Source organism: Helianthus annuus, chromosome 2 (genome assembly GCF_002127325.2).
Source record: "Helianthus annuus cultivar XRQ/B chromosome 2, HanXRQr2.0-SUNRISE, whole genome shotgun sequence".
NCBI classification, from domain to species: Eukaryota; Viridiplantae; Streptophyta; class Magnoliopsida; order Asterales; family Asteraceae; genus Helianthus; species Helianthus annuus.
In genome coordinates this window covers 59,428,117-59,500,205 of record NC_035434.2, presented here as the reverse complement: position 1 = coordinate 59,500,205, position 72,089 = coordinate 59,428,117, and the positions used below count along the sequence as shown (strand labels likewise).

The 72,089-nt window shown below is 39.6% G+C and overlaps 1 protein-coding gene across 1 annotated transcript; it reads right to left on the bottom strand.

The window, feature by feature from the left end:
* Positions 1-30,365: 30,365 nt before the first annotated feature.
* LOC110904763 (ethylene-responsive transcription factor ERF071) lies at positions 30,366-31,683 on the bottom strand. Its single transcript, XM_022150619.2, has one exon. It carries the CDS (start codon positions 31,336-31,338, stop codon positions 30,592-30,594), a length of 747 nt encoding a protein of 248 aa, XP_022006311.1. The 5' UTR covers positions 31,339-31,683; the 3' UTR covers positions 30,366-30,591.
* Between the last annotated feature and the right edge of the window lie 40,406 nt (positions 31,684-72,089).

Below are 72,089 nucleotides of genomic sequence, written 5' to 3'. Positions count from 1 at the left end.
CTCATGAATCGGATATATGTGTTTGTATGATTGTAATCGGCTCACATGTGCACCTTATATTAAATCGGATGTTACAAATAAGAACAACCGAATATATGCTAAATCTGTTATTATGATATGTAATTCGGATGGTGTGATGCTAATCGGCTGCCATGTATGGGTTCGGGTTGTTAGATTGAGTATGAATGTTAATGATGTTCTTGTTGATTTCTTTTAGAATTAGGGTTCATAAGAGTTCTTGCTGTTATTGCCCTGTTTGATCCATAATTGGTTAACCGAATTGTAGGGAGTATGTTAATTGATTGGTGTATGTTTGGAAACTGGTAAACAAATTGTAACCGAATTACTTGATTAATGGGATGATTGAACTGATCGCACAAATGGACCACACGCACAAGTTGGTCCAATCGCACAACTAGACTGATCACACAAGCCACTCGCACAAACTGGTCCAATCACACAAGTGCAGCCCAGTCGCACAAGGGCAGCCTGGTCGCACAAGGCTGTATGTTGGGCCGGACAACCCAAGACCTATCGCACAAGCAGTATGGGCCGGATGATGTGCGGGCTGGACCACCTTAAATCGCACAACCCAGCTGGATCGTACAAGACCAGCTGGATCGCACAACATCATCGTGTGTTAGTTTGGGCCGTAGGTTATTGGGCTGGGTATTATTATGGGACTAATTTTATCAGGTCGTACAACATGAACAGGATCGCACAAGATGTTTGTTAATTGTTCTTTTTGGGCCGATTGTTATTGGATCACTTACGAATATTAATTGGGCCGGGATTGTGTTATTAGTTTGTTTTAATATTTGGGCCGTGAATGTTAAACCATCCGAATCCCACAAGCGATGAATATTATACTTTGACTGTTTACGTGCACACGTGTTTGCCATGATGTATACGTGCACTGTTTGAACCGAACCTGACTTGTGTGGTAACCCTGTTAGGACGTGGTTGACCACCCTTAGTTCAAGAGTCTTTTATTTGTGTATCTGCCGAGCAAACCAAGGTGAGTTCACACAGCCAAGGCATGGGATTCCCGGGTTGGGAATTGGGTTGGATATGGAATGATTACTCGTACTTACGCATTCTCTAGACTATAGACCATCGTCCTCAGGATAGTCAGGACACGTTACGTAAAGCCTACGTAACCTAGTATTTGCCATTTGTCTCCCGGGTCGGGAGGACACGTTACGTAAAGCCTACGTAACCCAATACCTTCTACTGTCTTCCGGGTCGGAAGGACACGCTGCGTAAAGCCTACGTAGCCCCCACGCGTACCACTGTCCTCGGGGAAGGGCACGTCACGTAAAGCCTACGTGACCCAGTACGTATTCCTGTTCTCGGTAAAGAAGAACACATGGTCGGGAGTTAGTCTAGTAAGTACCACTGATGAGAAGCCCTCATCAGTAAGGATAAATCGTGGGAAGCCCCCACCAGTAATATGAGCACAAGGTTTGGGAAGCCCCCACCTTTAGTATACACTAGTATGGGAAGCCCCCACTAGCTAAACTTATGCACTATGTTATGAACTTACTTTCTGTGAACTCGCTCAACTAGTTTGTTGATTATTTGCTGCATGCCTTGCAGGACCTTAGGTATACTTGGAGCTTGCACCAGCGGAGAAGCGGGTCGTTGTGGACAAGAACACGGGAATGCTTATTAAACACTTTTACATTCACACATTGATACTTATGTTTTGGGTTTTACATTTAATGCTTCCGCTACATATACAACGTTGGGTTTTGAACATCAGTCGTATCTATTATTATTATTAAATGCTATGTTTGATATGATTGATGGCTTGATCCTGGTCATGTCACGCTCCCAAGCGGTGGTACTCCGCGTGTGGAATTTTGGGGGTGTGACAGATTGGTATCAGAGCCATTGGTTATAGAGAACTTGGTTTTAATATGGGAAAACGTTTTTATTAAAACCAGACTATAACCAGAACAGTGCTCTCAACGATCCACAACGACGCTTCGCTCCACGTGCAAGACTCGACATCCTAGGTAATAAGGTTTATGTTTATTGCCTGTATGCTAGAACTGTTTAGAACTTTGCTCGCATTACGCTTAGATACACATGATACTATAGCATGAGAATCCCTACGTGCTTACTCTTTTCTGTCATCGCCCTATTCGCGAACCATTCTTACCTATGCTACTTGTTACAATGAAGATCATGTCTGGACGAATCAACATGACACAAGCCCAGCTAGAGGCTCTCGTTCAAGCTCAAGTTGCTGCGGCAGTTGCAGCAGCTCAAGCAGGTAGTATATCCTGCAGTATAGGCACACACTAGGATCTTTAGATCCTACATTAACTCTCGTATTTAACTTCGTCCTATTCGTACACAATAGGTCAACACGCGCAGCAGCCTGTCTGCACATTCAAGAACTTCATGGACTGTCGTCCAAATTCTTTCAGCGGCACCGAGGGGGCAGTGGGACTCCTCCATTGGTTTGAAAAGCTAGAATCAGTATTCGAAATGTGTGAGTGCCCTGAGGCTCGCAAGGTCAAGTTTGCTACTGGCACCTTGGAAGGAATCGCGCTAACCTGGTGGAACGCGCAGGTGCAAATTCTGGGGTTGGCAGCTGCTAACGCCACCCCATGGAACGATTTCAAGGAACTCATCAAGCGTGAGTATTGTACACGTGAAGATATTCACAAGCTGGAAGACGAGCTGTATAGTCTGAAAATGGTTGGATCAGAGATTGAAGCGTATACTAAACGGTCGAATGAGCTGGCCGTATTGTGCCCAACTATGGTGGACCCTCCGTACAAGCGCATCGAGATGTATCTCAAGGGGTTGGCACCAGAAATCCAGAGCCATGTTACCTCGGCTAATCTCGATAACATCCAGGAAATCCAACGCCTCGCTCATCGTATCACCGACCAGGCAGTGGATCAGAATAAACTGCCTAAGCGTGTCAACGCTACTGCTACAGTCACTCCTTCAGCTACTCCTGCTACTACTAGCGAAAGCAAAAGAAAATGGGATGGAGATTCCAGCAGGGGTTCAGCGACTGTTCAGCCACAAGCTCAGCAGCAGAAGATCGACCACTATCAGAGCCCCAGTCAGCAATCCTCTGGTGGTCACAGACAGAGGAGATATCAGGGAAGTCAACCTAAGTGCCACAATTGCCACAGACATCACAATGGCCCGTGTAACAAGGGTCGTTGTCAAAGGTGTCTTAAAATGGGTCACGAGGCCAAAGACTGTAGGAGTCCACGGCCTGCGAATCAGAATCAGCAGGCTCAGCAACCAGCTCCACAGAACCAGCAGCAACAGCAGCCACAGCGTAGAAACCGGGGATGTTTCCAGTGTGGGGCTGAAGGTCATTTCAAACGCGATTGCCCAGTTGAACCAGAACCAGAACCACAAAAACAATAACCAGGGCAACGGGAATAACAACAACGGCGGGAACAACAACAATAACGGCAACAAGGCAAGAGGACGAGCTTTCGTTTTGGGAAGAGGAGACGCAGTGAACGATCCCAATGTGGTTATGGGTAAGTTTCTCCTCGACAATATTTACGTTACTGTTTTATTTGATTCGGGTGCGGATACAAGCTATATGTCTGTGAAAATGTGTCAACTGCTAAAACGTGCACCAACACTTTTACCCACCAAACATGTAGTAGAGTTAGCTAACGGTAAAAGTCTAGAAGCCACGCACGTAGTTCAGGGTTGTAATCTTATCCTAGCTGGTCAAGCTTTCTCTATCGACCTCATTCCCATAGTTTTGGGTAGCTTCGACGTCGTGATTGGGATGGATTGGTTATCCCAACACCAGGCAGAAATTCTATGCAGTGAGAAGATTATTCGCATTCCACGTTTTGGTCAGGAACCTCTAGTAGTTCAAGGCGACAAGAGTGGTGCTGTGGTTGGCATCATCTCTTTCTTGAAGGCTCAGAAATGCTTACGTAAGGGTCACACAGCCATTTTGGCTCTTGTTTCAGACGCATCAGTAAAGGAAAAGAAATTGGAGGATATTCCAATTGTACGTGACTACCCTCAGGTGTTTCCTGAAGACTTACCTGGCTTACCGCCTCATCGTCAGGTCGAATTTCAGATCGAGCTCGCTCCAGGAGCAGCACCCATAGCTCGCGCACCATACCGTCTAGCTCCATCAGAATTGGAAGAATTGTCAAAGCAACTGCAAGAGCTCTTGGAAAAGGGTTTCATTCGTCCAAGCTCTTCGCCTTGGGGAGCTCCAGTATTTTTCGTGAAAAAGAAAGACGGTACGTTCAGGATGTGTATCGACTACCGTGAACTCAACAAGGTGACGGTGAAGAACCGTTATCCTCTTCCACGCATAGACGACTTATTCGACCAGTTGCAAGGGTCGTGTTACTATTCGAAGATAGATTTGAGGTCGGGGTACCATCAGCTGAGAGTCCGGGATGAGGACGTCTCCAAGACAGCCTTCAGAACTCGTTACGGTCACTACGAGTTTCTCGTCATGCCATTCGGGTTAACGAACGCGCCTGCTGTATTTATGGATCTTATGAACAGGGTGTGCAAACCCTATCTCGACAAGTTCGTCATTGTTTTCATCGACGACATTCTAATCTACTCCAAGAGTCAGGAGGAACACGAGCAGCATCTACGTCTTATTTTGGAACTCCTTCGAAAGGAACAGTTGTACGCCAAGCTTTCTAAATGCGACTTCTGGCTTCGTGAAGTCCACTTCTTAGGCCATGTGGTGAACAGGGATGGGATCCATGTCGATCCATCCAAGGTAGATTCGATCAGGAACTGGCCTGCACCACGAACGCCAACGGAAATACGCCAATTCTTGGGTTTGGCAGGCTACTACAGACGGTTTATCAAGGATTTCTCGAAGATTGCTCAGCCGCTTACGCTACTGACCCAGAAGGGTGTCACCTATCGCTGGGGAGAACCCCAGGAGACTGCTTTTCAGCACTTAAAGGATAGACTTTGCAGCGCACCTATCCTCTCTCTGCCAGAGGGCACAGATGACTTCGTAGTATATTGTGATGCATCCATTCGGGGACTTGGATGTGTGTTGATGCAGCGGGATAAAGTTATTGCCTACGCCTCTCGCCAACTTAAGGTTCATGAACGTAGCTACACGACGCACGATTTAGAGCTGGGAGCTGTTGTTTTCGCGCTTAAGATATGGCGACACTATCTGTACGGTACCAGGTGCACGATTTACACCGATCACAGGAGTCTCGAGCATATCCTTAAGCAGAAGGACTTGAACATGCGTCAACGACGATGGGTTGAATTACTTAATGATTACGAATGCGCTATCAAGTACCATCCAGGCAAAGCCAATGTTGTGGCTGATGCCCTTAGTCGAAAGGACACCTTACCGAAGCGCGTGCGAGCGCTACAGCTTACGATTCAGTCTAGCCTTCCTGCACAGATATGAGATGCTCAAACAGAAGCACTGAAGCCCGAAAACGTCAAGGCTGAAGCCTTACGCGGCTCACGACAACAGATGGAACAGAAGGCAGATGGCGCCTACTATGTAACGGGGCGTATTTGGGTCCCACTTTATGGCGGTCTACGCGAACTTGTAATGGATGAAGCTCACAAGTCTCGCTATTCGGTACATCCAGGGTCGGACAAAATGTACCACGACATCAGCACTACTTATTGGTGGCCTAGTATGAAGGCCCACATTGCTACGTACGTTGGAAAATGCTTGACCTGTGCGAGAGTCAAGGTTGAATATCAGAAACCGGCTGGCCTACTTCAGCAGCCTAAGATACCTCAATGGAAATGGGAAGAAATTTCCATGGATTTCGTTACAGGCTTACCTAGATCCCAGCGGGGGAATGATACCATATGGGTGATCGTGGATCGACTCACCAAGTCTGCACACTTCCTACCTATAAAGGAAACGGATAAGTTCTCCACTCTCGCAGACGTCTATCTTAAAGAAGTTGTCTCGAGGCACGGGGTGCCCACCTCCATCATTTCGGATCGCGATGCACGATTCACGTCAGAGCTATGGCAAGCGATGCACAAATCTTTCGGCTCACGATTAGACATGAGCACAGCATATCACCCTCAGACGGATGGGCAGTCTGAGCGAACGATCCAAACGCTTGAAGACATGCTTCGGGCATGCGTTATTGATTTCGGCAACGGCTGGGAAAAGCACCTCCCTTTGGTGGAGTTCTCGTATAATAATAGTTATCACACCAGCATTCAAGCCGCTCCATTCGAGGCATTGTACGGGCGTAAATGCCGGTCACCCCTCTGCTGGGCAGAGGTGGGGGATAGTCAGATCACGGGTCCAGAGATTGTAGTGGACGCCACAGAAAAGATAGCACAGATACGACAACGCATGGCGGCAGCACGCGACCGTCAGAAAGCCTACGCGGACAAGCGTAGAAAGCCTTTGGAATTTCAGGTCGGGGACCGGGTATTATTGAAAGTTTCACCCTGGAAGGGTGTAGTACGTTTTGGCAAACGGGGCAAACTGAATCCGCGGTACGTCGGACCATTCGAAATCATAGAAAAGATCGGCAAGGTAGCCTACAAGCTAAAACTACCAGCTGAACTCGGGGCAGTTCACAATGTTTTTCATGTATCGAACTTAAAGAAGTGCCTATCAGATGAAAACCTCATCATTCCTTTCAAAGAACTCACTATCGACGAGCGGTTGCAGTTCGTCGAGGAGCCAGTTGAAATCACGGACCGGGATGTGAAGGTCCTCAAACACAAGAGAATCCCTCTTGTTCGAGTTCGTTGGAACTCCAAACGTGGCCCAGAGTACACCTGGGAACGCGAAGACAGGATGACAGAAAAGTACCCCCAGTTATTCGAAACCAATGCAACCACTACTGAGGCTGAAGCTACTACTTCGGAATTTCGGGACGAAATTCCAGATCAACGGGGGGAGGATGTGACACCCCAGGAAAATCAGTGAACAATACAGTTTACCTAGCTTCCTCAGTGAGTGCATACCAATTTTCGGGACGAAATTTCCAATTAGTTGGGGATAATGTGACAACTCGAACTTTAGGCTTACTTTAATGTAACGTTACGTGTCTACGTGATACCTGACTAATGAATGTTATGTGAATCTTGTGATTATGTTATTACGAGTGTTGTGTTTACTATATGTGTTTGTATGTTAAATGAGCCAAACCGCACAAGATGTTCTAAACGCATAACACTACACCCGACCGCACAAGCCGTTTGGGCTACACCTCTTGTACACTTGATATTGGACTTAAAGGCGGCCCAAGGTAGAATCGGCCCACTCCCTTCAAACGTGTAAACACCCCTATGGGGTTTACGATTTCATTTGTTACAAACACATAACTCACACAAGAACCCTAGTTGCCACTTCTCTCTCTCGTTTGCTTGGAACCCGACGGCACAAGATTTCTATTCGGATCACTCTTGTTTCTTCTCCAATCCGGTTAGTGATTATGTATTGATTGATTGTGTGTTATGGTTTGTATGTTGATGATTGCTTGATACCGAAGAAGTCTTGTTAACATGTTGTGTATGATATTGTTAGATTGGATCGATGATAGATAATGTTCATGTAATTGGCTTGCTCATGAATCGGATATCTGTGTTTGTATGATTGTAACCGGCTCACATGTGCACCTTATATTAAATCAGATGTTACAAATAAGAACAACCGAATATATGCTAAATCTGTTATTATGATATGTAATTCGGATGGTGTGATGCTAATCGGCTGCCATGTATGGGTTCGGGTTGTTAGATTGAGTATGAATGTTAATGATGTTCTTGTTGATTTCTTTTAGAATTAGGGTTCATAAGAGTTCTTGATGTTATTGCCCTGTTTGATCCATAATTGGTTAACCGAATTGTAGGGAGTATGTTAATTGATTGGTGTATGTTTGGAAACTGGTAAACAAATTGTAACCGAATTACTTGATTAATGGGATGATTGAACTGATCGCACAAATGGACCACACGCACAAGTTGGTCCAATCGCACAACTAGACTGATCACACAAGCCACTCGCACAAACTGGTCTAATCACACAAGTGCAGCCCAGTCGCACAAGGGCAGCCTGGTCGCACAAGGCTGTATGTTGGGCCGGACAGCCCAAGACCTATCGCACAAGCAGTATGGGCCGGATGATGTGCGGGCTGGACCACCTTAAATCGCACAACCCAGCTGGATCGTACAAGACCAGCTGGATCGCACAACATCATCGTGTGTTAGTTTGGGCCGTAGGTTATTGGGCTGGGTATTATTATGGGACTAATTTTATCAGGTCGTACAACATGAACAGGATCACACAAGATGTTTGTTAATTGTTCTTTTTGGGCCGATTGTTATTGGATCACTTACGAATATTAATTGGGCCGGGATTGTGTTATTAGTTTGTTTTAATATTTGGGCCGTGAATGTTAAACCATCCGAATCCCACAAGCGATGAATATTATACTTTGACTGTTTACGTGCACACGTGTTTGCCATGATGTATACGTGCACTGTTTGAACCGAACCTGACTTGTGTGGTAACCCTGTTAGGACGTGGTTGACCACCCTTAGTTCAAGAGTCTTTTATTTGTGTATCTGCCGAGCAAACCAAGGTGAGTTCACACAGCCAAGGCATGGGATTCCCGGGTTGGGAATTGGGTTGGATATGGAATGATTACTCGTACTTACGCATTCTCTAGACTATAGACCATCGTCCTCAGGATAGTCAGGACACGTTACGTAAAGCCTACGTAACCTAGTATTTGCCATTTGTCTCCCGGGTCGGGAGGACACGTTACGTAAAGCCTACGTAACCCAATACCTTCTACTGTCTTCCGGGTCGGAAGGACACGCTGCGTAAAGCCTACGTAGCCCCCACGCGTACCACTGTCCTCGGGGAAGGGCACGTCACGTAAAGCCTACGTGACCCAGTACGTATTCCTGTTCTCGGTAAAGAAGAACACATGGTCGGGAGTTAGTCTAGTAAGTACCACTGATGAGAAGCCCTCATCAGTAAGGATAAATCGTGGGAAGCCCCCACCAGTAATATGAGCACAAGGTTTGGGAAGCCCCCACCTTTAGTATACACTAGTATGGGAAGCCCCCACTAGCTAAACTTATGCACTATGTTATGAACTTACTTTCTGTGAACTCGCTCAACTAGTTTGTTGATTATTTGCTGCATGCCTTGCAGGACCTTAGGTATACTTGGAGCTTGCACCAGCGGAGAAGCGGGTCGTTGTGGACAAGAACACGGGAATGCTTATTAAACACTTTTACATTCACACATTGATACTTATGTTTTGGGTTTTACATTTAATGCTTCCGCTACATATACAACGTTGGGTTTTGAACATCAGTCGTATCTATTATTATTATTAAATGCTATGTTTGATATGATTGATGGCTTGATCCTGGTCATGTCACGCTCCCAAGCGGTGGTACTCCGCGTGTGGAATTTTGGGGGTGTGACACTGCCATTGGTGGAATTCTCGTACAATAATAGCTATCATGCCAGCATTCAAATGGCACCTTTCGAGGCTTTGTATGGTAGAAGATGTCGATCGCCTATTGTGTGGCACGAGATCGGTCACTCGCAACTAACCGGTCCCAAGATTCTACAAGAAACGACTGACAAAATCCACCAGATTCGAGACAACTTGGTGAAAGCTCGGAATAGACAGAAAAGTTACGCCGATAAAAGATGCAAGCCCCTTGAATTTGAAGTTGGTGACTACGTACTCCTAAAGGTATCACCTTGGAAAGGTGTAGTCCGATTCGGCAAGAAAGGGAAACTAGCGCCTCGATATGTTGGACCTTTTAGGATTCTGTAAAGAATCGGAAAAGTCGCCTACAGACTCGAACTACCGGAGGAACTCAGTAACGTCCACCCGACTTTCCACGTCTCTAACCTCCGAAAATGCCTTGCTGATCACGATCTAATCGTACCGCTCGACGATCTTCAGGTCAACGAAACGTTACACTTCGTGGAAAAGCCTGTCGAAATCATAGATCGCCAAAGCAAGCAGCTCAGGCGCTCTCGCATCCCAATCGTGAAGGTCCGATGGGAAGGCAAACGAGGCGCGGATTTCACTTGGGAACTCGAAAGCGACATGAAGGCCAAGTACCCGCAGTTGTTTAAATAAATAGATCTGAAGCATCAAATTGGTAAATCACGGCGTCGTGTAGCCTTCGACCTAATTTCGGGACGAAATTCCCTAAACAAGGGGAGGCTGTAACACCCCATGTTTTCGAATGTCAAAGTCCAAGTCAACTTTGGCTTTCCTTGACTGTAGATAGTCTATTTTATGTTTTAGTTGTATTATGTGGAGTAAGTGTTGTAATCAGCAAGAATCGAAGTAATCGAATGTTTTAACGAGAACCGATCTACGACTGTGAATGATAGGAAGTAACAATGCGATAAAGTTAACTAATCAGTAATCAAACCGATCTAACAATCATCGAACTCGAGACTCGAATTATGCGAACTCTGGTATTGCTATACATGTGTGTGTGCCTTATGTGTTACTTGTACGTGTTTACTTTATGTTTGATGTGGTATTCAAGCAAATCAATCGAAAATCGAATCGGAACTCGAAAGGCAATCGAACTCAATCGAAACCGAAATCGAAACGTGACTTGTAGAAGATTGTATGTTAGATATAGTGATTGGGACTGAAAGTAATTTGACTAGGAACCCTATCATATTCGTACCATCGTCCATCGAAATCGAAACGTCGAAAATCGTCGCAAAATACTCAAAGTGGGTCGCGGATCGAACAGGAGACATCCTGATCGAACAGGCCAGCCGATCGGCTAGCATCTTGCCAGCCGATCGAGCAGCCCATTCGATCGGAGCTCCTGGCCGATCGGCTGCCACTTTCCCCTTTTGGAAGCCTATAAATAGGGCTGTCCTTGTCTTCATTTCCACTTTTGGAAAGTTCTGACCGGCCAGCTCCTATTCTTCACCTTTTCTCAGATTTCTCTCAATCCCGGTAAATTTTCACTCTAATTCTTGTACGTTTATGATCATTGCATGATTCTACACCTTTCTATCTTTCAAAACTTGGATTCTAACCGTGAAATCACCAAGATCTAAGTGTTCTTGGGTGATGTCATCATGGTGTTCTTGAAGAACACCAAACTTTGGCCTCATTCAAACATGAATAGCTTAGATCTGACTGATTTCCACATAAACAAACTAAGATTCTTACGAATCTTAACAATTTTATGAATGATTTCCAACTTTCTTCAAACATTTTTACACTCGAAGCCGTAAAATTGGTAGAAACGGAGCTTGAACCGGCTAACTAATCATTCTAACAGTTAAGAGGTTCGAGATTCGGATTCTATATACAAGGTTCACCGATTTTGGGTTAAACTCTAAACCAACGTCCCGAACCGTTCACCGGCCGGACTTGGGTGATTCCTGTCCAAGCCAAAGAAGCGAGTAGGAACGGAGGGCATCATAGTTCAACTCATTGTCAAGTTACCTTAAAAGAATGACAAACAATTAAACAGGCAAGTGTTAGACGAAAGGCCGACCAGGTCAGAGATGCTGGCCGACCGGCTAGGCTGTTCGAACAGCCCAGCCGATCGGACATACCAGCCGATCGACTGGGCCAGCCGGTCGGCTAGCACATGGTCCCACACTTTAAAATTTCACGAAGCATAGTATCGAGGAAGGGATGTTCGATAGAACTGCGTTTGGTGAACATTACTCTTCGGATCATGAGATACTACTCTTCAACACTTAATCGTTTTCACAACTTGTTCGTAGTAGGGAATGCCAGCCGATCGAACAGACTGTTCGATCGAGCGACATTCAGTTGAGTACAAATTCTGAAGTTTCTAGCCGATCGAGTGAGCTAGCCGATCGAACGAACCGTTCGATCGATCGACTTGAAAGGTAAGAACACTCCAGTGTTCTCATATGCTACAACGAAAACTTCAAAAGTTCAAATCCTCAAACACAAACCCACTAGAGGAAGAAACAATCCACTCGAATGGCCCAGCCGATCGAGCCAACCGGCCGATCGAACAGGACTGTTCACGGACCTACCAGCCGATCGAACAGCCCGTTCGATCGAACTTGCCGTTCGATCGACCAATCCATTCGATTCACCCACACTTGTTTACATTTCCATGTTACTCATTGTTGCACTATCGAACTATTCAGGCTAACCCTACTCTCAGCGCTCCCTTCAATCCATAATCAATCACTGTGAGTATACTCGACCCCTTTTTGCTGTTAGCACTTTTGGGTGTTACATACGTTGCTTATATCAAAACACAAACGATCACACTACTCAAATTATTTGAACGCTGACCAATATGCATGTATTACGTGACTTAATGAATGCTTGTTGATTGTGTTTACACGTGGAATGCTGTCTACCTGCCTTAACGACGTAGTACTATAGTTTGGACTCAGCACCCGTTCACATGGGGGTTGTTAAGGATAATTACTTGCATGGATTACGGTGGAAATCATGTATTGCGAACCGTCTCGGACGGTCAACCCGCAGTCATTGGTATCGATAGGTCCATGTCGATAATTAACATGCTTCGTTTTCCTCTGTGTACGTGCTGGTTATGCGTAACTATTCGAACTCTATATGCTATTATCAAACTTGTATGCTCACCTTTACATTTTATGTATTGACTTTATTTTAACGTATGTGACAGGTGCTTAAGTTGCAAGGATGCTTAGGTGCGTGGTGATGAAATCGAGGCTAGGGAGTCTAGAAATAATAAACCACTGTCTGTAATAATAATTGAATCTGAGTTGTCGGAACAGTATTTCTTGTTTGGATGATTATCTATAATGACATGTTTATTTATTCGGGATACGGTATGGGACGTATCTTTAACTGGATTATATAAATAGTTGTTATGGAAACTTCTGAACAATCTGTTTCGCTCAGTGCCGCGCCCCGATGATTCCGCCATCGGTTGGGGTGTGACAGTATCCGCATGGACAAATGACAAATGATATAGGGTAAAATACACATATTTGTCCCATGTAAATTGTGTAATTATTGTATAGTTTTTATTTAGTTTTTAGTGTATATTATATTATTTTGTGTTTTGTCAGGTCTTTGTGCAAATGGAGCAAAAACGAGTTATATGGAAATGACCAGCCAGTTGAGTAGAGTAGGGCGCCAGTGACAGAAGTAAAAATTCCTACTATTTTTCCTCGAGTGAGCTGAGCCCACTATCTCTACATACATGATTAAAGAAAGGTGGGCCATATCAGTAGTGTTGGATTTCTTTTGGGCTGCCATATTTTTGAGGGATAACATTCGGCTGAACGGGGACTACAAAAAAAAAAGGATGCACATTATTAGTGAAATTTTATGGGCCACCAAACTGTTCTAGCCCAATCGAATTGCATGGAAGACGTTGACATTGATCAGACGAAAAGAAAATATATATTAAAAAGGTTGCCATTTATTTATTGTGAGGATACTTGGATGTGAATTCCATGATTGGGCCGTGAAAGGATTTTGTTCATGGAATTATTGAAGTCAAATGGTGGGCTTTAATTAATTGTTTAGGCATTATCTTGATATATGTGTGGAACCCTAATTGATCAAAAGTGAGGAACATGAGACATATATAAGAAGACATCAGAGGAGCCGCAGAGGGGTACACATCATCTTGGGAGGCACGAAGTCAGAGGCACGAACAGGAACATCGGAGACGCACGAAGGGACATCAGAGACGAATTGTTAAGCTCCTTTTACAAGAAATCAAGGCTACGGAATCTACGGGACCGAGCGGGAAGCTTAGAGAGCAAGGAATAAACGGGTTTTTCTACTCAATTTCTTTAGTTTTCTATTTTTTTTCTTTGTTCGTTGTCGTCGATGAATTCTTGTTCTAAACCTTGTTTGATTGTTTTTAAAACAATGATTATTGGCTAGACTTCTTGTTACTACCTAGACATGGTTGATTGATTGCTAGATGTTTTGATTATATTTTGGATTTATGAAAGCTATGGATCGTTTATAAATTGTAAACGGCTTGTTCTATCAGTTAGATGTGTTTGCGTGCTTGATAGTATTTGAATATTGATTATTGCTTCGCATGAATCTTGGTGACGGTCTTTATCACATAATAGAGTCATGCTAGGATTTTAGGTTTTGGTGAGTGTCTATATCACATAATAAATCTTTAATCCTTTAGGGTGAAAATCTAGTAAGTAACCTTAGAAGTAATATTCAGTAATCTTATAAAATCAAGTGCTCTACTAATCGTCAATAGCTGTAAGGTGCGAGATTATTGCTAGGTCTAAGCGATTAAACCGTAAGGTGGGTCCTTCTTAGGAAGTTAACCTTTTGGCTGCTGTCTAGCAAGTCTAGCTGAGAAAACAAGTCTATCCTAGGTTTAGGTCTCGTAAGGGAGTGAGCCTTGTAGGATACTTTTATAAACCCATTAGATGTCTTGTAAAGGAGTCTAATAACCGGTAGTTTAACAACCTTTAGGGGATCTTAGCGTGCTCTTGAGAAGGGTTAGGGGTCCTTAGATTTCCCGAGAGGTGAGAATTTTAAGATCCCGGTTCCATAGCAGACAACTTCCAAATATAATCATAACTAAAAGCAATCAGGATTCCTGTCTAGGTAGTTCCTTCATCATCCTTGAGTTCAACCTTCGTGCGAGTTCGTGTCTAGTTCGTTTAGTTAATTTAGTTTAATATTTTATTATATTTTTAGGATATTTAGAAAACCCCCCATCAAATAAACAATTAGTTAAAGTCCGTGTCAGTCTAAGTCTAGATAGAGTCATTAGCGTAATCAGTAGAGTCTCTTGGGTTCGATACTCGGACTTCCTTAGGCTATACTACACCGATCGGTACACTTGCCGGTTGTGTGGTTTAGGGTTTAGAGAGTCTTAGTTTTATAAATTTAAAACTTAGAGAGTCTAGAATTAGGGTAATTTCAGTTGTTTTAATTAACCCACTTTCAGCACATCAAGTTTTTGGCGCCGTTGCCGGGGACTCTTGGCGATTGCGTTTATTAGCTTTGATTAGACCTAACTGACAAATCTGTGCTACTTGTATAGTTGTGTAATTTTTTTAGTTAGTTTTCTTTTTTCTCTACTTTTTTCTGCTTTTTCTACTCTTTTAATGGCAGGTAATCCTATTGACCTGGATGTCTCTGATGATGAGTCTTATCCCACCGAACCAATATGGGATTTGTCAGATGAAGAGGATGAGGAAAGTGAGGATGAGCTGTTTTGGGAGAGAGAATTTGCGGATGAATTAGAGGGTTTGCCTGTAGATAAAGAAGTAGCTACGTTTGATCCGGAGGGTGACCTTGCATACTTAGAAGCCTTACTTGCAGGAAACCCAATGACGGACATCAAAGAAGAAGAAGTGGTGGTGGAAGAGGAAGAACACCACAGCTGGCCCGTGGTACTGATAGCGAATGCAAGTAAAAGTTCAAAAACACGGGAGAAGGCTATGAGAAGAACACCTGGGATCGTGATTCAGCGGCTCCTGCCAGGTAAGTTCAAATTTTTGTGTTCTAACCCGATTAAATATTTAAAAATCTTTTATAATTCCACTACAAAAATTTTAAATGTTTATGAGGAACGGGTGGAATTAAATGGGTTAGACCGGGTTCAAGTCAAGGAAAAGCCCCCTGATTAAGTTCAAGTGTGGGGAGGTTTTTGTAGAGTTTGTATAGAGTCGTACTTTTTGTATATTGAGTCTTAGTTAGTGTTTTTGAGTCGTTTTTTTAGAGTCGGTACTGCTTTGGTTTTTGCTTGTTTTTGTTTATGCAGGTTTGAATATGTACCACCCGTACTCAATCTCCATTCGGGTGATTTTGGAGCTGCTTATCAGATATCAGGCATTTTCCGAGTGTACTAGTTAGTGTCAAAGCCGATCGCGAATGAAATGCTATACGATCGAGCTGGATTGGACGAAAGATGTGAAGCATACACGATGTTATTAACCAGCTAAGTCCTTTCCAATTTTGCCCTAGTCTTTTTATTTCTTATTTATTTTTAGTTTTTTGAGTCGGTTTCCATCTTACATTGAGGGCAATGTAAAGTTTAAGTGTGGGCATGGGAACTATCGTTTAGTGTCTAGTTAGTAGTGTCTTGAGTCTTAAAAAATTGAAAAATACAAAAAAATCAAAAAAATTGAAAAATCCAAAAAAAATTGAAAAATCTGAAAATGTCTTTTGAAATAAGAAGTTTGCAAAATAAAAACGGAAAATGATAGAAAAGTTGGGTTTTTGTTCGGGTGCAAATAATAATAATATGAGATAATCTAATTGTGCTTGTGTCTAGTTTGGGATGTGCGGGTAGGCTCGGTTCGGTTTTGAGTTCCTTTGATCTTAATATACCTAATGTCAGTCTACTAGTGGGTTCTCATCTAGGAAAAGTGGGGAAATTGAAACCGCCAATAATAACATAAGGGACACCGTTATAAGTTAAAACCGTTAGAGTTTGTGGTCACAAAAAAAAAGAATAAAAAGTGAGCTAGAAACTAAATGAAAGTAGCCATTCCTATGTAGTCTGGGTTGGGGATAACGACTCTACAGCCGGATTACCGCTAGGGTGTGTGAAATCGACTGTGCAAAGCAAAGAAAAGAAAAAAATAATAAAAAGTACCGAAACTAAGTAGTCTGTGGTTGGGGATAACGACTTTACAGCTGGATTGCCTTTTGTTTTGGGAAAGCACCGTCTAGACTCACGAAAGAAAAAAAAATGAAAAAAAAAGAAAAAAAAATATGATTGTAAACTCTCCTGGTTTTGATATAAGACGGTTAGGAAATAACCCAATGGTGGTTCCTTTTGTCCTATAAGCTTGAGGGGAGATTAGGTGGACTTGCGATTCTTAGCGTGAGACCCTAGGTAGATTGACCGCACTTGAACTAAAATTGCATGATAAGGGTTTTGAACCGGGTTGGGTTTAAAAGGATCAAAATACTTGCAATCGCGGCTAACACAAGTTTCGGTTTTAATAAGTAATTTAAGCTTTTGTCCCGAATGATGATTCCGTCTATGATTCCGTTTGCATAATTCTTTTTCGAGGACGAAAAAAGGTTAAGTGTGGGGATATTTGATATAGGGTAAAATACACATATTTGTCCCATGTAAATTGTGTAATTATTGTATAGTTTTTATTTAGTTTTTAGTGTATATTATATTATTTTGTGTTTTGTCAGGTCTTTGTGCAAATGGAGCAAAAACGAGTTATATGGAAATGACCAGCCAGTTGAGTAGAGTAGGGCGCCAGTGACAGAAGTAAAAATTCCTACTATTTTTCCTCGAGTGAACTGAGCCCACTATCTCTACATACATGATTAAAGAAAGGTGGGCCATATCAGTAGTGTTGGATTTCTTTTGGGCTGCCATATTTTTGAGGGATAACATTCGGCTGAACGGGGACTACAAAAAAAAAAGGATGCACATTATTAGTGAAATTTTATGGGCCACCAAACTGTTCTAGCCCAATCGAATTGCATGGAAGACGTTGACATTGATCAGACGAAAAGAAAATATATATTAAAAAGGTTGCCATTTATTTATTGTAAGGATACTTGGATGTGAATTCCATGATTGGGCCGTGAAAGGATTTTGTTCAGGGAATTATTGAAGTCAAATGGTGGGCTTTAATTAATTGTTTAGGCATTCTTCTATATATTAAAAATCTAATGGATTGAACAGTAAACTTTACTTTAGTATTTCAGCGTTTTTATTTACCACATAAATTAAAACCACGTGAGGGATAATAGAAAGAGAGGGGGAGGGAGACTGGATAAACTGTGTGACATAAATTAAAACCACGTGAGGGATAATAGAAAGAGAGGGGGAGGGAGACTGGATAAACTGTGTGACAGAGGAGAGAGCCGCTCGTCGGCGGCGAAGAGGGAGAGAGCGATCGGACAGAAAAAGAGAGAGATGCTCGCCGGCGGAGAGAAGAGAGAGATCAGATGCGGAGACTGGTCGACGGCTTCCCCGCCGGCGACGATTGTATTGTATCTCGATCTATGGTATCTTCTTCGTTTTGCTTCGCTGTGTGCGCCTCGGTCAACGCGCACGATGGCTATGCTCTGTCGTCTAGATCCGTTGCCGCCTCCGTTTGGTGCCATCCTGTTTGCTGTACCGTTTTGCTCATCGAACCCTTTAGGGTTCTGATACGACGGTTCTCGGTGGCGATGGTGACGGTTCTCATTTGGTCTCTGTTATTTGTTTGCTGGTTTAATCAGTATCTGGTTTGGTCGATGACGATGAGCCAATGCTTCATATCTTTGTGGCTCATCGGAGACGTTTTTGAATTTATTTTCTGCCTCAATTCGTTTGTGATGTTTAATGTTTTGAGGCTGTGATGCTGGGCGTTGACTCATCTGAGCCGTTATCACAATTGGAAGCTCATGTTGTTCAGTCAACAACAATGTCATAACACCTGTGATGATGTATCTGTGTAGTCTGAGCATCAAATGTTAAACTTATGGGACCATTGGCTTAAATAATTGGTAAACTCATTGTTTTGGTCTGGCAATCATGTTCACTGCAGCCACAATGAGTTAACATTTTTGAGCTTATACCTTGAAAACCGAAGTCCATGGGTTATGTCATTACCCCATGGTTGGCTAGGCGATGATGATACCCAAAAAATTGGCCAGATCATTGTTTGGCATGGCAATTACCCTATCTATTAATATGAGAAGGATTTGAACGTTTTTTTTTTTTCCCGTTTGTTGCTTGATCTATGGTGCATGTTGCGTGTTTGCAAAGCCTTTGTTGGCTTCCTTTCAAATGATGGGTTTATTTGCAGCCACAACGAGATGTAGTTTCTGAGCATTTGGATTTGAGCCTTTGAATATCACAAAACAATGCTTCACATGCACTTTAATAGCCGATAACCAAACGACATTTTGCACATCTTGGATTATGATCATGTAGCTGCAGGTAAGCTATTTTCGTTTGGACCGACGGCTTAATGCATGGGCAGGGTGGGTCTAGACCTGGAAAACGGGTCGGGTCATGGGTCAAAACGGGTTCAGGTCGAAACGGGTCAATTAAAAAAACGGGTTGTTTTGGTTCGGGCTGAAACGGGTTCGGGTCAATTAAAAAAAGAGTAGGTATTCAAGTTTTGGCTCAAAGAAGAGATCATCCTTCTGATGTCGATCATAAACAGTATTATGTTGGATGCCTCATCTTTTAATATGTTGGTTTATGTGTTTACAAGCAATGTCATGAGTAAATGTGGTGCGTTTCGGGGCAGCCTTCTATCATCTATGTTAGTGCCATTGGTGAACAAGGGCGTAGGATAGTGGGGGCGGGAGGGGGCGGCCGACCCTCCGAACTTTTCGCTCAATATTGGAGAGTACGTAGTTTTCGTATAGAAATTTTTGGGTATATACGTTTTCGACCCCCCCGTTTTATAGAAATTTTTGGGTGTATACGTTTTCGCCCCCCCCCCCCCCCCCGGTCGGAAAAATCTCAAGATTCGCCACTGTTGGTGAAGGAACAAGTGATGTAGAAAGTTACTTTTTGTAAACCTTTCAGCAACTTGGTTTGAGATAACACTAAGGCTGCCATAATGCATAACCTTAACGCACTAAATCGTCTAAACCCATGTCCGTCGCGCAGCGCGCGATAAGGAATACACCTAGTTATCTTGATATATGTGTGGAACCCTAATTGATCAAAAGGGAGGAACATGAGACATATATAAAAAGACATCAGAGGAGCCGCAGAGGGGTACACATCATCTTGGGAGGCACGAAGTCAGAGGCACGAACAGGAACATCGGAGACGCACGAAGGGACATCAGAGACGAATTGTTAAGCTCCTTTTGCAAGAAATCAAGGCTACGGAATCTACGGGACCGAGCGGGAAGCTTAGAGAGCAAGGAATAAACGGGTTTTTCTACTCAATTTCTTTAGTTTTCTATTTTTTTTCTTTGTTCGTTGTCGTCGATGAATTCTTGTTCTAAACCTTGTTTGATTGTTTTTAAAACAATGATTATTGGCTAGACTTCTTGTTACTACCTAGACATGGTTGATTGATTGCTAGATGTTTTGATTATATTTTGGATTTATGAAAGCTATGGATTGTTTATAAATTGTAAACGGCTTGTTCTATCAGTTAGATGTGTTTGCGTGCTTGATAGTATTTGAATATTGATTATTGCTTCGCATGAATCTTGGTGACGGTCTTTATCACATAATAGAGTCATGCTAGGATTTTAGGTTTTGGTGAGTGTCTATATCACATAATAAATCTTTAATCCTTTAGGGTGAAAATCTAGTAAGTAACCTTAGAAGTAATATTCAGTAATCTTATAAAATCAAGTGCTCTACTAATCGTCAATAGCTGTAAGGTGCGAGATTATTGCTAGGTCTAAGTGATTAAATCGTAAGGTGGGTCCTTCTTAGGAAGTTAACCTTTTGGCTGCTGTCTAGCAAGTCTAGCTGAGAAAACAAGCCTATCCTAGGTTTAGGTCTCGTAAGGGAGTGAGCCTTGTAGGATACTTTTATAAACCCATTAGATGTCTTGTAAAGGAGTCTAATAACCGGTAGTTTAACAACCTTTAGGGGATCTTAGCGTGCTCTTGAGAAGGGTTAGGGGTCCTTAGATTTCCCGAGAGGTGAGAATTTTAAGATCCCGGTTCCATAGCAGACAACTTCCAAATATAATCATAACTAAAAGCAATCAGGATTCCTGTCTAGGTAGTTCCTTCATCATCCTTGAGTTCAACCTTCGTGCGAGTTCGTGTCTAGTTCGTTTAGTTAATTTAGTTTAATATTTTATTATATTTTTAGGATATTTAGAAAACCCCCCATCAAATAAACAATTAGTTAAAGTCCGTGTCAGTCTAAGTCTAGATAGAGTCATTAGCGTAATCAGTAGAGTCTCTTGGGTTCGATACTCGGACTTCCTTAGGCTATACTACACCGATCGGTACACTTGCCGGTTGTGTGGTTTAGGGTTTAAATAGTCTTAGTTTTATAAATTTAAAAGTTAGAGAGTCTAGAATTAGGGTAATTTCAGTTGTTTTAATTAACCCACTTTCAGCACATCACAAAGTGCTCGAAGCAGCTTACGGTAGATCTCGAGAAAGTTTAACCTCGGTCAAGTGAGCGGCCAAATTCTCCAACAGGCCTCAAGAGGCTGAAAAGGCAGGGCCACGATCCGGCTCATCTTCCACAATGACTTCCTATCAAGACACTGACAAAGACTTAGGCCTCTTAAGCTGCTGTGGGTTCGAATCGGCTTTCGATGTTTGTTTGTGAAGACGCTTAAGTGATTCCTTCAGTTGGAATGTCGCTTCAAATCCTTCGTCCAACGGACCCTCATCTTCGACAGATAGATGCTCGCTCCCATACAAGACAACTTTCCCAGCTGAACCACCCTCTTGAGACACTTGGGCACCACCGGTTCCTACAGTTTCCCCTTGTCGCTAACCACCACCGAAGCACTCCTGATCGGAGATACATTAACTACCCTCTCTGGGGAATTTGAACTAGAACCTACTTGACCATCAGCAGGGGTAGGGTCTCAAATCTGATACAAACCTTCATTCACAAGCTCCAGGTATAGTTTTCTTTCCTTCTTCTTAGACACCCGAATCTCAAATTCAGGCACTTCGAAGGACTTCAACCTTAGAGCATCTTTCAAACCTATAACTGCACGAACAAAATCAGTAAGCCATAGTTAGGTTCTTTCTTTCAAAAAAAACGAGAAAGAGAAGAGCATGCACAATGAATTTCTGAACAATGAAAACAAACACCCTAATTCAAACTATACTAACCCGCTCCATTCCAACGAATTATTGGGAAGTAGTCAGGCTCGGGCCAGATGGTACTTATCTTTCCCATAACTAGGATGTGTTCCAGAAGCTTTTGAATCTGACCTGCCTCTCTAATTAGTGAAGTGTAAAAAATTTGCTTGTACATGAAGCCCTCTGGAAGGGCTCCGGGGAGGGTCGACCTTCTCGAACTCCATGCCATCTCCGCAGGAACACTGTGGTCGTCAAGTAAGAAAAAGTGATCCTTCCAATCTTTCATACTTGTTGTAATCCAAGAAAAGCACGTAGCTCTTTTATCTCTAACCTACCAATCACTAGTTCGCAGTTCCAAACACATCCAAATCTAGGTCTGAGCCAAAGCCACGACAATTCAAAATGACTCACTTTGGCTAAACCAAAAGGGTTCATTTGAGACAAGTGTACTTGATGGAATATAAGGACATCTATCAAGAACCTGGTAAAAGGAAGCCTATAGTTACAGTAATCAAACACCCTAATGTATAAAGGAATCTTCCCAGGAATAAAAGGATAAACAGGGGTATCCTTCTCCGAAAGAACAAGGTTGAGCACCGAGGGAATATGATACTTTTCAACAATCCAGTTCAGCCCATATTAGATCAAAACATTAAAGCTCGAACACAAATTACTCTTATTCGCCATTATAATTACAAGGAAGAAAAGCTACGAACCTGATTAACGAGAGGAGCTCGAAGATAAAAATCGGAGAAAGATTGGTCGGAAATCAGAAGAAGAAGAAGTAAAAAGTAAAAGACAAAACTTTTCACTTCCCCCTCTTTATATAGGCAATAAAAAAGTGACACGCCTCTAGGGTGACGTACTCGAAGCGTCACAGCAAGGAAAAAGATAAAATAACTAAGCAGTCATTTAAGTTAAATGACCAGAAAAAAGCAAATTCGAAATTCAAAAAACATACAAGTCCCGCTGATGTGTGTAAAATGCAACATATAAATTACATCAAATAAGGCATAAAACTAACCCTTTTTAAGTACTAATGTTGGAAAAAGTATGCTTTTGTCTTCCTTTTGTATTTTCAGGGTTAAAAGAGCTTAAATGAACAAAAGAAGCAAAAATGCAGCCAAATCCAACATAAATACAAAGAAAAGGAAGAAACGTGGCATGCCCGTCTCATCGACAGCATCTCCCAAAGCAAAAACAAGAAAAAAAGCTAAGCATGGGGCTGTGCCCAGCTGAACACGAGGCGTGTCTAGCTCAACACGGGGCGTGTCCAGCTCAACATGGGGCCGTGTCCACGATGGTCAGCCCTGGCACAAAAGACAAAGTGGTAGAAGCTTCTATTGCCCACCACGGGGCCGTGCCCAGCGGACACGGGGCCGTGGTCAGCTTCCTGCATGCGCATTTATTGTAATTGCGAATTACAATTAATGAAGAGAGAGAGTGTCAGACGGACACGGGGCCGTGCCCAGGCTTCTGTTCAGCCTATAAATAGGAGTGCTTGGAGCCATTTCAACTCATCACTTGGCACACCACCTCTCTCACATTTCATCCACCACCCACCACCATCACAACACCATCATCCACCACCATCATCCATTGTCCATCATAGAGTGTGTGAGTCATCTCGGGATCCAAGATTGATCGTAAGAGTTCTTGACAATCAAGGCCATGTTTGCCTAAGTCTCTTACATCACTTGGTGAAGACAAGTGTTTAGTATAATACTTTTTATTTTTAATCTTTTGCACTTCTTAATTGGTTTTGTATTAATGACTTTAATAACTAGTTTCTTATGTTGAAGGTGATTCTTCCTTATCGTTTGTCCGTGGTGTCTTGGCATTATTTTACTGTCTATATAAAATAAAATATTTTCACCATTCATATCTCCACGGTCTATATGGAGGTATGTTGGCTACCTGGTCGGGGGTTAAGGGAACGGTTTGGTAAGGGTCTTGCCCTTGTTCAGCGTTTAGAGGTCCTGCAAGGGACCTGGGTCAAATTTAGTAGGACCTCCTTCAATACCCAAAGGTATTGGATGGCAGGGGTCCAAACTCTTTGATCCCCTCATAAGTTAACTACTATTAATACTATAACCCGGCTATTTAGGACTGTATCCCTGCTGACTCAGACTACTTAGTCGAGGGTAACGTCACCTCCAAAAGAGGGGCCTACCATAATTTGCATTAATAACTTAATTAATTATATTTCAATAATCCGACCCTTTAGGATTGTATCCTTGCTGACTCAAACTACTGGGTTGAGGGTAACGTCGCCTTCAAAAGAGGGGCCTACTACAATAACTAAGATAATCTCTTAAACAATTGCAAAAGTGCGAAAATAATTAAAGATTATACTAACACACGAGTCAGATCCAAGTGATTCATCTTGTCTATCTGTTTTTATTTTATTTTTCAGCATTTAGCTAGTTTTATTTTCTTAGTTTAAAAATCTTTTTCTAACATTTTGATTTGATTAGACGTTGAGGATAAACCGGTATTAAAAGCTCTTGTGTCCTTGGACGACCTCGGTATCTTACCAACACTATACTACGTCCACGATGGGTGCACTTGCCCATATGTGTGTTTAGTGTTAGTAAATATCGTGTTTTATAAATTTAAAACTTTGCTAAAGTGTAAAAAGGGCTTAAAATATATACCTAAAACATATATACACTAACACGCATCAAATTTTTGGCGCCATTGCCGGGGACACAAGGATTTTAAGAAAGCTTAAAATCAACGGCCTAATCAGTTTTTTAAAAACCTTTTTAAACCGCGCGCACATTTTTCTGCATTTTAGTTTAGTTGCATTTACAGTAGCCTGAACACGGGGCCGTGCTCACTGAACACGCCCCCGTGCTGCATATTTTTAGTTAGATACCCAGATACAGAGTCCGAACACGGGGCCGTGCTCACTGAACACGCCCCCGTGTTCAACGAGACCAGTAACTTTAATTAAAACGCCCAGATACAGACCCTGAACACGGGGCCGTGTCCACTGAACACGGGGCCGTGTCCAGCTTCTGTTTCCGTCTTTGTTTTTTTTTTTTTTCTGGTCCCGAGACTCAGTTGTGGTCTGTTGAGTGATTCTTATGGATCAATACTCAGGAGGCTACAACAACACCTATGAGGAGGATGATTACATGAGAGACTATTACACTAATTGTGCTAACCCGCACTCGGTACAATATTGTAACTTATTTCAACCGTCCACTTCATACAACTATTATGAGGAGCCCAGGTACGAGCCATCGACTTCATACACATCCTATGAAGAACAAAGGTATGAACCTACTCCCTCATACTCATACTTTGATGAACCAAGGTATGAGCCTTCATACTCATACTTTGAGGAGTCAAGATATCAACCACCTTCATACACTTATTATGAGGAAAAATGGCGTGAACAACCCACCTCATATGAGTACTATGAAGAACAAAATTTCGACCCTTATCCATCATATACTTACAATGAAGAACAACGGTATGAACCATCTACTTCATATGGGTACTATGAGGAACCAAGGATCGAACAACCGGATTCAAGCTTTGAGGATCCCGATCCTTACTCTATCAGCGACATAGCCGATAGGATAATAGAAAAACTTAAAACTATCGAACGTTGCATAAAAGAATCTCGCGCAAGGGAAGAGGAGTCCCGCGCAAGAGAAGAATTAAATAAAGAAACGATAGTTGAAGAGTTAAAAATGGAAGAATAAATAAGTGAAAAATCGACACATGAGCCAAACAACAAAAAAGGTGAGGACAATAGCGTTAAAATTCAAGAAGAGTCTAATTTTGAAGAAATTGATCTCTTGTCACCTTCTTTTGAAAATCATTGTTTAGTACCCACTCATGCTAAGTTTTTAAAAGAGTTAAACACTAACACTAAAATTGAAGAAATGGTAAGTGTTAAGTTAACTAATGATCAAACTTCGCTAATAAAAGAATACCCTTTTGAAATTAACATTACACCTGTTCCATGTTTCTTTCAAAATTCCTTTATTAGTAATATCACCATTGATAAAGATCTTTGTGTTAACATAATGCCTAACTACATTTTCAAAAAATTAAGTATTAGTGAATTTTCTCCACTTCAAATACCCATTTTTCTATCCGATCGGAAAGTAATAAAATCAATCAGTGTAGTGGAGGATGTCTTGGTTCAAACAAATCAAATGGTAATCCCAACCGACTTTGACATCCTCGATGACGCTCCTCTAGTGTTGGGACGACCTTTTGTAAAAACTAATGAAGCTTTGAAAAACCGGAAGATTAATAATTTACCTCTTCAATTAGGGGCATTCAAAAGGAGCATAGATCTTGAGCGTTCAATGAAATATCCTTTTGGCAATAATGACCCCCTAATTGAAGATGAGCCAGAACCACCCGATAAGGAGGGTCTTGCCAAGGACCCTTATAAACGTGGCGCACCACGGAGACATTCCGCGGAACTATCCTTAGTTTTAGATTAGTTTAACTTTTATGCTTTCTAGTTTAGTTTTAATTTGCAGGAATAAAACACAATGGGGATGGTGAAGGATACTAAGGGAAGCTTGAACCAACACCCCATGCACAAAAACAGAGCCTCTCGACAATTTTTCTTCATTACAGCAAGTTCAGCACGGGGTCGTGCTCAACCCAACACGCCCCCGTGCCCAAAAATCTGCAGAAATGCCCAGTTCAGGTACCTGGACACGGGGCCGTGCTCATTGAACACGCCCCCGTGCCCAGCCTTCTGTTTACTTTTGGTACTGGCAGTCTGGACACAGGGCCGTGCTCAGCCAACACCACCTCGTGTTCAGCTACCTAGTAACATAAAATCTTGTTTTTAACCCACTTTTACACATTTTAATCAAGCGAAAAACTTATTTTTGGAACACATTGAGGACAATGTGTAATTTAAGTGTGGGGGGGGGGGATGCTAAAACCTTGAATTTTGCAAGTCCTAATAACAAGCCTTACACAAAACTCTATTGGAACCGCTAATCACCCCAAATTTTTTCAAAAACTTTTCATTTTTTTTGCTTGTCTTGGTTTAATTTGCGAATAAGAAGTTCTAAAAAGGTTATATTTTTATAAATTTACAACCGATAGCGTCGTGATAAAAAGAACCAAATAAGAAGATTATGAAAAGGCATGACAAGTCTAATTAAAATTTGATTATATATACCTGATCACATAAAAACCCATTCCCACAAAAAGTGAGTTTTTGAGCCTTTATTGAGCATACAAATACATATCTTTAAACTAAATGCTCATTTTTTTCGTTTCTTGTGTGAATAGCCGCTTGGTTCTTACGACTCCAGAACTTGCCACGACGATACATTCCCGGTCCTTACCAACTTAAACCCGAGTAAGTAAATGAAGGAGGCATTAGGACTAACCCCTTTTATTTCTACACCATTATTTTTCTTTTTTTACCACCTACCCAAAAATCCCCCTAGTTAACCCCTTTGAGCCTAAACCTTTTCATTTCTAAACCCAAACCAAACACCCTTTTTCCCACCAAAACCTTTTTTTCATTTTAAACCCTTTATTTTAGTAACAAATCGCGGTTTTTCTTATGACTTCTTTATCAAAAAAAAAAAAGAGAAAAATGATGATAATAATGAAGCCAAAAGAAATAAACAAACAAGGTTATCAAAAAGAACTTTGTTTGAAAAATTGCTTCATTAAAATAAAAAGTCAAAAAAAAGTCTTACGAAAACCGACGCTTTTTACGCTTTTCGCCCTTTTACTAACCACTAACCCAACCACCCACCTTTAGCCTAAGCCTAACCCTTCACCCAAAAAGTCCTCTTGATATTTACAAAGGTATAAAGTTAAAAAGGAGGAGGATTGATTGCTTGGCAAGCTTATGGTAGGAATAAGTTCCATGCCGCTCTCGAGTGATTCACTAAAAATACACCTTCGGCCGAGTGTTGAGTGATCCCCCGTGAGGTATGTGAACTTGTATATAAATGAAATTTTAAAAAGGCATGCTATGCCCTAATAAGTAATTTATCCTATGAAACCTTCTAAATAAATCATAACGAATAGGATTGTAAATAGTATAAAAATAAAACCCAATAAAGATCTTGGATTCCCGACACTCAAGACAAGCCCAAAACCTTCTCTTCTACCCTTTCCATTTGGGAGTGTAAGCCACATATTAAAGAGTTTTGCTTGAGGACAAGCAAAGATTCAAGTGTGGGGGTATTTGATGTGTGTAAAATGCAACATATAAATTACATCAAATAAGGCATAAAACTAACCCTTTTTAAGTACTAATGTTGGAAAAAGTATGCTTTTGTCTTCCTTTTGTATTTTCAGGGTTAAAAGAGCTTAAATGAACAAAAGAAGCAAAAATGCAGCCAAATCCAACATAAATACAAAGAAAAGGAAGAAACGTGGCATGCCCGTCTCATCGACAGCATCTCCCAAAGCAAAAACAAGAAAAAAGCTGAGCATGGGGCTGTGCCCAGCTGAACACGGGGCGTGTCTAGCTCAACACGGGGCGTGTCCAGCTCAACACGGGGCCGTGTCCAGGATGGTCAGCCCTGGCACAAAAGACAAAGTGGTAGAAGCTTCTATTGCCCACCACGGGGCCGTGCCCAGCGGACACGGGGCCGTGGTCAGCTTCCTGCAGGCGCATTTATTGTAATTGCGAATTACAATTAATGAAGATAGAGAGTGTCAGACGGACACGGGGCCGTGCCCAGGCTTCTGTTCAGCCTATAAATAGGAGTGCTTGGAGCCATTTCAACTCATCCCTTGGCACACCACCTCTCTCACAATCCACCACCCACCACCATCACAACACCATCATCCACCACCATCATCCATTGTCCATCATAGAGTGTGTGAGTAGTCTCGAGATCCAAGATTGATCATAAGAGTTCTTGACAATCAAGGCCATGTTTGCCTAAGTCTCTTACATCACTTGGTGAAGACAAGTGTTTAGTATAATACTTTTTATTTTTAATCTTTTACACTTCTTAATTGGTTTTGTATTAATGACTTTAATAACTAGTTTCTTATGTTGAAGGTGATTCTTCCTTATCGTTTGTCCGTGGTGTCTTGGCATTATGTTACTGTCTATATAAAATAAAATATTTTCACCATTCATATCTCCACGGTCTATATAGAGGTATGTTGGCTACCTGGTCGGGGGTTAAGGGAACGGTTTGGTAAGGGTCTTGCCCTTGTTCAGCGTTTAGAGGTCCTGCAAGGGACCTGGGTCAAATTTAGTAGGACCTCCTTCAATACCCAAAGGTATTGGATGACTGGGGTCCAAACTCTTTGATCCACTCATAAGTTAACTACTATTAATACTATAACCCGGCTATTTAGGACTGTATCCCTGCTGACTCAGACTACTTAGTCGAGGGTAACGTCACCTCCAAAAGAGGGGCCTACCATAATTTGCATTAATAACTTAATTAATTATCTTTCAATAATCCGACCCTTTAGGATTGTATCCTTGCTGACTCAAACTACTGGGTTGAGGGTAACCTCGCCTTCAAAAGAGGGGCCTACTACAATAACTAAGATAATCTCTTAAACAAGTGCAAAAGTGCAAAAATAATCAAATGTTATACTAACACACGAGTCGGATCCAAGTGATTCATCTTGTCTATCTGTTTTTATTTTATTTTTCAGCATTTAGTTAGTTTTATTTTCTTAGTTTAAAAATCTTTTTCTAACATTTTGATTTAATTAGACGTTGAGGATAAACCGGTATTAAAAGCTCTTGTGTCCTTGGACGAACTCGGTATCTTACCAACACTATACTACGTCCACGATGGGTGCACTTGCCCATATGTGTGTTTAGTGTTAGTAAATATCGTGTTTTATAAATTTAAAACTTGGCTAAAGTGTAAAAAGGGCTTAAAATATATACCAAAAATATATATACACTAACACGCATCACCCGCCTAAATAAAGGTTCGAACAGGCTTCATAACTAGCCCATAATGTTGCAAACAATGCCACAGACTAGGGGGACTTGATGAGGTAACGTACAACTCACTGAACCAAACACCACATGACAAAGACCAAACGAAGATGTTTCGGCTCGTAAAAGGCATTCGGCATAGAGGATCTTCACTAACTAAGGGCCCACAATCCTAACCGTCTGACAGTGACTAGTCCGCCCGTAACTCCTCACACCATGTCAGCCTATCCATAAGTATAAATACCCCACTTACACCTCCAGAAACAGGTAATCTGTACTTTCTCCCTCTTTTAACTAACTCTCTTACTGACCTTTATCTGTATCTCCCATATTTATTCTTACGCATGAGCTTGGTCACAGAGAGGCCCCTTCTTGTGACGAGGCTAAGGATGTTTCTTTGTGTTGTGATCTTCACATGTTGCGACATCAGGTTTTGAGACTCTGTTTCCATTTAGCTCGAAGCTGCTAATTTCTGAGTCTTCAACCATCGTTTTTTTTTTTCGTTTTTTTTTTCTAGCAAAACTTTTTGCTATGGTAGTGTTCTTTTAATTGGTTCAGAAATATTTGGCTTATCGCGCCGCATAAGCATCAACTAGTAACATACAATCAACTTTTGACAGTTAGGCCATATATCGAATAGCGAGACTACCAACTGTACAATAAGTGTAAGAAATTGACGATTTTATTACACACATGTAAATATATTCGTCGTATCATATATCTCGAAATAAACACTTACCATTTTATGATTCCCATATCACGTGACACTGTTGCATCATATCTATATTTGTATCTTCCTTTATCTCATATAAATATAAATATTATATACTACATACTATTATTATTTCAAGTATTCACACTATATTGTGTCACGTGACACGACTAACTTGCCACCAAATCTTTTCCGACGAGTTAAATAAGCACCGGATAAAGATAATCACACCATTAATGGATGGTTCAATTCAATGCCAATTGTATCATTGAATGTCGATGCACCGATTCCAGGATCGATCACTTGCGATTGGTAGTCCATCGTCGAAGCCGCTTCCGTCCACAAACCCGAGTCGTCAAACTCGGGCAAGTTGGTGGTCAGGTTTCCGTTCGATGGTTTCGGATCCATCGAACTATCCGCCGTTGATCTATAATGGTTTCCGACCGTGTGTGCATTAAGATCCGGGATATCCGGCATAGTTACGCTTTCGACTTTAATCTTTTGCTGTTGTTGTTGCTGTTGCATGTAAATTTGTATCTGCCGTTCAAACTCCTGTTGTTTCTTCATTTGTTGCATCGCGCGGTGGTACCGCGCCTCATTCGCCGCCTCGGTAACTGCAGGCGGCGGAGGAGGCGCGTTCGCGGTCTCTTCGGGAAGGTTGACATGGGCATTGGGTCCATACAACCTCCGGGCAGCCGCGTCGTACGCGATCGCGGCTTCCCGAGCAGAGTTGAAAGTCCCGAGCCAAACACGGCTCCCGCGGTTTGGCTCACGGATCTCCGACACCCATTTTCCCCACGTCCGTTGGCGGACGCCTTTGTACGTACACGAAGCGTTCTCCGGTCCGCCTTTCCCTCTCATGCACCCTTTTCTCGAACTCGCCTGCGCCGTCGTCTTCCGGTCCTGTCTCCTCCCTCCGCCACCACCGCCGGAGCCGCCATTGTTTCCGGCATTGGTCATAGAAGTTAACATTGTTGGTTTGAGGGTTATCTTTTAGGTTTGTGTGTAGAGGAAAATATCAGAAGGAAAGCAGGTGACTTTATAGGGCAGAAATGGTGAAGTGGATAAGTGTTTGTGTGTACGTGTCTTTGTGGAAGGAGAGTGAAATGGCAAGAGTTGGCATTGCACACGTGTGTTGAGAGAGTGAAGATGTTTTTGATGATCACCACATTGTAAGTTCACTATGTATCTATCTATTCTGCATGAGTGTTTGTTTCCCACTCATGATTTCAGGCAGTTGTGTCATATATATATTGTTAGTCTTTATACAAAGAACTGACATCATTCTAGGTTTTAAAAATAAAATGGTTTCTACCATTTTTTTAAGAGCAAATTTGGATCACTGACGGATAATTGTATTATCATCGTGTCATCAACGAAATCACCCAATCATATAGGAAAAACTCTTCATTTTGGGAATCAAACTCAGGACCTATTGGTCTAAAAACCTTATCCCACCTCTCAAGATGCCGCTAGGCTATAAAGACATGGGCCAAATATAAGTTATAACGATTAGTTATGTGTTAAACATCTTTATAAAGACGCATTATGTCACGACCCCCGAACACACCCTGGACGGCAGCCATGAACAGTCAAGTGGTACCGCTGGTTATTTTGAAAATTTTTGCAGCGGAAAATTTAATCAGTAACGTGAGTTAGGAAAAATATCAGAGTTTAGAAACACCGTATTTATTTTATTAAACAGATGAGAATAAAACTCATGTTTTACAAAGGTGGCTTTAATATGGAATAAACTCGAACACATAAAACAACTTTTTTAATTTAATTGATAAAATAAGCCACTTCTTTAAGCCTTTTGGTGTCGTATCACAACTCTTATTCTGATCTACTGTTATTACCTGAAACGTGTTTTAAAAACATTTGGTCAGCAGGAAATACTGTTGAGTTCATTCAGTTTGTTCAAAAAACACATTTGTTACAATCACAATATTAAGAGTTTTTACATTTGCTTATATCTTACAATTACTTAACCAAGTTGTCACTCAGCAAGACCTTTGACTGTGGTCATATCACTATTGGATCCTGTCATCCAATAGTAACGCTTGACAAGTAACGTATACAAAATCCCACTTACTGGCAGTAATTTAAGAATACAAAGACTTAATCACTGTAAGTATAACTGGAAAACATTTAGGGTCTTGCAAAGTAATATGATAAAAAGAGAATGACTCACCTTGTAGGTCTATAGTTCTTGATTTAACAAACCTCTTGATTCTAAGCCTTCTGATAACTAAGCATCTACTTTATAGTTCTGAATCTTCTGATGATTAAACATCTTTTTTGATAGTAAGTTTATGGATCGGAGTTTTCTAGTAGTTAAACATTTCGTTTAACAGAGTGGGATACGTATTAGTGTAAAACCATATCAAACCTAACGATGGCCACGACGTAAGTCAACAAAGTATAGTCTCATTAAGACAGCACTTTGGCATTCGTTAGTTGGTTCCCGGATCGACCAAATAGAATATCGTATCGATGATTATTGGTTAAAACACCAACATATAGAGAGAAGAAGAGAAGGAATGAGCAAGGAAGAATGAATCCTAAGCTTCCTATTTATAGGTAAGGGATATGCATTTCTTTTCTAGGAAGTTTCATATATACTTTCACTAGATAAAACCTTCCTCTGATAAAACCTTCCTTAGATATTATCTTCCCTAGATATTATCTTCCCTAAATATATCTTCCTCATATATATCTTCTTTCATATATACCTATTTAGATGTTATCTACCCCATGCATATCTTGTTGTAAAATTTAGCTATTTAACTAATTAATTTACTTTAACTGGTTAATTAAGTAACTTACTTAGTTGATTAATAAAATAACATACTTAACTGTTTAATTGATTAACTTACTTAGCTGTTAAGTTTCCTTTCCTGTTGTTTTCTTAGCTATTAAGTTTTCTTAATCGCTAAGTTTTCTTAACTTCTAAGTTTTCTTAACAGCTAAGTTTACTTAATCATTAAGTTTAGTTATCTACCAAGTTTACTTAACCATTAAGTTTTCTTAGTCACTAAGTTTTCTTAACTGTTAAGTTATCTTAACCACTAAGTTTACTTAATCGCTAAGTATTCTGGTTTAGCAGCCCCCTTGTTATGAATTCTAATTTCTAGATACAATGGAACTCGCATTAGCGTATTAACCCAATTCAACTTTAAGGATAGTCACGAGATCAAAATCCACAACGAATGACAAAGTATAGCCTTATTCAGGCAGCACTTAAACATCCATTGGCTTGGTTTCAATCGATCAGATAGGGTATCGTTTCAGTGATTAGGGTTTCGTACACTTTCTACGGAGCAGAGTTTCGAGGTTTAGGAGTTCTGACATTAGAATGACAGAGAGAGCGAGATAAAGAAATTGAAATTGAGAAATTTGAAATGCCATGTTCTGCTCATTATATAGGCGAAATTTGAGGGCGTCGCGTCGCACAACCATCTTCTCAATTCACCATCGCGTAGCGCGACGGGGTAGATTTGGATATAGGTGTGCTAAGTCACCACGTAGGCTTGCCACGTGGTGGCACGTGTTCGCTGTCGAAAATAGGGGCGTCGTGTCACGCGACCCCACTTCCTTATCACCGTCGCGTAGCGTGGCGTCAATTAAAACTAGATTTTGTCGTTTTTCGTGCTGGTTCTTGTGGGGCCTTTTTTAGGGTTGTTACATCCTCCCCACCTTGTTTTAAATTACGTCCTCGAGATTGAAATAAGTAAGGATACCTTCACTTCATTTCTGATTCTAGTTCCCAAGTATATTCTGGTCATCTTTTCGAATCTTATTTCACTTTGATCAGAACTAACATCTTATGCTTTGGAATTCTTATATTCGACCTGTAAAGGTCTTTCCATGGACTTAAATTTTCATTTACCTCTATATCTTGAATATGTACAACGAAAGATTCATCAGCAAAACATTTCCTTAAGTTGCGTACATGAAATACATCATGAAATACTGGTCCAATTCTTTTAATAACTTCAAATGGTCCAACAAATCTCGGGCTTAGGTTTCTTCTCTTACCAAATCTGACTATTCCTTTCCACGGAGAGACTTTTAGTAGTATTCTTTCTCCAATTTGAATTTCTAATGGTTTGCCGATCTCATGGCCTGATAGTTGCTTTTCTCATATTTCCGCCCAACATACTGGATGATACCTTCATCCATAAAGTGCTTCAAATGGGGCAACATTAATACTAGTATGATAACTATTTGTTTATTGGAGAATTCTTATGAGTTGCAAATGATCGTCTACTTTAACCAATACCTATCATACATGCATTTAACATGTCTTCCTATGTTTGAATTTTCCTTCACCCTGCTCTTAATAAGTTGTACTTAGATTCAGTCGAGTTTCCATGGTTTTTTGAAAACTTTCCCAGAAAATGAAAAGTGAACGACTATCTCTATCAGACACAATGGACAATGGTATTCCATGTAATGAAATTATCTTATCCACATATAGCTGAGCTAATCTTTCCATACTAAAGATCTCCTTCATTGGTAGGAAATAAGTTGACTTGGTTAGTCGATCCACAATCACCCAGATTGTGTCGTTACGGTTTATTATTTTGGGGAAATTTGGTAACAACATCCTTTTGTTATAAATCCCATTTACATAGTGACATTTCTAATCATTGAAGTCAACCTAAAGGTTTATAGTGTTCAGCTTTAACTTGCTAAGAGATTAAATACTTAGAAACAGAACTTGCTACATCCTTTTTCATACCTATTTATCAGTAATTCTTATTCAAACCTAGATAGCTCTTATCACTTCTACGATGCATCATATACTTGTTTTATGAGTTTCTTCGAGAATCCTTTCTCGTAGGTTTCCTTGAATAGGTATCCAAATTCTTTTCTTATGTAATCTCCAAATTCCATCAGTTCCTTTTTCTAATTCCTTTATTATTCCTTCAGTCTCATCCTTGATTGCTGTTTCTTGGGTACCTTTTAATTGTTCCATTAAATCTATCTGCAAATTTAATCTAAGAGTACGTACTTGTTTCGGCTTCTTATGAAACTTACGACTTAAAGCATCAACTACTACATTAGTCTTATCGTCGGGATATATCACAATCATGGTCACTTAAAAATTCCCATCCATCGTCTTTGCCTCATGTTCAATTCGTTTTGCCCAAAAAAATATCTTAAGCTCTTATGATCGGTAATTATAATGAACTTACTACCATATAAATAATGTCTCCAGATTTACTTATTAACTTAGGTAATGGGATGGTTATCTGGGATAAGTCTAAAATATTGATAGTATCCTAAGTATAGATAAACAAATAATGAGATCCTCGAATAAGTCGTCAATTCTTGGTAATGGGTATCAATTCTTAATTTAGTCCTTTGCAGCCCTTGTATTGTCGTAACAACTCCTTTATTACTGACAATCTTAGTAGGATCACAGGTGACAAAAGTCTTGGTAAGTACATCTAGTCGTAGGTTACTCTCATCTTCTCAAGAGTTCTTAATAAAAGTAGAATTACTCTCATAAGTGTAAGTTATAGACCTTTTTTGTCTAGCACAACTTTTAGTTACAGATTTCCTGCTTGCGTTAATAATCTAAGGTAACGCTTTGGAAATTCTTATACTTTCGATGGCATCTCAACTTAAAGGATTCCTATCGTTCATCTTGTCGCACGAGTTATGAGAAGGAGGTTCAAACGGAATAATGTTCGATATCAGGATTATAGATTTATATGAGAGATTCATGATAAAGAAATCTAAAATTATCATTGACACACATGCTCGTGGTTCATCTTAAATTGTCAATCATTATGGCCTTTAGCTTTCCTTATAGATATACATATCTGTAGAATCATATGTTTCATATAATGTAATATACATACCATTCATAAGGTCAATGTATTTAACTGGTTCATATTTCCAAAGGCAAGTCAGACATCAAGTCATGGTACTATTTAGGGAATTCCATAACTTATACCCCATCTTACCCGATCTTGCAGGAGAGGTAACCCCATCTTACTAGGACAAGCTGGAGAGTCTACCACACCATACCCAGTCTTGTCGATGTATTTCCCATAAATAGATTTCCTCAAATCATGATTTTAAAGATGTATCTTTTATTAGGACTTTCATCAAAGAACAAGGAAATTAGTATTCACATGACGAATCACATTCCAAAACCGAGTAGTACCAATAAGCAAGATATAATGGTGATCAAGTGTTATCGCTTATTTATTGTACTTGCAATGTTCTAGTTATCATCCTCACGGCATACCAATACCCATCACATTATACCTATACAAGTAATTAGCTCATCTCGAAGCTTATATTAAGGCATCTTTCTTAAGTTCTAGTCTAAATACTATCATGTGTGCTACTAGTTAATAGAAATTTCCTAACTCTTTCGTTAAGCTTAGGTATTATTACAACACATATTGCTTAAACCAGTGGCTCTGATACCACCTCTGTCACGACCCCCGAACACACCCTGGACGGGAGCCGTGAACAGTCAAGTGGTATCGGTGGTTATTTAGAAAATTATTGCAGCGGAAAATTTAAGCAGGAACGTGAGCTAGGAAAAATATTAGAGTTTAGAAACACTGTTATTTTATTAAACAGATGGGAATAAAACCCATGTTTTACAAAGGTGGCTTTAATATGGGATAAACCCGAATACATAAAACAACTTTTTTAGTTTAATTGATAAAATAAACCACTTCTTTAAGCCTTTTGGTGTCGTATCACAACACTTATTCTAATCTACTGTAATCACCTGAAACGTGTTTTAAAAACATTTGGTCAGCAGGAAATACTGGTGAGTTCATTCAGTTTGTTCAATAAACACATTTGTTATAATCACAGTATTAAGAGTTTTTATATTTGCTTATATCTTACAATTACTCAACCAAGTTGTCACTCGACAAGACATGTGACTGTGGTCATATCACTACTGGATCATGTCATCCAATAGTAACGTTTGACAAGTAATGTATACAAAAATCCACTTACAGGCAGTAATTTAAGAATACAAAGACTTAATCACTATAAATATAACTGGAGAACATTTAGGGTTTTGCAAAGTAATTTGATAAAAAGAGAATGACTCACCTTGTAGGTCTATAGTTCTTGATTTAACAAGCCTCTTGATTCTAAGCCTTCTGATAACTAAGCATCTACTTTATAGTTCTCAATCTTCTGATGATTAAACATCTTGTTTGATAGTAAGTTTATGGATTGGAGTTTTCTATTAGTTAAACATTTAGTTTAACAGAGTGGGATACGTAATAGTGTAAAACCATATCAAACCTAATGATGGTCACGAGATCAGAACCATAACGTAAGTCAGCAAAGTATAGTCTTATTCAGACAGCACTTTGGCATTCGTTAGTTGGTTCCCGGATCGATCGGACAGAATATCGTATTGATGATTATTGATTAGAACACCAACGTATAGAGTTAAGAAGAGAAGGAATGAGCAAGGAAGAATAAATCCTAAGCTTCCTAGGTAAGGGATATGCCTTTTTTTTCTAGGAAGTTTCATATATACCTTCCCTAGATAAAACCTTCCTCAGATAAAACCTTCCCCTGATAAAACCCTCCTTAGATTTTATCTTCCCTAGATATATCTTCCTCATATATACCTTCATTATATGTTTTCTACCCCATATATACCTATTTAGATGTTATCCACCCCATGCATATCTTGTTGTTAAACTTAGTTGTTTAACTAATTAATTTACTTTAACTAGTTAATTAAGTAACTTACTTAACTGTTTAACTGATTAACTTACTTAGGTGTTAAGTTTCCTTAACTGCTAAGTTTCCTTAACTGCTAAGTTTTCTTAACTGCTAAGTTTTCTTAACTGCTAAGTTTACTTATCTACCATGTTTACTTAACCATTACGTTTTCTTAGCCACTAAGTTTTCTTAACTGCTAAGTTTTCTTAACCACTAAGTTTACTTAATCGCTAAGTATTCTGGTTTATCAGCCCCCTTGTTATGAGTTCTAATTTCTAGATATAATGGAACTCGCATTAGCGTATTAACCCAATTCAACTTTAATGATAATCATGAGATCAAAACCCACAACGAATGACAAAGTATAGCCTTATTCAGGCAGCACTTAAACATCCATTGGCTTGGTTTCAATCGATCAGACAGAGTATCGTTTCAGCGATTAGGGTTTCGTACCCTTTCTACGGAGTAGAGTTTCGAGGTTTAGGAGTTCTGACATTAGAATGACAGAGAGAGCGAGAGAGAAATTGAAACTGAGCAATTTGAAATGCCAAGGTTCTGCTCATTATATAGGCAAAATTTGAGGGCATCACGTCGCGCGACCATTTTCTCAATTCACCGTTGCGTAGCGCGACGGGGTAGATTAGCACATAGGTGTGCTAAGTCACCACGTAGGCTTGCCATGTGGTGGCACGTGTGCTCTGTTAAAAATAGGGGTGTCGCGTCACGCGACCCCACTTCCTTATCACCGTCGCATAGCGCGACGTCGATTAAATCTGGATTTTGTCGTTTTTCGTGCTGCTTCTTGTCACGCGCGTTTAGGATTTCGATTACGAATGTTTGTGGGGCCTTTTTGAGGGTTGTTACACATTAAGCCTCCTTCATCAACGCTTTAATATAACTAAACATAAATAATGATCCAGATATAAGTTATAACGATTAAGAGAATCGACAACGGAAAGTTTCAAAATCGCTATAGTGTGGGCCTTCTCCATCACTATTTTGGTTATCTCACAGCCAAAAACACCCCAAAACGCCCACTTTTTCTCTTCTCCACCTTACATAATCTGTTTTAGACGGGCTTTTTTCTTAGCAAAAACGCTTCTCCTTCCTTTCTCTTTCACATCAATCACATCTTCCCTACTTTATAATACAAATCAAAATAAAATAAGATAAGAAAAGTGAAACAGGAAATCCGAGTTCTAATAATAACTATTCACACAGTCACAAAATTAGTTATAGCATGTTCAAAACTAGTGGATAATTACTGTTATAAATGATACATGTAATTTGATTTTTTTACAGTGTTAAAATTTTGATGTCACAAAATTAGTGGATAATTACGGTTATGAATGATACATATAATTTGTTTTTTTTACTGTACTAATATTTTGATTACAAAAATTCACAAGTCAAACCCTTGATTCGGTTTATGATGTTGATGTCAATGTCGTTAATATTTTTTCTACTATTTAAATTATTCGTACAGTAACTTTGTCAAATATATATAAAATCAAACCGAAAAAAATATGTTAAACAAAACTCATATACTCAGTGGCGGATCTAGGAATTTTCCATGGGGTGTGGAATATTTTTAAAAATTTTAGGCCCTAAGGTATATAAATAAAAAATCGGTTTGTATCGGGTCGTTTCGGGTCGAGTCGGGTCATGTAAAACAAAAGGACTAAATTTATATAATCATCAAAAACACGTCAAACCTTGTTACAAACATAATTAAAACGTCGTCCTACGGGTCTTCATTTTTTGAAATCTATCCAAAATATCATCTAAACCTACTTTCTTAAGCAACTCTTTCTCTATATAACATATACATCCTTCACTTAAATTCCCATCGCCAATCCGATTACGCAAGTATCCACATCAACGAATCCGGAAGACGTATCAACTTTCCTCTTGAGAAATCGCGCCATAATATCGCTGCTGATTGTTTCTATCGGCTATCACAAACAAATTGATCTATAAATTCATGGCTCCATAACATAACATAATGTATCAACTATTCAAGCCCTAAATATCATAACGTAAATCACTCTAAAAATCATCTAAACAACATATACACCATAAAAAAGCCAAACGTTCTTCACTAAAAAAAGCCGAACATACTTTGGTATGCGGCTATAAAAAAAGGCAAAATATCATCACTAACAAAATATAACCCAACATAACATAATGAAAACAAAACGAAGCACATGTCTACTATGGTTAGTATGCGGCTATAATAGGCTGCTGGAGGTGGATAATATCAACCAAAAATCATCAAAAATAACAAAGAAACTTACCCGTGTTTGATCCGAGGTGGTATGGTGGCTGCTGACTGTTCACTGTTGTCGCTGTTGATGTTCTGATCATTGGCGTGCAAGGACGATAAAGAGAGCAAGATAGAATATGTAAGGGTTTTGGGCTTGTGTATTTTATTTTAGTTTGAAATATTGTTGATTTGTTGGGTTTGTTTATTGGGCTAAGACTTAGTAGTGGTCTAGTTAAATGTATTGGGTATTTGGGTTTAGTTATTTAGGTATTAAAAGTTATATAATTTAGGTAGTATTTTTTATAAAATAAGATTTTACTAAAGAATATTTTAAAAATATAAGTTGATAACACTTTTTACCTAAGGGGCGTGGATGAAAAATTCCAAGGGGTGCGGACGGAAAATTCCATGGGGTGCGGACGAAAAATTCCAAAGGGTGCGGACGAGATTTTCGACAGAACTTAACACTATATTTTTTTTCCCGAGGTACGCCCGCCCACCTTAGGCTGAGCTTAGGTGATATACTTTTAATAGAAAGCTTCTTTTTTACTTAAATGAATGAATGGTTGTTTGACTATTTTTTTTCTATTGACTATTGATCTTGTTGTGTAGACAACACTAAGGCTGGAAATAGCTTTGTTGACCGACACATTACGTGGCATTTTAGTGTTCACACTACAGAGTTGTGAAATTCCACATTTTGTGATTTGAATGTTTTTTTTTTTAACGGCGTACGATTAGAATGACGCTAACTGGGTTACTAGTTAATATGTTAGTATCATCAAGTTAGTATTAAAATTCATTCATATCCGGATTTGAACCCAAGATTTTTAAGAGAAACAAAACTTTCCATCTACCCCTTTCAAGTTAGTATTAAAATTCATTCATATCCGGATTTGAACCCAAGATTTTTAAGAGAAACAAAACTTTCCATCTACCCCTTAAGCCCTAAGAGATCATCAGTTTTGTGGTATGAATGTTAGGGGTGTTCAAAAAAATCCGAATCCGAAACCAAATCCGAAATATCCGAAAACTCGTATCCGAAATATCAGATATCCGAAAGTCGGATAATCCGAAAATTCGGATTCGGATTCGGATGTTTATTTTAAGAATTTAATAATCGGATTATCTGAATCCGAAAACTTAAAATATAGAAAAACATATATAATATATCCATTGCCCATTTACACCTTAAACTAAAATACATATATACACATTACAAGTGCACGTGCATTGAACATCAGTAGTCTTCACCCTTTTGAAAAATTTGGGTTCTCAGTTCTGACCATAACAACGTCGTCGCCACTCCCCCTCACCCTTCTCCCACCGCCACTCACTGGCCGCCAGACGTCGTCTCGATGTCTCCGGTCAGCGAAGCCTTTATCTCCACCTCGATCTACTTTAAGTTATACCTTTATTTGATTGTATTTGCTCATTTGAATTCACAATCTTCATCCTTAGCTATTTTTTGATTTTTGTAGATACTTTATATTTGCCTATTCTTTAGGTTTTGAGTTCATAATCTTCATACGGATTCTCTTAATTTCTAATACATAACTTTTAAAGATATGATATTTGTGTTTATAAAATAGTTTTTAATGAGAAAAGTTCAGTCTAATAGCTTTGTTTATTGTTAATCATTATTCATCAGTAGAGAATTAGAGATCTGGTATATTAACTTTGAATTCTTTTGAATTTGTGTGGTTGTTTGACACAGAAGTTTTTGTTTTTTTTCAAATTCGGATTATCCGTTTAGATATTCGAATCCGAATTCCGGATATTCGAATCCGAATTCCGGATATTCGAATCCGAAATTTCGGATATCCGAAATTTTGGATTCGGATTCGGATACCAATATTCACAGTCCGAAATTTTTGAATATCCGATTTTCAGATATCCGAAAAGCGGATAATCTGATCTTGAACAGCCCTAATGAATGTTATCAGTCTCAAATAAACAATACATCTCAACTTATAAGATTACAAAAATATTATATTTTTAATAATTAGCTTATATATTATTTTGCATATTATGAATTTAAATTATGTTAATGCTAAGTATTATCTCTATAATTTTAAATTACAAGAATATGAAAATTGTTTTCTTTTTGTGATTTAATCTATTTCGTCACTTAGTGTAAACTTTTTTATTTACATCTCATATAGTTTAACTATTCTATTTTTTTTATTTTACTTTAACTAAATTACTTTTCTGCCAGTAAAGAGTTTTTCTTAACTAACACGTTAATACCGTTTTAGACATATTTTTTAACTATTTCTTTTCTTTACTATAACGAGTGTGACGAATGTTTTATTAATTTAGTTTTTTTAACCAACTCACTAATACTCTTTTAAACATATTTTTAACTTTTTTTTTGTTATAACGAGCGCACCAAAACCGACCGTGTTTCTATCGTTTTCTTTTTCGTTTACTTTTGTTATTTACTATATTGTTTTACTTTTTCTTATTTTTTTTAACGGCCAACTAAATCATCGGATAAGAATCCTGGGATGCCCTTAATCGAGCAAATGTATCCCCTCCTCCATAACAGCCAAAGTTTGATGCATACCCGAGCCACCGAGCCACCAAGCCACCAGTTCCAGGGAAAATCCGCCACCCGAAGGCCCACTGCGGTAAAACCCGGTTCGGCTCAGTTTCGAACTGGCGACCTCTAGGGAGGCCTAGTTCTAAACTTCATTGCCACCATCAATGTCCTTCAAACTGATACTAGTGGGAGTTGAACTTGGGGCCTCAAGGAGAGAAACCAAGTGACTAACCACTAGACCAACTTGTCAGGACTTTACCTTTTCTTATTATTTTAATGTTCAGAACCGAGTTACAACACAAATAACAAAACCCACTTAGATATCAATTTATTTAATTTTACAAATTTATTTATCGGTTGTTGTTTACTATACGTTCTGAATTCCAACTTCATCTCAGCGCAACGCATAGGTAACTACAACATTAGTTTAACTACAACTCTAAATATTTTTTAGCGATCTATTAGAAACTAATTATAACGATTTTTCAGAAAGTTTGTATACAGAATTATATATTACCACATATAGATTTATTGTAGTTATTCATCACTACTACAATGACATAAATTATGTTAAACGATGTAATGTATAATTAAATTTTTGCTTACCTGATATCAGCCAAATTATAGATTAATTATATAAAATCTATTAATTCTAAATTATAATTATAAATCTATTAATAATACAACAGAATCTGTAAATTTATTGGTACGTGTGAGCGAAATAAATGGTTGGATAATTATGGTATAGTATGATATGCTCGACTTGTAATGGCCAACATAAGAAACTATATATGTCATTAAGAAGATGATATAGAGGCCTTAAATGAAAATTTGATAGAAACTTGAACATGACGTGATATTATCATGTTCAAGAAATATAATCAAGAATAACACTATGCCGTAGTTAGACTACGGGAAAGAGGCTAATAAAGCCCTTAAGGCCTTTTGAAGGCTAGGTGGAAATACCTAGATGATGGGTAAAATATGACCGTACTAATAGGATCGAGTGGCCGGAGGGTGACTAGTCCTAGTAGATGATACGAAAAAAAGGGGCGGACACTGCTCAAGTATCCAAAGAGGAGATTAAAAGGTATGATTTTACATTTTGATAACTATGTAAGTGAGAACCGAAACTACCTTTCTTGGGTTAGGCCCAAGAAACTGCGTAAGAAAGGTTTCGGAGACGAAACCCTTTTAAGGGGGTAGACTTGTAACATCCCAAAAACGGGTTTTGTAATTATACCAAATTAGTTAGGGATAAGCGGATAAATTACTATTGTGGTAAATTTATACCGACAAACATTAGGATTTAAAGAAATAAATCTAATATTAAAAAAAAGAAAGGGAAGAAAAAGATAATAAAGGTTTTATGAAATAAAGTTGTAAAAGGCCCGGGGTATCAGGGCGTAATCTAAGTTGGATTGCAACATACCCGAACTTAGTAGATAAATTACCATGTTTATTTGGTGTTTACCTATATGTAATAACTAGGAAAAATTAAGCTAGTTAAAATGGGCACCACATATTATGATTAACGAAGTTAAATATAAAATTGAGGGACTAATGTTGCCAATTTTCGAAATTTAAATTAAAATACTGCATTTATGTTAAAACACCATAAACACACACACACAAGTGTGTGTTGCGGTCGTTCAAGAGAGGAGGAGAAAAAGGGGTTTTGAACCCTAACTCAAATTCAAGACAAATCAGTCCCAAAACCCTTGTATAATCTGAAATTGGGGTTGTTTTATGTGTGAAATCAAGTTTCTAACACTCTACTAACTCAATGTATGTAAATTCTTGTGTTCTTGCACTTTAGGGTGAAGGTAGAAACTTAGTACGATATGAAATTTGATGAAATAGATAATGTGATTATGCTTTTGTAGATTATACCTTTAGATTTTGATGAATGCATGTTGAAAATCTGTAATTTTTGGTATATGAGGATATGAACTTATGCCCTAGGTGGGGTTATGGAGTAATAACTTGATATAGGTTGAATAATGAATAATTAGTAAGTTTAAATGGTGTGAAAAACTGGAAGAATGATGTTTGATGTGGTAAATAATCATAGGATTTGAATGTTACCACTCACTAGGTGATTTGAAACTCATGAGGTTGAGTTTAAGTTGATTTAAAACTGATGCACATAAGGTATTCGATAAAATGTTAGGTGAAGTTAGAATGTGAGATATTTAGAAAAAGATTTGGTGAAAACTAAATTTGTCCAGAAAGTTACAGTCGACTTTAATCGGTTGTAACCAGATCAAATCTTATAAGAAACCGATGTTTATTGAGTTTGTGATGAATTCCCACAAAAACCTTTCAAACCCAAATGGAATTGCATTTTTTCGACGAAAAATGAACATTTTATGAATTTTTCCGTATCGAAGGTTCAGACTGCATTTTCTGGCAGAATTTGCAGCCCATTACGAATGTCATAACTCAATTTAGGAATTGAGGTATGATAAATTTTTAGTGTAGGTAGCTTCAGGAGGTTATCAAAATTTACAACTGGAATTATGTCAATTGGATAACCGAGGATTTTTAAATGAATTTTTCCGTGGGCTGCAGTCAGAAAGTGACGAATCTGATTGTTGCTTAGTAAATATTTTTTTATAAATTTTTGGTAGAGAGTTAGGCTGTATAAATTTATCACAAGGATAACCCCTCCGAGGGGCACGTCGCATAAAAAGATTGTAATTTTTGCAAGCTCGTAAGTACAGTAAACGGACGTCCCAAAACATCCTATTTTCAGTGAATTGAGCTATACATGCTAGTGAATGATTGATTAATGAAAGTAATGTAACTAAGTGATTATATGGTTGAATGAGTATTGTATTATGAGTATACCATATGCTTGTTAAATTGACTAATGAAAGCCGAATGTGAAATGTAAATTGATATGATCATTCATATGTATAATTTTGTATGCTAACAAGAATGTGGATGCAATGAAATGGAAGTATAGGGATCATGTCAACATGGATGGAAGCATGAAGGGCTAACGGGTCAGGAGGACATGAGGAAGCGAACGCAAATACAGATGCGTAAGGTAAGTAATTTCCCGGACTCCCCCTTTAGTAGAAAAGAGATTAATTGTATGATAATTGTTAGTAATTATGTTGTAATGCATTTTTGATGATGATATCAAGTGGTAGTATTAAGTAAGTGATTTTCCGGAATCACTTCTTAATTTATTTAAGCAAGGTTATGTGATAGTTATTTAAGTATGAAAATCGAAGTCTAATAAGGTTAGGGTATATAGTAGTGAAGGTTTCCGCTAAGTAGACCAAACGGGTCAGAATGAGGGTTATTTCATTAAGGAACGATTTGCATAAGTAATGACGACGGTATTATAACCGTGACTGGGTAGAATGTCTTACATGTCCGCTAACCGAGAAACGGCCGGGGTCACAGGTTAATAAATTCCATTTATGTAAAATCGATTAAGACGAATAAGTTTAACGCATTCCGGGGATTGGGTTCGTAAACCCCATGTACGGGAATTCCGGATAATGTAATAGTATTATAGTAAAGATGTCATGTGAGTTTTTGAGTTTAAATAAATGAGTTGTTGATAAAAGCATGAACGGGTCGAAAGATTAAGGACCCGGGGTAAAGATATTTAGCCAATAATGTTTTTACGGACAAATGGAAATAAGTTTCGAGTGATTTGGATGTGAAATGGTTGAGTTATGAGAGTTTTGGCATTAAAAATGAAGGCTGAACTGGGCACCACCGTAGCTCACGATGCCCACTGTAGGCTACGGTAAGTGCTGAAGACCATACATCCACCGTAGGGCAGTCCCTGTTCACCGTAACCACATTTAAGGCCGTCGTAGCTTACGGTGGAGGTTGTCGCACCCCGTGACAATATTGTTCTAGTCTCTCGCGGCCCGCGATAGACCCTGTTGCTGGCAATTTATTTGATTTTATTTATGTTAGTCATGGAACTTGTTTTTGATGGTTTTCAAGGCCTCATAACTAATGTTTAAATTGGTTTGAATACATGTGATTGTTATGGGGTTCCGGAAAGTATAAGTATGGATGAATTTATTATTACACATGACTAAGTAAAACAATTAATTGTGAATAAGGGGTTATGACACGGATACATGTATGAAGATATTCAGTAGTAGAGTGGGAAGGTTAGGCATTGTCGTTAACGAGAGATATAAGAATGGAACATGTATATAAATTGGTGAATATATGGAAGTGTTTCCGTACGATGTGATCTAATAAAAGTAATTCGATGTTATGTATTTATGTGAGAATGTGAATCTTCAAATACGTTGGAGGGTATATGTTGCTAACAGTTTTGTTATTGAGAATGAAATTAGAAATCTAGGTACGTAAGTGTCAGGCTCTCAAGGATTTAAGGCTCGGTGTAAGGAATGAATCCGAAGAACATTCTATGGAAGCTTATTACAATAATAGACGACTATGTGGTTATTCGTTATTATGTGATTATTTAAAGATATATGATGTCACCATTTACTAACATGTTGGTTATTTATGGTGACTGCAGATAATCGGATTATCATGATGAACAAATCAACGGGGATTGAGTCGAAGACCAAGGATTGTATGGGAATGTGATCACATGTTAGAAGTCCTTTGTAATATAATTTTCTTGATTATGTATGAATGAGATAAAAGATTTAAATTAAGCCGATTCGAATGGCTTATTAACAAGTTGTATGACTGTTAAGAAAAGGAAATTTAAGGCTCGTATTTTCCACTGTGTCGTTTTAATGTTAAACGTGTTAGGGTCTTACAAATCATTCTCTGCTGGCATTACTACCACGTGGTGCTTCATGCCCCCTTTTCAAGCGCCTTCTCACCGAGTTGTGTAACTTTCTTGAAGAGGGAGGAGTTCCAAAATATATAAATATAAAAAGCTACCCAAATTAGGTGACCCACAGAGTGAACTACTTTGCTTCGATCCTGTATAAGCATTCCCAAACTTTTCTTTGGCTTGAGGACATGCCAACCTGTACACATGGAAGATGCAACGTTGTTTTTTGACAAAGGTTTGCGTGAGGCGATTGAGGAGTTGGTGGTTTGTGAAGGTCCTTTCTTTGGAGACTTTCAGTGACGACTTGCTTCCTTACCTATTAGGTTTAGGGGTTTGGGGTTGTATTCGGTTGTAGAGGCTTAATCCTATGCTTTTGTGGCCTCGAGTGCCCAATCGTGGGTGATACAGGACCGCATCTTAAGAGACAGTGGCATATGTGGTATGGATTCTGATTATGTTTGTACTTTGGCTTGTCTTCGTGATATAAATCCAAGCTTTGACTTCAACGGTTTCACTAATAAGGACACCGCCCCCTAAAGCCCAACATGCATTGGCGAGTGCTCTTTTTAGTACAATTGTCCATGTTGTGATTGAACCCTATCAGAGGAACAGATAATTAAAGACAAAACTGGATCAGAGCAGTGGATCCAGAATAAGCAGATGTTATGTATTCAAGTCTCTCCCCTTGAAAGTGGTTTCAACATCTGATGACCTCCAATCCACTTATCGGTACAGCTGCTGACCTATAACTGCTGATCAAGTCAAAGACTAATAAAAACTAAAGCTCTGCTGTTCAATCTGCTGCTATGGGTCAAGCATTGCTGAATATATCAAGTGTTGCTGGGTTCACATCAGTGGAAGGATTCGGCAGTAGTTTAGTTTGTCTTTATGTAATGTAATGTATAACAGTTGTTAGCATAGCAGTACTTGTATAGATCAGTTGTTAGAGTTTGTTAGGAGGTTAGATGTCACTTTCATGGTGACGTCAGCAAAGATGCCTCGGTGGTTTGTCCGTGCCTATAAACAGAACACTACCCTGTACTGTTCTATTAGCTCTTCACCATTTTCTTCCTGTACGAACAAATCACTGTGAGCTCAGGCTGAGGGGGAGTTTGTTACATGCATGTAATTGTAATCATTGATGAAATAAATTCAATCATTCGGTTCATTGTTGAAAATGTGTGTTGAAAGCAATTCTCCTGTTTGATTGTGAAAAGTTTGTTTCCATTTATATTCCGCTGCACTACTTGTTCATTGTTCATCTTAATTCAAACATAAAACACAATAAAAACCAAACTCAGATCCTAACAATTGGTATCAGAGCTCGGACAGTCAAATTTGATTTAACTATCATTTTGACATAAATAGTTCAGCTCACAATCGTTGATACTGATAGTTTGTTCGTTTTGTTGAAAAATAGAGCAAGGTTTAATCTCCATCAAAGTTGATTAATCAATGTCTGTAAAACAACCAGGATGACGTCACACTCACAAGATGATAAGAATAACATTGGTTCTCTTTTCAAACCACCCATGCTTAAATGTAATGAATACAACATCTGGGAGAGAAGGATGGGTCAACATCCTTGCTCAATAGAACACTGGATGTTGGAGATCTGTTGTTTTTGGGCCCCATGTTCCTATGGTGCCAAGTGCCGAGGATACAAAGAAGTTCGAACCTAAAAAACCTGAAAACTATACTGAAACTGACTTTCAAAAGTTCGAACTCGATGCCAAAGCATTTAGCATCATAGCATCTGCATTACCCAATGAAATCTATGCTGGACTGTTACATTGTAACAGTGCCAAAGAGCTATGGGATGCACTGAAGGAACAGTTTGGGGGAACGGAAGAAGTTATTGAAGATAATAGGGAAATTCTGAATCAGCAGTATGAAACCTTCTGTCACATCAAGGGTGAATCACTGACTCAGCAGTTTGAGCGGTTTAGCTGTCTCATTAGTGAGCTAAGACTTGTTAAAGTTACATTTCAAATTCAACTCAAAATAGTAGGTTTCTTAGATCACTACCAGAAAAATGGGATACTATTGCATTTGTAACTAGAAATTCTGCTGAGTTCAAGAATCTGACCCTGACCCAACTTCATGGTAGACTCCTAACCTATGAAAGGGAGTTAAACCAGAAAAAGAAGTTGCAAGAGTCTGGCAAAGTTGCTGATGATTATTCATTTGGCAGCACAGCTCTTTTTGGTCAGGAAGAATCTGGTAGCAGTAGTAAGGATCAGAGTTATGATCATTTTATTGATATAACTGCTGGTGGAAATTTTAACAACTCTGATTCTCACTCTGCAAATTATGCATTTACTGCAAATTGTGAAAACCAGATGTCAGATAACTTGTGTTTTGAACTAAATGATTTGCAACACTTTGATCCCACTGACTTAGAAGAGATGGACATTTTGCATCAATTGGCTTTGCTTAGTGTAAGAACAAGCAAATTCTATAAAAGAACAGGGAGAAAATTCCCAGGGTTACATGGGAATTTAAGAGTGGGGTCGGATAAATCAAAACTGAAGTGTTATAAGTGCAATAGGCTAGGTCATTTTGCTAGGGAATGCAGGAGTCAAACCACTGGTCCAATAATAACTCATCCCAGCTCAAACCCTAGACCACAACATCAAAGCACTGTGCACTATACCCAATATACCCCTGCAGCACATGTTAACACCGCTCACTATGCTGCAACCCATGTGCCTGTGCATTATGTTCAAACCACTGTTCCACAAATTCAGTATGTTCAAGCCCCTGTCCCTCACGCACAAGTGCAACCTGTTGCACCTCAACAAGCTGCTCCAACAGTGGTACAACCAGATCAGTAAAGCTTTTTCACCCAAGGCTTTGTTGACTGGAGCAACATGCCTAATGAGCTTGGTGATGAAAATTTTGCACTATATGCTTCTAATGATACTTTTAATGATGAATTTTGTTTGATGGCATTAGAGTCAATACCAGAAGGGGTAGAAACTGAATATGAACAACTAAGTGCTGAAACAGTGGATGAAGTGGCTGAAGCAGTGGTTACTGCAGTTGCTGGTGAACTACTGCTGGGAGAAAATTCAGAAACCCTGATTGAACCACTGTCTGACCCCTGGTCCAAAGAAGACAAAGAAGAAAAGGAAGAGAAGAAAGTAGGTGAGAAAGAAGTTAGAGCTGATGAAGAAGGTGATCATCAATGTGATTGTGCCATGATGGCTGCTGCTAAGGTATCACCTCAAGTTCTTGAAAAACTGTGTTCAGACAAATGCATTATTGCATTTGCTAGCACTAAAGAGGTAAATGAAAACCTTAGGGATAAAATCTTAACTGATAAAGTCAAATTTGAAAAGTCATTAAAAGAACTTAAAAACAAATTGGCTGAAAAGGACAGGGAAATCAGCAGTCTCAAAGAAGAGCAAAGCATAACCAAGACTCAACTCCAAACTATGGTAGAAAAAATACCAAGTTTACAAAAAGGAGTTGGAGTCCACCCAAATCACTTGTGAAAGATGGGTGGAGTCTTGCAAAGGTTATGAGGTCATGCTTGAGAAACAGCTTGAAAGCAATGTCAAGTTTGGAATAGGATATAGAAAATATGATGAACTTGAAAACACTACTGTCAAACAAGCTGGTTCAACTGAAACAAAACCAACCAACAAGAATGGCCAAGAAGTTAAGATAACTGACAAACTTGGTAACAAAATCACTCTGGAAATATCATCTGTGGGGTCCTCAACTTTTGAGGAAATTGAGAAATACCAATTTAAACCCACATGGTCTGATGAGTGTGACATTCTTGAAAATTTCAAGCCCATGGATTTCACAACCACTGATGGTGTCACAGCTCCAAAAGCAAAGGTCATTCCTATCAAAGACATCCCAACAGTGGTTCTAAATTCTTTTGCTAAGGAGTCTGAGAAAAGGAAGAAAAGAGAAAAGATCAAAAACCTATTTTGTGATTTTTGTGAAAAGAGGAATCATCTAACAAAAGAATTTTTTCATCTAAACGCATATGATCTAGACAAAACAAGTGTCATTGTACCTGCTGAAAGCTGCACCATCTGTGGTAAAACAACCACAAAACTCAAGAATGTGTGTATCTCAAAAACTTTGATGTAAAAAAGAATGAGTACACTGCAAAAACATCCTTAAGTTCACCAACATCATCTGTCAAGTTCACAAAGAATCAACCACTGTTTGTGCCAGTCCAAACAGCTGTTACAAAACAGCTGAACCAAACATCTGTCCAAAGAGATGTTCAAGTGACTGATGCACCCCCTGCCAATCAATTCAGAAGAGGTAAGGGACAACCACCATACCAAAGGATCCCACATGTTTATGAGGCTTACAAAAGGCCTTCTAAACCAAGAGTGAACAGGCATCCTTTTGGTTATCAGCAGGTGATTGGTCAAGATCCACAACAGTGGTTAGAGAAAAACAGTCCTAAAACTGTCCAAACCCCTGACCTAACCACTGCCCATCCATCTGAACTCATCCCAGACACTGTTGAGACCCCATCCAAAGCCTTATTGGCTTTGGAGACCCTAATGAACTAATCCTTTTACTTCATGTGCAGGGAGCTTCTGCATGCTTAGATAGCCTTTGGTATGTAGATAGTGGAGGCTCCAGGCACATGACAGGATGTAAAGCCCTTCTCAAAGATTTCAAAATCCATGGAGGGGGTGATATATCCTTTGGTAATAATAGTAAAGGGAAAGTTCTGGGGTCTGGTACAGTACAGTCTGGTAATGTAAAATTTGAAAATGTTAATCTGATAGACAATCTAAAATTCAACCTCCTGAGTGTTTCACAAATAAGGGGTATGGATCATTCTTCACAAAGGAGTGCTGTAGGATTGTTGGACCAGAAATGGTTGAAAACATTGAAGCAATAATAAAACTGGAAAAACCAAACTTGTTGCTCAAAGAAATGGCAATGTTTATGTGGTGGATATGTCAAAAGAGAGCCCCAGAACTGATGCCTGTCTGTTCTCAGCTGCATCAAACAAAGAGACAGAATTATGGCACAGGAGATTGGGGCACACAAATCTCAAGACAATCACTGCCATTTCAAAACAGGGGTTAGTAAGTGGTTTACCTCAAAAACTGTTCACCTGTCCTGAGCATTGTGTTTCCTTCCTATAAGGAAAACAACATAAAAGCTCCTACAAACCCATTGATGAGTCCAAAACAACCAAATGTTTGCAAATGCTTCATATGGATTTGTTTGGCCCAGTTAAAGTCATGAGTCTTAAGAAAAAGAGGTATTGTTTGGTTATTGTTGATGACTTTTCTAGGTTTACATGGACTTACTTTTTACACTAAAAAAATGAGACTGCAGGCATTCTGCAAGACTTTGTGAAACAGGTTGAAAAGCAGTTTGACTTTCCAGTAAAAATCTTCAGAAGTGACAATGGCACAGTGTTCAGGAACAAGGAGTTAGATGATTTCTGTGTGTCAAACGGAATTGTGAGGCAATACAGCATTCCAAGAACACCAGAACAAAATGGGGTTGTTGAAAGAAAGAACAGAACTTTGATTGAAGCTGCCAGAACCATGCTTGCTGATTCAGGTCTGCCATTAACTTTTTGGGCAGAGGCAGTAAACACTGCTTGCTATGTCCAAAACAGAGTTTTAATCAACCCCAGGCATTAAAAGACCGCCTATGAACTGCTGTATAAAATAAAGCCATTGATTTCATATTTCAAGGTTTTTGGCTGCCCATGCTTCATTTTAAACTTAAAAGATTCTATCTCAAAGTTTGCAGCCAAAATTGATTGTGGTTATCATCTGGGATACTCAACCACTGCTAAGGCCTACAAAGTGTTTAACACAAGGACCAAAACAGTGGAAGAGACTTTGAATGTAAAGTTCAATGAACTTTCATCAATGAAAATCCCAGTAAACCCTGCAGAATTGTTTGATCTTGATAAATTCACTTTTGAAAATACTGTTGTCAAGACTAACAGTGCAGGTCCATCAGAGGATTCATCACCAGACTATGGGTATGAAATCATCATTCCTCAACAAAAGTTTGTCACAATGGGAAGAGCAGCATATGTTCAAAACAGTTGTCAAAGCTCAACCACTGCTTCCTCAATAGTTGTTGATCAAAGTAGCCCATTAACCCCTGCTTCCACATCATCAAACACTGTTGATAAAAGTCCTCAAACAGTGAATAAAAGTCAGCATTTGTCCACACCATTACCACCTATTCCACCACCTTTTGAAGTCACTGCTGGATCATCAAAGTCACCAGCAGTGGTTAGCTCAGATGATTCACATCTGCAGCCCTCCCCACTCAATGCCATTGTTCCATACCAAGGAGAGCTCATCTTCTTGAAATCTCATCCACCAGACCAAATCATTGGCAACATCAATGAAGGGGTGCTCACAAGAAGTCAATCCCAAAACATTTGTCTTTTTGCTGGTTTTCTATCTCTCCATCAGCCAGTCAAGTACCAAGAGGCACTGAAAGACAACAGCTGGGTAGAAGCCATGCAAGAGGATCTCCAACAGTTTAGAAGACAACAAGTTTGGGAGCTTGTACCATTGCCAGAGGGTGTAAGTCCTATTGGCACAAAATGGGTCTTCAAAAATAAAACTGATGAAAGGGGTATTGTTGTCAAGAATAAAGCCAGGCTTGTGGTTCAAGGGTTCAGACAAGAAGAGGGCATTGATTATGATGAAACATTTGCCCTTGTAGCAAGACTTGAAGCAATCAGACTATTTTTGGCCTTTGTTGTCAACCACAACATCAAGGTGTACCAAATGGATATCAAATGTGCATTCCTCTATGGTAAGATTCAAGAGGAGGTTTATGTTTGTCAACCTCCAGGCTTTGAGGATCCATTTAATCCAAATCATGTCTACAAGCTGAATAAAGCTTTGTATGGCCTGAAACAAGCACCAAGGGCCTGGTATGAAACTCTTTCCACCTTTCTACTTTCCATTGGCTTCACAAGAGGTAAAATAGACAAAAACACTGTTTTTAAAATGGAGAGGAAAGGATTTGATGATTGTCCAAATCTATGTGGATGACATCATCTTTGGGAGCACATGTAACAAAATGTGTGAAGAGTTTAGGCAACTCATGACAGCTGAGTTTGAAATGAATGCAATGGTGAACTCCATTGCTTTCTTGGTCTCCAAGTAAGGCAACTGCAAAATGGCACCTTTATCCATCAAGGAAAATATGCCAAAGAACTTTTAAAGAAATTTGAGATGGATGATTGTAAGCTATGTAGTACACCCATTGCAACCAATAAAGTAGTCATGTCTGATGAGAATGATGATTTGGTTAATCAAACTTTATATAGAAGCATGATTGGGTCTTTATTGTACCTAACTGCATCTAGGCCAGACATTATGTTTGCTACGTGTGTTTGTGCAAGATCCCAATCAGCCCCTAGAAAGTCAAACCTTATTGCTGTAAAAAGAATATTCAGATACCTAAAAGGTGCTCCCACACTTGGTATCTGGTATCCAGCTGATGGTAAAATTGAGCTTTCGGGTTTCTTAGATAGTGACTTTACTGGATGTGACAAGACAAGGAAGTCCACTTCAGGAGGGTGCCAATTCCTAGGCAGTTGTTTAGTGTCTTGGCAAAGCAAAAAGCAAGCAGCTGTTTCCACATCCACTGCTGAGGCAGAGTATATAGCTGCTGCAAGCTGTACAGCCCAACTGCTTTGGCTTCAAAATCAGTTTCTGGATTTTGGTATCACTGCCTTAAAGACACCACTCATGTTGGATAGTCAGGCAGCAGAAAATATCATCAAAAATCCAGTTTCCCACTCAACCACCAAGCACATTGACATCAGACATCACTTTGTGAGGGATTGCTATGAAAAAGGTTTGATTTCTCTGCACCATATTCCAACTAAGGATCAGCTGGCAGATGTGCTAACCAAAGCATTAGACACATCCACCTTTGAAAGCTTGATCTCTAGGATTGGCATGCTAAACATGGAATAACAGGCAAAATCCTGTTTTTCTATGAATAAAAGCATTAAAATGTTTTCAGAAAATCAAAAATCCGTCCTTAAAAATAGCTAAAAATGAATTTTTCATTAAAATCCTTAAAAGTCTGCCATAACCACTGCTTTGTTCAAAAGTCTGTTCTCTTGAAAACTTTGTCCACTGCTGAAAGTCAACCCTTGTTCTCTCATTTTCTTGATAAGCACTGTTGTTCAAAATCAGTGTTTTATCCACTGATGTGCTATCCACTGATAGTAAAAATCACCCACTGCTTCCATTCATACCATTACAACCACTGGTCTTGTTCCATCAGTGGTTTTCATAAAAACACTTGTCCTTCATCTCATCAGGGGTTGGCACGTGGACAGTACATAGTGGTCAGACCTTTTGTAACCGCTGCCACGTCAACATTCACTTTTTCTTTTTTTATAACCCTTTTCAAAACCCTAAACAGGGTTTTACTGTCGAATCGAATTCACAAAAATTCCTTTCTCAAAACAGTTTCCATTTCCCTCTCTCAAATCCTTCAAAACCTTCATCGATCTTCTTCTCCAAAATGACAAAATCAAAGTCATCCGCAAAATCCACTTCAAAATCATTTCCTAAAAAGGCCACTCAAAAGGCTACACCCATCGAAATACCATACAAATCTCCTCACAATTATCTGGGTCTCCTTACAAAACCCGACACCACCGATGCTTTCGATTCCATCATTGACATCATGTTTGCATCAAAGTACAAAACTTTGTTAACAGCAGATGCTCCAATTTACTTGAAAACCCAAAGAGAGTTTTGGAAAAATATTACCCTTGACAAACAAGGCGAGGATGTCATAGCCATTAACTCTTCTCTAATGGGTAAAGTTGTCAAAATCACACCACAATCCATCTCGGAAGTCTTTGAACTCAATGATCAGCAAGGTAAAACTTCTTTTCCCAAAAATGAGTTAAAAACTGATTTCCTTGAAAGGGGTTACGTAGAACAAATAAAAAAAGGATACCTTACAAAAAGGTAATTTTCCACCTGCAACAAGATTTTTGTTCCATACCCTGCTTATGTGTGTTTCAAACAAAACCACTTCTTTTCATGAGATACCATTGATGTGCACAAAATGCAACATATAAATTACATCAATTGTGGCATAAAACTAGCCCTTTTTTAGTACTAATGTTGGAAAAAGTGTGCTTTTGTCTTCCTTTTGTATTTTCAGGATTAATTGAGCTCAAATGAACAAAAGAAGTAAAAAGACAGCTAAATCTAACATAAATACAAGAAAAGGAACAAACGTGGCATGCCCGACCTCCTGACAGCATCTTCCCAAAGCAAAACAAGAAGACAGAAGACTGAACATGCCCCGTGCTCAGTGAGCACGGGGGCGTGCCCAAGTGTCAACAGAAAAGACAAAGTGGTAGAAGCTTCTACTGCTCACCACGGGGTCGTGCTCAGCGGACACGGGGGCTTGGTCAACTGTTGCAGACGCATTTAATGAAATTGCGAATTGCAGTTAATGAAAAGAGAGAGTCGGATGGACACGGGGCCGTGCCCAGTGGACACGGGGCCGTGCCCGAGCTTCTGTTCAGCCTATAAATAGGAGTGCTTGGAGCTCTTGCAACTCATCCCTTGGCACACCACCTCTCTCACACTTCACCTACCACCCACTACCATCACAACACCATCATCCACCATCATCCATTGTCCATCATAAAGTGTGTGAGTCATCTCGGGATCCAAGATTGATCGTCAGAGTTCTTGACAATCAAAGGCCATGTTTGCCTAAGTCTCTTACATCACTTGGTGAAGACAAGTGTTTAGTGTAATACTTTTTATTTTTAATCTTTTGCACTTTTTAATTTGTTTTGTATTAATGACTTTAATAACTAGTTTCTTATGTTGAAGGTGATTCTTCCTTATCGTTTGTCTGTGGTGTCTTGGCATTATTTTACTGTCTATATAAAATAAAAGATTTTCACCATTCATATCTCCACGGTCTATATGGAGGTATGTTGGCTACCTAGTCGGGGGTTAAGGGAACGGTTTGGTAAGAGTCTTGCCATTGTTCAGTGTATAGATCCTGCAAAGGACCTGGGTCAAATTTAGTAGGACCTCCTTCAATACCCAACGGTATTGGATGGCGAGGGTCCAAACTCTTGATCCCCTCATAAGTTAAACTACTATTAAAACTATAACCCGGCTACTTAGGACTGTATCCCTGCTGACTCAGACTACTCAGCCGAGGGTAACGTCGCCTTCAAAAGAGGGGCCTACCACATTATGCATTAATAACTTAATTAATTATCTTTCAATAATCCGACCCTTTAGGATTGTATCCTTGCTGACTCAAACTACTGGGTTGAGGGTAACGTCACCTTCAAAAGAGGGGCCTACTACAATAGCTAAGATAATCTCTTAAACAAATGCAAAAGTGCGAAAATAATCAAAGGTTACACTACACACAAGTCGGATCCAAGTGATTAATCTTGTCTATCTGTTTTTACTTTTATTTTCTTTTTCAGCATTTTAGTTAGTTTTATTTTTCTAGTTTAAAAATCTTTTTCTAACATTTTGATTTGATTAGACGTTGAGGATAAACCGGTATTAAAAGCTCTTGTATCCTTGGACAACCTCGGTATCTTACCAACACTATAGTACGTCCACGATGGGTGCACTTGCCCATATGTGTGTTTAGTGTTAGTAAATATCGTGTTTATAAATTTAAAACTTGGCTAAAAAGTGTAAAAAGGGCTTAAAATATATACCTAATATATATAACACTTCACACGCATCAATTTTTTGGCGCCGCTGCCAGGGACACAAAGATTTTAAGAAAGCTTAAAATCGATGGCCTAATCAGTTTTACAAAACTTTTTCAAAACGCGCGCACATTTTTCTGCATTTTAGTTTAGTTTGCATTTACAGTAGCCTGAACACGGGGCCGTGTTCACTGAACACGGGGCTGTGTTGCATATTCTTCATAAAACACCCAGATACAGAGTCTGAACACGGGGTCGTGCTCACTGAACACGCCCCCGTGCTCAACAAGACTAGTAACCTTTAATAAAACGCCCAGATACAGACCCTAAACACGGGGCCGTGTCCACTGAACACGGGGCTGTGTCCAACTTCTGTTTCCATCTTTATTTTTATTTTCTGGTCCCGAGACTCTGTTGTGGTCTGTTGAGTGATTCTAATGGATCAATACTCAGGAGGCTACAACTACACCTATGAGTAGGATGATTATAGGGGAGACTATTGCACTAATTGTGGAAACCTACACTCGGTACAATATTATAACTTATTTCAACCATCCACTTCATACAACTATTATGAGGAGCCCAGGTATAAGCCATCGACTTCATACACATCCTATGAAGACCAAAGGTATGAACCTTCTCCCTCATACTCATATTTTGATGAACCAAGGTATGAGCCTTCATACTCATACTTTGAGGAATCAAGATATGAGCCACCACCTTCATACTCTTATTATGAGGAGCCATGGCGTGAATAACCCACCTCATATAAGTACTATGAAGAACAAAATTACGACCCTTATCCATCATATACTTACAATGAGGAACAATGGTATGAACCACCTACTTCATATGAGTACTATGAGGAACCAAGGATTGAACAACTGGATTCAAGCTTTGAGGATCCCGATCCTTTCTCTATCACCGAAGTAGCCGATAGGATAATAGAAAAACTTAAAACTTAAAGAATCTCGCGCAAGGGAAGAGGAGTCCCGCGCAAGAGAAGAATTAAATAAAAAAACGATAGTTGAAGAGTTAAAAATAGAAGAACAAATAAGTGAAAAACCGACACATGAGTTAAACAACGAAAAAGGTGAGGACAATAGCGTTAAAATTCAAGAAGAGTCTAATTTTGAAGAAATTAATCTCTTGTTACCTTCTTTTGAAAATCATTGTTTAGTACCCACTCATGCTAAGTTTTTAAAAGAGTTAACCACTAACACTAAAATTGAAGAAATGGTAAGTGTTAAGTTAACTAATGATCAAACTTCGCTAATAAAAGAAGACTCTTTTGAAATTAACATTACACCGGTTCCATGTTTCTTTCAAAATTCCTTTATTAGTAATATCACCATTGATAAAGATCTTTGTGTTAACATAATGCCTAACTACATTTTCGAAAAATTAAGTATTAATGATTTTTCTCCACTTCAAATACCCATTTTTCTATCCGATCGGAAAGTAAAAAAATCAATCGGTGTAGTTGAGGATTCTTGCTTCAAACAAATCAAATGGTAATCCCAACCGACTTTGTCATCCTCGATGACGCTCCTCTAGTGTTGGGACGACCTTTTGTAAAAACTCATGAAGCTTTGAAAAACCGGAAGTTCAACAATCTACCTCTTCAACTAGGGGCATTTAAAAGGAGCATAGATCTTGAGCACTCAATGAAATATCCTTTTGGCAACAATGACTCCCTAATTGAAGATGAAGATGAGCCACCCGATACAAGTGAAAAGATTGACCACTTTGTAGAAGAAGAGGTCGCTATAGAACAAACTTTTAAAGTTCTTGATCAAAATGAGCAACAAAATAAGGAGTCTCTTAAAGACTCACCACTTGAGCTCAAAGAACTTCCGAAAGGTTTGGAATATGCTTTTCCAGACAAAGATGGTAAATCACCTGTAATTATTTCGTCTAAATTAAGTAGTTTAGAGAAAGAAAAATTAATTACACTTTTGAAAAAACATAAAAATGTGATCGCTTGGAAGCTTGTAGATATTAAAGGAATAAGTCCTTCCATGTGCACACACAAAATTTTAATGAATGATGACTACAAATCGGTAATACAACCACAACGTAGAGTAAATCCAAATGTGCAAGAAGTGGTTAAAAACGAAGTCATCAAATTACTTGACACTGGACTTATCTACCCTATCTCAGATAGTCCCTGGGTAAGTCCCGTCCAAGTAGTTCCAAAGAAAGGAGGTATGACGGTAATAACTAATGAAAAGAATGAATTAATACCAACGAGAATCGTCACATGATGGAGAGTATGTATAGACTATAGACGATTAAATGAAGCAACAAGGAAAGATCACTTTCCTTTGCCCTTCATTGATCAAATGTTAGAAAGATTATCCGGTCATAAATTTAATTGTTTCTTTGATGGTTTTTCAGGTTACTTTCAAATCCCGATAGCACCCGAAGACCAAGAAAAGACAACTTTCACATGTCCCTATGGAACTTTTGCTTATCGACGCATGCCATTTGGTCTGTGTAATGCCCCCGCAACATTCCAACGTTGCATGGTGGCCATCTTCCATGACATGATAGAAAAGACAATGGAAGTCTTCATGGACGACTTTTCTATCTTTGGAGATTCATACGACCAATGCCTCGATAACCTTGAACGAATGCTATCCCGATGTGAGGAAACTAACCTCGCCCTTAACTGGGAAAAATGCCATTTCATGGTAACAGAGGGAATAGTGCTCGGTCACAAGATCTCTAGCGAAGGAATGGAAGTTGATCGAGCAAAAATAGACACTAATTCTCGATTGCCTCCACCATCCTCCGTTAGAGCAATTAGAAGTTTCTTAGGGCATGCCGGATTTTATAGGCGGTTTATCAAGGACTTTTCTAGAATTTCAAGACCTCTAACAAAATTACTTGAAAAAGATGCGCCTTTCATCTTTGACAAGGATTGCAATCAGGCATTTCCTTTCGATAGCGCCTGATTGGAAATTTCCTTTCGAAATCAAGTGTGATGCAAGTGACTTTGCCGTTGGAGCAGTCTTGGGACAAAGAAAAGGGAAGCATTTTCACCCAATCTATTATGCTAGTAAAACACTTAACGATGCACAAGAAAATTACACAACAACTGAAAAAGAATTACTAGTTGTGGTATTTGCTTTTGATAAATTTCGTTCTTAACTTGTTCTTTCTAAAACAATAGTCTATACAGATCATGCAGCCATTCGATACCTTTTCAAGAAACAAGACGCAAAACCCCGTTTGATCAGGTGGATTTTACTCCTCCAAGAATTTGATATTGAAATCAAAGACAAAAGAGGAGCAGAAAACACCGCTGCAGATCATCTTTCGCGCTTAGAAGACCTAGCTTTGGAGGCAACTAGGGACGAGCAAATCAACGAAAAATTTCCAACGGAGTCCCTAGAAATGGTGGAATACAAGGAAGAACCATGGTATGCCGACTATGCTAACTACTTAGCTAGCGGTATAGTCGCCAAAGGATGGCCACATCAGCAAAGAAAAAAATTCTTTGCTAATGTGAAGCATTACTTTTGGGAGGATCCTTATCTTTTCAAAATGTGTGCCGACCAACTCATCCGAAGGTGCGTACATGGTAGTGAAGCAAGAAGAATTCTCCGCCATTGTTATGAAGGTCCATACGGAGGACATCATGGTGCCGCTAGTACCGCACGAAAGGTATTTGATTCAGGATTTTATTGGCCAACCATTTACAAAGACGCGCAAAGTCTAGTTAAGACATGTGATGCTTGCAAAAGATCAGGTAATATTTCTTCCAAAAATGAAATGCCACAAAATGGCATTCTCGTTTGTGAAATTTTTGATGTGTGGGGACTCGAATTTATGGGACCTTTCCCGCCGTCAAATGGAAACAAATATATATTTGTGGTAGTAGATTACCTGTCTAAATGGGCCAGGCCGAGGCACTTCCAACAAATGATGGAAGAGTCGTGGTAAGATTTCTGAAAAAATTATTCTCTCGTTTTGGAACACCTAAAGCATTAATAAGTGATAGAGGTACCCATTTTTGTAATCATCAACTCGAAAAAATCTTAACAAGATATGGGGTCTATCACCGGGTCTCAACAGCATATCACCCTCAAACAAACGGACAAGCCGAAGTGACTAATAGAGGTTTAAAACGAATACTTGAAAAAACCGTAGGATTAAATAAAAAGGAATGGGCCGATAAATTAGATGATGCTTTATGGGCTTTTCGAACTGCCTATAAAACAACCTTAGGCACAACCCCATATAAGCTCGTCTATGGAAAAAGTTGTCATTTACCGATAGAAATAGCTCACAAGGCCTACTGGGCAATAAAAAATGTAAACTTGGATTAAGAATTTGTAGGCAAAAATCGATTTTGTCAAATAAATGAATTAGACGAATTAAGGAATTATGCATACTCTAACTCTGAAATTTATAAGGAAAGATTGAAAAATCTACATGACAAACACATTAAACCTAATGAATTTCGAGTGGGAGATCAAGTTCTATTGTTTAATTCACGACTTCGATTATTTCCGGGTAAACTAAAATCTAGGTGGTCAGGACCTTTTTCCATCACCCATATTTTTCCTCACGGTGCAGTAGAAATTAAATCTCAGAATGGAATTCCATTCAAAGTCAATGGCCAACGGCTAAAACTCTATCAAGGATTCATTGAGGATGAGGAGGAAGAAATCTCGCTTCAAACGGTCGACGAATAAAGGCATCAACATCATACCTGGTAGGTTACGAACAAGCGGATGAACATCGAAACTGGTAAATCTCCTGACCGAGTTTTGGGAAAACAGGGCACTCACACGAGCACTATATATAAAAAAATTTCAAAAACTCTGCTCGGCACGGGGCCGTGTCCGCTGGACACGGGGCCGTGTCCGCGCAATTGTCGGGATAAAACCCCTTTTTCATAACAGTTACACCATTCTACACGCCCCGTTTCCCCGAAAAACGCTCTGGCCCAGGCGATTTTCTGCAGAATTTCGACGTCTCCTCTCATTCTAACAACATCAAGGTATGATTCTATCCTCATTAGTAGTTAGATTAGTTACTTGCATGTAGTTAAAACATCAAAAATTTAGGGAAAAATCTAGGGTTCTTGAAGCATTAGTTTAGATTAGTGTTATGGAAAGTAAACCCATTTGTATTGTTGATAGATTTGCCCGATTTCTCACAAAAACCCCAAACCCTTGTTTTTGAACCGAAAAAGATAAAATCGAAAGGGTAAACGGTTTGTTTTGGGAAAAACGGCACTTGGGGTTTCATTTTCGGGGGAAACCGCACCTACTTGGCCAAAAATTTTCAGATTTTCGGGACCGGGTCGAAAAAATGGAATTTTTGAGTAACAGACGCCTGGACACGGGGTCGTGCTTGCTGAACACGGGGCCGTGTCCAGCCCACTGTTTTCAGTTTTCTCCGAAAAATTTCACTATTTCGTGCTAACTTTTGGTATATTCTTTCAGATTTCGAAGAAGTTCACAAGATTCAACGCAAACGAGCTCGATGCTAGGGCCAGATATGACACACTTCAAACAAGACCAGAAGAATATCCAAGAGAAGTGTGCACGGATCTCTTAGCCACGGTGAACCAACTTGACCGGTTTAACAACCTCGTTACTGGCCCACTAAGGATTGCCCTAACCACTAGACTTCGGTCCGTCCATGAGTGCACTATGGAGTTCTATAGCACCTTCATTTTCAATTCAAGGTGCGACCCTTTCGACAATGATAGGGTGGCATTCCGATGTGGTGGAACGAAGTACTCGATCTCAATGGCACAATTCGGGGCAATAGTAGGGCTGTATACGGAGGAAGATTCGGGTAGTGAAGAGAACACCGGAGGAGTGCGAGATTTGGATGAGAACGAGCGCCAAGCCGCGTGGGCTCAGATTGGTGAAGGGCACTACAACCCAAGCAGCACAAAGAGTACCAAGTTGAGGGACCCACTCTACCGATACATCCATAGGGTCCTCGGTTACTCTTTAAGCCAAAGGCATGATAGTGGTGGTGTTGTTGGGTTAAGAGATCTGATAGTCCTTCACTGCATTCACAACCGAAGACACCTCGATGTTCCATTTCTCCTACTCCGAAACATGCATCTGAACTGGCTAGCTCATGCACCAACCCCTATTTTCTTCGGGGGATGGGTGTACCGTCTCTACAGGCACTTCGTGAACATACCTAGGTCTTTCGAAAGAAGCCCATGGTCGGGAAGAGTCGATGTACACATCTGCCGCTCCATGAACCTAATCTATGAGGCAGAAGACGGGTCGGTAAGCTTTCAGAGGATGCAAGGCCATGCATGGAACCCACAAGAGGCGCTAGTCCTTCACACTCCACCTCCCCACTACCAGTACCACCCTCACGGTGAACCGGGCCAATCCTCCTCACAAGGAGGTGGTTTTCCTAACTTTTAGAGTTTGCATGATCTTTTGCAGGAAAACCTTATGTGCACCAGGAACACTTACAACCTCGCCAACAACACGTACAACCGGGTCGGAGCCATTGAAAGAAACATCTCCGATATCCAAGATGACATCGGAAGCATCCGGGAGTACATGGCGGGCATGGAGGAGGAGGTGATGACAAGGACAGTGATAAAGACATGGACTAGGCGGGTGGAGTAGGAGCAGGAGCAGGTGGTTAGTGATCCCACAGGTTAAATCCCCTTTTCTATCGAACAATTTCCGGCCTGCGTGCCGATTGTTGAACAATTTACTTTCCCTAACTTCTTTTTATTTTTACTTTTGTTTTTAACTTGATGGTTTGGATGTTGAACTTGGTAATCTAGGATGTTTGGTATTGTTTGGTGTGGTATTTATTGATAAAACAGGTACATACGAGGCTTAGAGTACTAAATACTAGTACTACTAAAGCCAGAACAAGAAAACCGGAGCTAGAAACCTGTTTTTCAACCTTGCAGACTGTCTACACGGGGTCGTGTCCGGCCAACACGCCCCCGTGGCCACCTCCCAGACCTGCTGTTTGTTTACTTTCTGCAGATTTTTGCCAGACACGGGGTCGTGTCCAGCCAACACGCCCCCGTGTCCACCTTCTGTAAGTTTCCGTTACTGGCACCTGAACATGGGGTCGTGCCCATCCGACACGGGGTCGTGCCCAGAGTGCCAGTAACATAAAATTTTGCTTTAAACACCCTTTTACACATTCAATCAACCTAAAAACTTATTTTTGGGACACATTAAGGACAATGTGTAATTTAAGTGTGGGGGGCGGGGGGATGCTAAAACTTTGAATCTTGCAAGTCCTAATTAACAAGCCTTACACAAAACTCTATTGGAACCGCTAATCACCCCAAATTTAAAAAAAAAAATTCATTTTTTTTACTTGTCTAAGTTTAAGTTTGGAATTTCAAGTTCTAACAAGGTTATATTTCTACAAGTTTACAACCGATAGCGTCGTGATAAAAAGAACCAACATAAGAAAATTATGAAACGGCATGACAAGCTTAGTTAAAATTTGATTATATATACTTGATCACATAAAAACCCATTCTCATAAAAGTGAGTTTTGAGCCTTTATTGAGCATACAAATATCTTTACACTAAATGCTCATTTTTCGTTTCTTGTGTGAATAACCGCTTGGTTCGTACGACTCTAGAACTTGCCACGACAATGCATTCCCGGTCCTTACCAACTTAAACCCGAGTAAGTACATGATGGAGGCATTAGGACTAACCCTTTTTTCTTTCTACACCATTATTTTTCATTTTTTTTACCACCTACCTAAAATCCCCCTAATTAACCCCTTTGAGCCTAAACCTTTTCATTTCTTAACCCAAAACAATCACCCTTTTTACCCACCTAAACCTTTTTATTTTAACCCTTTCTTTTAGTAACAAAGCTCGGTTTTTCTTATGAGTTTTCAAAAAAAAAAATTATAGTTGATGAAACCAAATAAACAAACAAGTTCATCAAAATTAACCTTGTTTGAAAGAAATGGTTCATCAAAATAAAAAATAAAATTGTGAAAAATAAAAAGTCTTTAAAAAAACCGATGCTTTTTATGCTTTTCGACCTTTTACTAACCTTTAGCCCAAGCCTAACCCTTCACCCAAAAAATCCTCTTGATATTTACAAATGTATATAGTTAAAAAAGAGGAGGATTGATTGCTTGGCAAGCCTATGGTTGGAGTAAGTTCCATGCCGCTCTCGAGTGATTCACTAAAAATACACCTTCAGCCGAGTGTTGAGTGATCCCCCGTGAGGTATGTGAACTTGTATATAAATGGAATTTTAAAAAGGCATGTTATGCCCTAATAAGTAATTTATCTTATAAAACGTTTTTAATAAATCATGACAAATAGGGTTGTAAATAAATAAAAATAAAACTTAAATAAAGAAATCTTGGAAATCCCGACACTCTATGACAAGTCCAAAAACCTTCTCTTCTACCCATTCCATTTGGGAGTGAAAAAGCCACATTATAAAGAGTTTTGCTTGAGGACAAGCAAAGATTCAAGTGTGGGGGTATTTGATGTGCACAAAATGCAACATATAAATTACATCAATTGTGGCATAAAACTAACCCTTTTTAGTACTAATGTTGGAAAAAGTGTGCTTTTGTCTTCCTTTTGTATTTTCAGGATTAAATGAGCTCAAATGAACAAAAGAAGCAAAAAGACAGCTAAATCTAACATAAATACAGGAAAAGGAACAAACGTGGCATGCCCGACCTCCCGACAGCATCTTCCCAAAGCAAAACAAGAAGACAGAAGACAGAGCACGCTCCGTGCTTAGTGAGCACGGGGGCGTTCCCAAGTGTCAGCAGAAAAGACAAAGTGGTAGAAGCTTCTACTGCCAACCATGGGGCCATGCTCAGCGGACACGGGGGCGTGGTCAACTGTTCCAGACGCATTTAATGAAATTGCAAATCGCAATTAATGAAGAGAGAGAGTCGGATGGACACGGGGCCGTGCCCGAGCTTCTGTTCAGCCTATAAATAGGAGTGCTTGGAGCTCTTGCAACTCATCCCTTGGCACACCACCTCTCTCACACTTCACCCACCACCATCACAACACCATCACAACACCATCATCCACCATCATCCATTGTCCATCATAGAGTGTGTGAGTCGTCTCGGGATCCAAGATTGATCGTAAGAGTTCTTGACAATCAAAGTCCATGTTCGCCTAAGTCTCTTACATCACTTGGTGAAGACAAGTGTTTAGTGTAATAGTTTTTATTTTTAATCTTTTGCACTTTTTAATTGGTTTTATATTAATGACTTTAATTACTAGTTTCTTATGTTGAAGGTGATTCTTCCTTATCGTTTGTTCGTGGTGTCTTGGCATTATTTTACTGTCTATATAAAATAAAAGATTTTCACCATTCATATCTCCATGGTCTATATGGAGGTATGTTGGCTACCTGGTCGGGGGTTAAGGGAACGGTTTGGTAAGAGTCTTGCCATTGTTCAATGTGTAGATCCTGCAAAGGACCTGGGTCAAATTTAGTAGGACCTCCTTCAATACCCAGTGGTATTGGATGGCGGGGGTCCAAACTCTTTGATCCCCTCATAAGTTAAACTACTATTAAAACTTTAACCCGGCTACTTAGGACTGTATCCCTGCTGACTCAGACTACTCAGCCGAGGGTAACGTCGCCTTCAAAAGAAGGGTCTACCACATTATGCATTAATAACTTAATTAATTATCTTTCAATAATCCGACCCTTTAGGATTGTATCCTTGCTGACTCAAACTACTGGGTTGAGGGTAACGTCACCTTCAAAAGAGGGGCCTACTACAATAACTAAGATAATCTCTTAAACAAGTGCAAAAGTGCGAAAATAATCAAAGGTTACACTACACACAAGTCGGATCCAAGTGATTCATCTTGTCTATCTGTTTTTACTTTTATTTTCTTTTTCAGCATTTTAGTTAGTTTTATTTTTCTAGTTTAAAAATCCTTTTCTAACATTTTGATTTGATTAGACGTTGAGGATAAACCGATACGAAAAGCTCTTGTGTCCTTGGACGACCTCGGTATCTTACCAACACCATACTACGTCCACGATGGGTGCACTTGCCCATATGTGTGTTTAGTGTTAGTAAATATCGTGTTTATAAATTTAAAACTTGGCTAACAAGTGTAAAAAGGGCTTAAAATATATACCTAATATATATAACACTTCACACGCATCACCATTAAAGATTCAAAACCTGGGATATGCTATTCTTCAAGATGAAAATTTCAATTACTCCCAGGAAATCTTTAATGATTTGGTTAAAAATGTTGATAAAAAGCCATTCTTACTTTTTCCAAGATTTCTAAGTTATTATTTTGAAATGAAATTTGGTAAGGATGATGCTTCTGTAATAAAACAAGGTGGCTCTTTTCAAATAAACAGCTTAACTGCTGAAACTTTTACAAGAATGTCAACACCTTGCAAAACCCAAGCAGAGGTGCCTGAGCAGACTTTAGCAGCTATCCCTGCTCCTCAGGTATCTGCTGCTGAGCCCACTGCTCAAGGTGATCATAGCAGCAAAACAACTACTTTGAAACCCACACCTAAAATCACCAAAAGGCCAAAACAAATGAAAACTCAAAAGCCCCCAAACCTACCAAAAAGGCAACTCTAGAGGATGAGATACCAGAGCAACTGCCAGTGATAGCACAAAAGTCACAAGAAACCACTGCGGCTACTTCCTCACAGCAGTTGGTAGAAATATCTCAACCTATGCCTGAAACTCCTCCTGCTTCTTCTCAAAAAGAACAAGTTGTACAAATAGGGACACCACAATATGATGCTCTGGAATCACTTGCTTCCATCATCCATAGCCCAATGCCCGGGGCCAATTCTCTTTCTACACCCAACCTCACCTCCACAATTCCCCCACCAACAAAATTATTGTTGGATGCTATTGATTTGAACCAGGCACAAACTAGTCCTTCTCACTCACCTATCAATGAGAACATACATCATCAAGTGACTGGGTCTGATGTATCAATCATTGCTAACCCACCAACAAGACCTGAGGAGGTTACACCCCTTGAGTTACAAGTAACTCTTGGCGGTAGTCCAAGTGAAGCAGCCACTACAAGTGCTGAACCCACTGGTTTGCATTTGGGCAGTGGTTACATCAATAAGACTTCATTGGAGGCAATTTCTTCTATGGGAACATTTGTGTTTCCAGTCTTCACTGGTTCACTAAAAAGTGTCTCTATTTTTGAAGGAAGAAGTCCCCAGTACCAAGAAAAAGGGGCATTAGTGGATGACTATTGGAATATAATCCCTAAGTCAACCACTGTTCCAACCACTGTTAGTGGGAAATCAGATGATCCCATTAAGTTGGGTGATGGTTTAAAGTACCTAGAATTGACGGATAGAATTGACAAACTGGATACCTCTGTTGCAGAATTCAAAGCAATGCTGCAACAGTTGTTGAAAGTTCAAAAAGTGCAACCCACTGCTGTTCCAGCTCAAGCACCTGCTCCACCACAAGCACCTGCTGCAAATGAGTTATGGAATCTATTTCAACACCTGCTCCAACAACAAAGATAAATGGCTGATCAGCAGCATGCAATACATGTTCAAATGCTGAGAAACATGATGGAGTCAAGGTTTAAAGACACCGAAGCTGACATCAAGGCTATAAAGGCCCACATCCTGAACACCACTGGCACTGCTCCTCCCACTGTTCTCTTCATTGAAAACCCCCTCCAGATAATGCCAAAAAGGGGGAGAAAATCAAGTAGTGGAAGAAGAAGGGAATTGAAGATGGTCTCTATATTGAACCAGAAAAAGAAAACATGACTAAAGACATTCCTTTGCCAGATGGTAGTAAAAAGATTGATGCTACAACAAATGCACTTACTGAAGCAAAAGCAAGTGTAAAAAGGGATATAGAGGCTAAGGATAAAGCCAGGTGGGAACAGGAGAAAAGAGCTTATATGGAGCTGAATGCACCGAGTACTTCTGAGCCAAAGAATGATGAAAATCCTAAGGATGAAAAGAAGAAGCCCACTAGACAAGTGAGGCAATCCAAATCCACACCATCCAGACCCACAAAGCATGCTTACAAACCACCTACTAAAGGCTCCAAACCTCAAACTTCTACCCAAACAACTGTTGTAACTCCTGTTGTATCACCAACTGCTGGTACTTCAGTAGTTTCAACATCTGCTATCACTTCAACACACACCACTTCAACACACACCACAACCACTGCCTTACCACCACCACCAAAAATCATCTCACCACCAAAACCACCATCACCACCAAAAACAACCTCACCACCATCACCTCCTTCTAAAAAGCAGAAGACATCAGATGTTACAACATCTGTTGTAATGAAAACAGTGGTTGAAACACCAGTTGTTTCAACAACTGTTAGTCAGCCACCTTCTACCACTCAAATCACCACCACTGATCCACCCAAAACATCATCAACCTCTCCTACAATAAAAAGGAGAAGGATTTTTATACCTGATGATGATTCTCCATCACCACCACCAACATCCTCACAATCTCTTTCACTTGTTAATATCCCAAACGCTGTTCCTCTCTCATCAGCTCAAGCACAACAACCAATCACTACCATCACTCCTGCAGGTTTCCAGTATCCTCTTGAACTTATAACAGTCAGAGAAGAGATTAAATCCTTCTACTTTGAGGATGATCCTGCTAAAAGGAGGTTGCCATCAGTTGAAGGATATCCTAGGCCTAACAACATTGAAGAGTACTTGAAAATTAAGGCTCAACAGGCAGAGGATATCTCCAAAAGAAACTCTCAAGGAAAAACTGACAAAGAAATTCAAAGGCATTATCAATTTCTGCTCACACAAGTCAGATCTTTGGAGCAGTTTGCAAAGAATGTTTGTAAGCAAGTATTAGAAAGAGCAGATGAAACCCTGAGAAAAGACTACATTGAAAATATCATGGCTTTTAAGAAGTATAAGGGTGAAAAATATATGTACAAAGAGTGGACCATTCCTGAGCTTGAAAGTGAAGCAGCCAGGATTCAAGAAATGATTAAGAATAAGGTCAAACACACTCCTCCAGATTGGTCAAAGTACAAAAAGAATGTGCCTAAAAAGACATTGGAGCTGAAGAGAATGAAAGAGGAATTAGTTGCTGCTGATTATGGGTCCAAAAATCAAGTGATGAGATGGAGAGAAGACAAAGTCAGGACCACCTACAAAAGGTTGGAGAAATTAAGGAAGAAAGATCCTAAAGTTCCACAAAAACCTGACTACCCTGAAGCAGAGGTTTCAACAAGACCACCAAAGCTGCAAATCAGGAGATCCACTGCTCCAGCTGGTACTGACATCTACAAAAGAAGACAACAAAAACAGCTGGATGTTGAAACAGTGGAAGAATTAATGGCAGGAGATGACCTTGTAAAAGAGGGCATTAAGAAGATGATAGCTAAAACTCTTGGCCTAAATCAACCTGCAAGCACTGCTCAGTCAGTCATTACAAGGCCAGCATCACCAAACACCTCATCTAATAAAAATCTCCCAAGAAACCCACCAGACTCAAAAGTACTAAAGTGGAAAACTGACAAACAGACCCATGTACTGACAGTGATCAAGTCTAGTGGAGAAGTGAAGAAAATAAAAAGGGAACAAGCACTTGGCCTAAGTCTTGAAGATTTGAAGGATCTCCTTGATCTTCCACTGCGCAGGGATGAAGATGA

Excerpts from the sequence above, each read along its gene's own strand:
- LOC110904763 (XM_022150619.2), bottom strand. The coding sequence starts at position 31,338 with ATGTTAACTTCTATGACCAATGCCGGAAACAATGGCGGCTCCGGCGGT.